This window comes from Clupea harengus, chromosome 16, assembly GCF_900700415.2.
Source record: "Clupea harengus chromosome 16, Ch_v2.0.2, whole genome shotgun sequence".
NCBI classification, from domain to species: domain Eukaryota; kingdom Metazoa; phylum Chordata; class Actinopteri; order Clupeiformes; family Clupeidae; genus Clupea; species Clupea harengus.
Genome location: NC_045167.1, coordinates 5,151,035 through 5,214,952, shown reverse-complemented (window position 1 = coordinate 5,214,952; position 63,918 = coordinate 5,151,035). Strand labels below are relative to the sequence as shown.

The following is a 63,918-nucleotide window of genomic DNA, read 5'->3' as shown; positions in this document are numbered from 1 at the left end:
TGCAACGTGTGTCTTTTTGTGTCAGATGTTGGTGTGATGATTCAGCTCATAAGTACGTCCCTAGGTATGTGTAATCAGGGCCGTGGAAGATACCGGATGCCGCCTGCTCATGTCTGTCTTTGTTTGTTGTGGAGATGTGGCTGGCTGGGTCCTCAGAGCAGAAGTAACCCTGCTCTCCAGAAATGTGTTCACGTGTACTGGGGAAGAAGAAGAAAACAGAGGGGAGAGACAATTGACAGTATGGTGGGGACTGCTCAGCGTTAAAGATAGAGAGAGAGGGAGATAGAGGCACAGAGAGAAAGAAAGAGCGAGAGGGAGAGGGAGATAGAGGCACAGAGAGAGACACCTGCTTATTCAGATCTGTCCTGTTAACACAGCAAATATGGACTTCCTTTGAAAATTCTGAGCGTGTGGGTGTGTGTGTGTGTGTGTGTATATGTGGGAGGTATGGAGAGGGAGACCGAAAAAGTCTGTATGAGCTTGAAAAAGTGAGCGTGAGAGAGGATGAGGTAACAGATGGGTGCTTTTAAAAATGAAGCCTGACTTCAAGAAGACATTTTCACTTCCCTCGCAAGGACACGCATGACAAGCTGTCCTTTCAGGCAACTTTGAACTTTGTGAACCCAAATAATGCTCATCGTGTGTGTGTCTGCCTTCACTCTCTCTCTCTCTCTCTCTCTCTCTCTCTCTCTCTCTCCCCCTCTCTCTTTCTCTCTCTCCTACCCTTTCTCCCTCACTGGCTCTGGAAAGTGATGAGGAATAATAATCCAGCAGGAAGGGTGTGGGTTTTAATCACGCGCAGTCATGCACGCATGGATTACGACACCAGATTAGGACCAAATGAAGCGTGCCAGGACAGAACCTCTGGCGCTGGACATTCCACTGGTGCTGGACATTCCACTGGACAGAACCACTGGCGCTGGACATTCCACTGGAGCTGGACATTCCACTGGACAGAACCACTGCCGCTGGACATTCTACTGGAGCTGGACATTCCACTGGACAGAACCACTGGCGCTGGACATTCCACTGGTGCTGGACATTCCACTGGACAGAACCACTGGCGCTGGACATTCTACTGGAGCTGGACATTCCACTGGACAGAACCACTGGCGCTGGACATTCCACTGGACAGAACCTTCGGAACCGGTCAGGGAGCAACGGAAGGGTCGGTGGATATTATGGGATTATGACTGAATTATGTCAGTGCGTGACAAATCATTAACACCTTAGGAAAGGGTGGATGAATGGATGGATGGATGGATGGATGGCAGATAGATAGATAGAAAGATAGATAGACCTGGGAAAGGTTGGATGGATGATGGAAGGATACATGGATAAAAGGATGGATAAATAGATAGACGGATAGATAGATGGACAGATGAATAGATAAATCAATGGGTGGATAGATGAGTAAATTCTTTTGTCTTTGTGAATGTGAGTTTTGTTTCCTTTGACAGCCATCACTGAAACAACATGTAGTCTATGGATGACGTTTACAAAGAGGAGAGTTTCCTAGAACAGGGTCATTGGGGTCACTCTAAGAAGGGTGGCCTTGGGAGTTTGGTGCAGCATTCATCAGATTAATCTTCCATTAAGTATTATTTACTGACGATACATCATCTGATATTCCACATTTCTAAAGGACAGGACTTATATGTCAGCTGGAGATGACCTCTATTAAGAGGCCTGTATATGTCAGCTGGAGATGACCTCTATTAAGAGGCCTGTATATGTCAGCTGGAGATGACCTCTATGACAGAAACAATGTACGTGAATTTCATTGGCTTTGATAGTCTTTCATAAATATACAGTATGCCTCCCCTTTTGCTGTTGTTTTGAAGCATCTTTGTAGTGGAAAACCGCTTATTTATATATATATATACATATATATATATAAAAAGGTTCCATGAGTCATGACTGAGTGGTTTTCCCATTAATGCTGGTCCAGATGCTGGCATGTGAGAACAGGGAGAGTCTGAGGCCGGGCACGTGGCCAAAGAGAGCTCTGGCCGGAGCACTGGGCCAGCGCAGACACTGACCTTTCACCCAGAGCAACTGGGCACACACACACACAGGCAGGCTACACAAGAAGAGGGTAGAATGTAGTACAATTCTATTTAGAATCTAAAGGGCACCAAAAATCTAGAATCTCAAAGGGCACAATAATCTAGTACAGTGGTTCTTAACCTTATTGGAGGTACTGAACCCTGCGAGCTTCATCAGTGCATTCACCGAACCCTTCGTAATTGGAAAAATAAAATATGATTTCTTCAAAACATAGGTATATATATAAAAACGACGAGACATTGCTAGTGTGAACCGGGCTATACTTTGTGTGTCTTGACCCCTGCCGAACCCCTGAGAGTGACTCAACGAAACCCCTGGGGTTCAATCGAACCCAGGTTAAGAACCACTGATCTAGTAGATTCTTTGGCTTTTCTCTGTAAAACAGCCCTTAAAGGAATCAGAGGGTCCTGGTAAGTTTGTGGTTTGCCATTGTAAAGAAACACTCTTTACACTCTTTACTCTTTGTCTCTTTCTTTGTCAGAAAAAGACAAACATGCTTTTCAGAAACATGCTTCAACCAGAAGCAGGTGGCATGTGCCCGCAGTGCATTATGAAGGCACAGTCTCCGTGTCGAGGATACTGGTTGCCCCCGACGTGTCAACACAGGCACCCCAACAGTTCAGCAGGTCCAGGGTCCATGATGCACAGTTCCCGGATGTTGGCGAGCCTCTCTAGCCTGGACTTGCAGTGACCTCCTCCCTCTCATGCCAGCCTTTTCGTCTGCCACTGTCAACAGCAGGGTGTTGGTTGGTGACCACGCTGCTGACGGTGGGCCGGTGGTGCCCGGGTGGATGCCGGGGAAATGGTGGATTGCCCTGTGTCTCCCAGGGCCCTGCAGGGTTGGCGGTTGAGCTGGCAGCTCAGATATAGTCCTTTCGTGTGACCCAGGCAGCTAACCAGCGTGGATCGGGGAGTTCTGGTTTTCGGCGCTGGGCAGTGGTGGGCTGTATGACGGACTACTTGTGAAATTATATGAAAGATATGAATTATAAGTACAAAACCCATTGCCAATGGCAGCAGTCATTCATTCTTGGCAGCGGCCATTATGAAGAAATAATATTGTCCAAATGTTGTGGTGCCCCATTCAAATGAATGGAACATTCTGCAGCATTCTGAAGAACCATATCGCATATGTTCAAGATTACTTTTGTTACAATATATGGTATAGTATAATCACTACATGACTGGAAAGCCACAGGCCCCATGAGAAATCAGAAGTTTGCATACACTCATGCAGTGCATGGTTTGGTGCCAGGCCCAGCAGTAACGTCTGCCCGCTCCATCAGACCTCTATATTCGGGCATGGAGGTCCCCTGGGAAGCACATATCCAGGCCTTTCTCACAAATACTCAGCGAAGCATAAATCCTACACGCATGACACATCGAGGTTATTTTAGCTAAAAAATGAAAACAGACAGTAGACCCCTGTGACCCAGCAGATACTGGCAATGAATTAAACAAACATCGCAGCAAGGATAACATCAGTGGTTGGAATCCACAAACAGGGGAATGGGAAATCATTTTTTTTTTTTTTTTTAAACCTGGACCCCTTGTCAAAAGCTCAGCTGTTCCCTTTACTTCATCAAAAAGGGTCCACCTGAAACATCTAAAACGTCTATGGTCGCTGGCATGTTCGGGGGCCCCGTCCTAATCTGGGACCTATGAATCAAGCAGCTCCCCTTCCCCATTGAGGAGGAAATATAGCCCTCATTAGTCAGTCTGAAGATCTTACTGATGATCACTGCTGAAGAAGAATCTTGTTTCCGTTGGCCTGTTGAAACATTCAGAACTTCTGAATCACGTCACATTTGTTAGACATGGTGTCATTTCCTGTTTGTCATGAGCTTCACTCTGTACTTTATATTTCTGTTCAGCTTTCTGTTACTAAAATTGCTTCTTGGAGGTAATTTTAGATGTTCTTTGAACTTTGTAAAGCTGTACTTTTTTTAACGAACTGCCCAAGTTTATATTCTCTCTACATCTGATAGTGTGGATGAATCGTACACCTACATTACTGTGTAAATCTATAGGTAGAATATATAGGGTGGATGAATCATCAGCCTATATTATTGTGTAATTCTAAAGGTAGAATCTATAGGTTGGATGAATCGTATGCCTACATTACTATGTAAATCTAGAACCCACAGGAACAGAAGTAGCTGTACCCTGTAAATGTGTTCAGCTACAGGGGAGAAAGAGCCTTGAAACAAAACACTGATCTATGTCTCCCTCTAGTGGTGAACCATGACATTCACATCATATAGCACATGATCAACATCAAACATCAGAATGTACATGCCACACTGTTACGTGGGTGATTGGCTGGGGATACAAGGACATAGCTACTGATTGGCCCATCAGGATCATGAGCCTCCTTTCCTGTTTGTTGTGCTATGGATCAGCGCAAACTTAAACTGGTGCGACGCCCTGAGTGATTCCAGAGACAGAGAGAAAACAAATAAAGTTGTTTATGCAGAGCACATCTTTTTTAAATAAGGGGAATCAGCCGTAAATCACCATATTGCATGGGTTGGGCATAAATTCTCCAAGGCCTACAAAAATAAACAACAATCATAACGATGACTTTATTTAAGATGCCAAATCCAATTATCTCCTTCTTTAGTTATTTATTGTTTCAAATTCAGTGGGATTACAGGCTTGGGTTGAGCAATGCACCAGCATTATTGAAGCGGTTTCTCCTCCAAGCTCTGCTTTATGTAAGACATCACGCCAGCTGACAGTCTTTGAAGGTCTCTGCTTAAAGTAAAGAGCTATTTTAAAAACACCCACCCACTCTGTCTTGGTCAATCCCCCCCGCCCTTCACCCTGAGTGTCAGAGAGAGAGAGAGAGAGAGAGAGAGATGTATAACTTGTGTATATCTTGTGCATCAGAACACAGAGCACAGCACTGATTATGTCCTATCATGAAAGAGACAGAATAAGAATATTTGTATATAATAGATTATATTAGATTCTGTGAACCGAAGCGCCATCATGACCTGTGTTATACACGCGGTCGGATACATAATGAGATGCAAAGTGTGCTTCAAGACACGGGCCTGAACGTGTGACTGAGATGTTCTGAGTGAGAGAAAGATCCTCATGTGCACAGGAACTCCTCATAGGGTTTATTTAACACAGTCTCAACTCCACTCTGGAACACAATCATAACAACGCCACCATTGCTGTTTGTGACAAGGAAAACAAGCCGGGATATAACAACAGTGTCCCTCCTGAGCATCCGTAGCTGTGCCCGCCCAGGGTGGGAAGTGCATATCTCTTCACATTTCAGTTTGACCTCAGCACAACAGACTAACAGCCAATCTGTGACTTCGCTACACAATCTTACTGCAGTTTTGGTCATTACAATACACAGTTCAGCTCACAGTGTATGTGTGTGTGTGTGTGTGTGTGTGTGTGTGTGAGAGAGAGAGAGACAGAGAGAGTGAGTATGGTTGTAAAGGTGTGTACATGGGTGTGTGTGAAGGATTGAAAGCTGGGGTGTGTGTGTGTATGTGTGCATGTGTGCATACATGTACATTTGTATCGGTGTGTGTATGTGTGCGTAAGAGAGTGAGTACAGTGCCTCTTCATATAGGACATCTCGGTCCCTGAGCCTTGCTTGTGTCACCAAACAGTTTTTCATCAGGAGTGCATGAGAGTCCAAGAAACACAAAAACATGTTCACACGCAGAATCAGAGAGGAAGAGGAAGAGGGAGAGGGAGAGGCTGCTCATCATCGCCTCCTGGTGGAGAGGGCGTTACTGCTACTGCTGCTGCTCAGCCGGCTCATGCCCTTGCTCATCTGGGGGAAGTGCACGGTGGGCGTGCGTGACGTCGGGCCGTACAGCCCCAAGTTCCGCGCAGCCGTTGACTTCCGGGGCACCTTGAGGCAGGGGAAGGGGGAGAAGGGCAGGGGCTGCTGCTGGTACTTGGACAGCCCTGCGGGGGTAGAAGCGGAGGTGGGCATCCGCCTGGCGGAGCAGGAGGACTCTGAGCTGGAGGAGTCCAGTGCCGGCTCCATTTCTGGCTGTGGCGTCGGCGTCGGCGCCGGTGTGGGTTCCGATGTGCTGGAGGGTGTCGTGAGTTCCGGTTCTGAGTCCAGCTCCAGGGAGGCCAAACGTTGTTCCACCGGTCCGATCCGTTCCTTATCCTCCTCCTGCTGCTCCTCCCTTTCTCCATCCACACCATCCAGTCTGGAGTCCTGTGAGAAGCTTTCTGTCACTACCTCCTCCTTAGGCACCTCCTCTTCAGACACCTCCCCCTGTACCACCTCCTCTGCCTCCTGCACTCCCTCCACCTGTGCAGTCTCTTTCTCACATTTCCTCTCCTCCTCCTCCTCCTCCTCCCTCTCCTCCTCTCTTGTCTCTCCCTTCTCCTCTTCATCCTGTGAATCCACCCCCTGTTGCTCCGCCTCTGTGGTCGGGGTCCCAGGCGAGTCCGTCGCCGCCTCCTCCTCCTCCTCCGCCCCCTCATCCGCTTTTTCGGGGTCATCGAACTCCAGCTGGGCACATGCCCTGGCGATGTTCCTACGGTGGGTCCGCACGTGGGCTCGCCACGGCGACTCCAGCCGGCTCCGCACCGCCTCGTCCAGAGGGGTGGACTGGCCCTGGGGGGCCCCGCGCAGCGCCCCACCCGGGCTGCTCCCGGAGTTCCGTAGGGGGGCTCCTCGAGGCCTCCTCCCCAGAAGGAGGTGGTTGACCACGGGGGAGGGGTGCACCTGGGAGGCCAGGACGCTGGTGGCCGGACACTTATCTGAAGGACAGAGGAGGGAGAAACATGATGGTGAGAGTGAGTTTGGAAAGAGAGGGAAGGTGAAAGAGAGAGATAAAGAAAAAAAAAAGAAAGGGTGAGAGAGACAAAAAGAGAAAGGGCAAGATTTAGAGAGTGTGAATACGAGAGACAGACAGCGAGAGTTGGACAGAGAAAGAGAAAAAAAAGAAAGACTGACGAAACGAAAAAGAGCAGAGAGAGAGAGAGAGAGAGAGAGAGAGAGAAAGACCAAAAGAAAGGCAAGCAACTTGACCGAGTAGAATAAAACAGACAAAGCGGGAAATCAAGGGAGGAGCAGGTGTCCTTAGGACTGCAGCCGCCCCTCAGACAGATTCACCCAAGCAGCTCTTGATTAGATGATTGACGTCAATCACGCCCAATCTCAGGAGGCCTGAATGATTAATGCCTACATGCCTAAATGTGTGGCCCCCACCCTCCAACTCTAGGCTGGAACACTGAGGCTGATCAAATCCTGTTTTCCCTGTGAAGTCATGAAATATGCACTCGGGGCCGTGCCAGTTAGTTAGCGAGAGAGAGCCTTAGCTTTGGAACATTGACTCCAAGGGGAAATTTAGGAGAAATTTAGGAGATTTAAAAAAAGCTCTATTTGTAACATGCACCTCTTTATGCATGAGTGTAACATGATCCTATGATAAATTGGTTTAAAACCTCACAGACATGTTTGTTTCATTTCAAGCCTCTTGGTTCTTGTGCTATTTTTCTATGCCAAGTGTATTGTGGGAAATTAAATGTGTTTGTCTGTATGAAGAACATTTTTATGAGTACTGACTGCTATGGGTAAAACTATTCCCCACAAGCCGCTGCAATGGCAGACCACCAGCTCTTGAGTTTAAACTGCGGACACTCGGTACACAAGGCGCTGTGTGCAAGTGGACCTGGATACTTCTGAACAGGGATCAATCAATCAATCAATCAATCAATCAATCAATCAATGATCATATGTTGGCGCTACTTGCAGAACACTTATCATTTACATTCATAGTGCAAGTGAAATCTAAAATAATATCTCTGATCAGTTCATTGATACAGTTCATTGAACAATCACCCAATCAATCAATCAATCAATCAATCAACCAACTAAACAAGGTACAGCTTCTCTGTAATCAATAAATCAATTTATCAACCAATCAATTCATTGACCACCCAACTAGACATTAATTCAAAACAGATCAAAATCGAAGTGAAAGGTTTAGTCAAAGCCTCAAAGGAAAGGCCCCACCAATGTGGCCACGCCCCCTTCACCACCCTGGCCTCCATGTGACCACGCCCCCTTCATCACCCTGGTCTCCCATGACCACGCCCCCTGTCACCAGCTGGGTCCCCATGTGACCACGCCCCTTCACCAGCCTGGTTTCCGTGTGGCCATGCTGGCCTCTGCACAAACCTGGAAGCTCCTGCCACCATCCCTGACACCCTGTGAAACAGCTTAACAAACCCACATTGGCTCCCACTTTATATTCAGTGCTCCTATCACTGTGTCCTTACAACAAGCCTGTGTTCCTCATCTAAGAGCATATTATTACCAGATGGACCTGGGTTTAGGGTTAGCTATATATTGTTACCAGATGGTTTAGGGTTAGCTATATATTGTTACCTGATGGTTAAGGGTTAGATATATGTAATGTAATGTAATGTATACGTTTGCTGTACTTATCGCTTACTTAAAAACAGTGAGAAGAAGACACAGGAAGAACACATGCTAACATCAGGGCACTTCATATATAGTGGGGGCCCACACGGCGTTACTGACTGAAGGGTAATACCATTACTCTGGGGTTCACACGAGGCCCCAGACAAGGCCTCTGGACCAGGACCTGAGGAAAACACCAGACATATTTATACATATAGATGTATATTTGAAGTGTGTATGTGTGTGTGTGTGTGTGTGTGTATATGCAATTGTATGCAAAATGTTTGTGTACTGCAATTTCACTCGTCATCTCATGAACCTAAAAAAAACACACACTGCTCCTTTAAATGCATCTCAAGGTAGCGATGTCAAAAACACACACTGCTCCTTTAAATGCATCTCAAGGTAGCAATGTCAAAAACACACACTGCTCTTTTAAATGCATCTCAAGGTAGCGATGTCAAAAACACACACTGCTCCTTTAAATGCATCTCAAGGTAGCGATGTCAAGGGCTTCTTGTGCATGCAGAGATTCCAGTTCAGTCGTTTATTTGGAAAGTCACACACAGCACTCTAAGCCATAGGTAATCGCCACCCCTGGGAAGGGACTGCTCTTCCTGCACAGCTAAAGGACACTTTGTTTCCTTGTGTGTGTGTGTGTGTGTGTGTGTGTGTGTGTGTGTGTGTGTGTGTGTGTATGTATGTGTTAGACGACACTAGAGTGTTTTTATTCTTGTCTTATGCAACCATCACCAGGTCTAATACAACCAGTATTGTGTGATGCTGTAACACGATATCCAGGTATTGTGTTACAGCATGACAATTCTCAAATAATGAGAGGGCTGTGTGTGTATAAATATGTGTGTGTGTGTGTGTGTGTGTGTGTGTGTGTGGGTATAAATATGTGTGTGTGTGTGTGTGTTTCTATGTGCAAAGGTAAACAGGTTAGTGTTCATGTAGAAGTAGGCCAGTGTGTTTACCTGTTCTTCCTTCAACATCCTGCCCTGCACCCATCATCTCTTTATCTGGGAATACGGCTTCTTCACAGCACTGCTGTCTGTATGTATGTGTGTGTGTGTGTGTGTGTGTGTCTCTCTCTCTCTCTCTCTCGCTCGCTCTCTCTTTATGTGTGTGTGTGTGTGTCTGTTTATGTGTGTGTGTGTGTCTGTTTATGTGTGTGTGTTTGTGTGTGTGTTTTCACCTGTTGCTGCTTCCGTCTCTTAATGCATGAGTACTGTTTACTCAGTATGTGGGTGTGTGTGTGTGTGTGTGTGTGTGTGTCTTCACCTGTTCTTATGTAGAGCAGGTTGGCCTGTTGCTGCTGTCGTGTCTTGATGCGTGAGTACTGTTTCCTCAGCGCGGTGATGTGTGTGTGTGTGTGTGTGTGTGTGTGTGTGTGTGTGTGTGTGTGTGTGTGTGTCTTCACCTGTTCTTATGTAGAGCAGGTTGGCCTGTTGCTGCTGTCGTGTCTTGATGCGTGAGTACTGTTTCCTCAGCGCGGTGATGTGTGTGTGTGTGTGTGTGTGTGTGTGTCTTCACCTGTTCTTATGTAGAGCAGGTTGGCCTGTTGCTGCTGTCGTGTCTTGATGCGTGAGTACTGTTTCCTCAGCGCGGTGATGTCGGTGCTCATGCGCTCCAGCATCATGCTGTTGATGGCCGCCTGGTGCTCCGCCCGACCGGACCCCACCGCACCCACCGCTCCCGGGGACACCCCCGCCATGTTACTGCTGCGGGGACTCTGCTCCCCATGCTGGTCTGGAGAGAGAGAGAGAGAGAGAGAGGGAGAGAGAGAAGGAGGGAGAGAAGGAGGGAGAGAGAGAGAAAGAAAGAGGGAGAGAGAGAAAGAAGGAGGGAGAGAGAGAAAGAGGGAGAAGGAGGGAGAGAGGGGGAAGGAGAGAGAGAATGAGAGAGAGAGAGGGGGAAGGAGAGAGAGAGAGAGAGAAAAAGGGAGAGGGAAGGAGAGAGAGAGAGAGAGAAGGAGGACGAGAGAGAGAGAGAGATAAAGAGATGGACAGAGGGAGAGAGAGAGTGTGAGATGGATAGGACGGAGAGAGGAAGAGAGTGAAGGAAAGAAAAAGAAGACAGAAGGAACGGAATAGAGAAGAGGAGAGAGAGAGGTAAAGAGAGGAGAGATAATGAAAGGAAAAGTGATGGGTGAGCGAAAGAGAGAGAGAAAATGCAGAGGAATGGATAAATTAACAGATAGACAGATGAAAGGAGAGAAGGAGAGAAAGAATAGGACATTCCAAGCTGTGGTTATTAGGTGTACTGTCCTCCTTTCTCTAAGATTTTTAGAATTGAAAGAAAGAAACTCAGTGTTTTCATAATCCTCTGTGGCCGGCGAACCTTTTGACCTTTTGTACCACCTTAAGAAACCATCCAGCAGTCAAACCCTCACCCAGGATAAAAACCCAGTGATGCTTCAAGGCCTCGGCCCAAAACTCCCACACAGACTACACCAGAGGCGAGAGAAGCGCCTCGAGACGAGACAGTCCAAATCCAACCCGACTTTTAGCTTTCCCTCTGAATTCCCGCTCCTCTCATGTGATGGACAGGAATTAGTTTTCTTTCCCCGACCTCCCACCCCTGTTGTCTGGATTCAGTCCCTCACTGTCGTCTGAAGTTCTGCAGTCTGTGATTAAAGCTAATTAAAGTTCAGCGACCCGGCATACTTCTTTTAAAAACATGACAGGATTTGAATTAATCTAACTTGGAAGAGGATGAAAGAGATCTCACGAGACCAGGAGAGTATTGTCCAACTTATCATGTGTTTTCATGGAGTTTCCACGAAAGCAATTACACACATGCACACATGCACACACACACACACACACACACACACACACACACACACACACACACACACACACACACACACACACACACACACACACACACACTAGCCCCCTACCACACACACATACAAACGTGCACAGACATATTTAATCACACAGGATTAAATCATTCTTTGCTGTAAGGCAGTAAAGGGGTTATACTGTACACCAAAATGCTAAATAAATCATCCCCCAAACTGTTCTGAGTGTCAAAGGTCTTTAAAAGGATAGATCTTACACATTAGTCCCCTACCACACACACACACACACACACACACCACACAAACACATGTGGGCAGAGACAGACATACACACACACACACACACACTCCTCTGGAGTTAACGTTACCCAGAGAACAGTAACATTGTCGGTAGACAAAACTTCGTCATGTTACGTTAAGTCCCACTAGGACAAAGATTGATGGATTTTTGTTGAAAAACATAGCCTAGGCCTACTGTCTATGTCCACTGTCTAAAACTGTAAACTATACTTCTGTCATCTTGTTGCACTCCTGATCTGATTAATCTGGTAAATTGGTGAGTATCCTTCTTAGTAGTAAGTTTTTTTTTCATGTTCCCTATTACCATTATGATGGAATGTAGAGATGGAAAGATTTAGCAATACAGTCAAAAGTACAGTAGTCATGGGAACAGCCCCTGGCATGAAGCCGCTTCCTGTCAGAGAGGAAGTGGGCGAGAGAGAACAGGAAAAGGATGGATCAGTGTGAGGCACGGATAAGATATGGGGATCCCTCTGAGCACACACACACACACACACTCACACTAGAGCACAAACACACACGCACGCACACACTAGAACACAAACACAGTGTTCATCTGTGCTTCTAATAGCTAAGAGTTCCACAGAGAACTGAGTTCAAGCTTAATTTTCAGCTAGTAAAATGTCCTCATTTTCAAGGACTAAAACCATTTTTAGAGGAAATGTACTACTTTATTGAAGAAAAAGTTATTTCAAAAGAGGCTGCAAATGGTTCTTCATCAGAGGTTTCCAAGCAGAACCCTTTGGGTATTCCTCATACAGAACCATCTCTCTCTGAAACTACAGCCATCATTGTTGCCCACAAAGAGGCCCCTTAGTTCTCTTCATTCAGCTTTATCAGTCTCAGATTAGCCATTTAGAGCTGCTGTATCCTTTACAGCCAGAGTACACACTACACCACACACCTGATAGTCTAGGAGCTGTAAAACAATATAGTACCGGGGAGAGAGTGCACCATAGAAGTGCTGTTCTACTCTACACTGACACATTCTGCAGCATCATTCATCTTCATTCATCAGAGAGAACCCTAAAGCTTGTAGCGGCCTCTCACACATCGGGTTCTAATTCCATTGACAGGCAATGAGCAAACGCGATGAGGAACAAGCAAAGTCTGTCGTGCGTGAACTAATACTATTGTGTGGCGTGTGGGAGCATTGTGCTGACCCACCCATGTTTGCGCTTAGGATCTTACTCATCGTGGTGAAGTAGCAAAAAAAAAATGTGCCGAGTTGTTAGCTTAGCTTCAGTTCATGTGTGGTGGACTTTGCTCGTTATTTGTTGCCATTTGCCCGTCAATAAATTAGGGTCCATTATGGATAAGATCAGCTCATCTGCTGCATTGTAGTGTTTTCATATATACAGGTATTTGTGTATTTTCTGCGTCCTGACACTGCTCCTCTGTACTGGGTCAGGTGAGCTCGTTTGAGTTTCATTATAGGAACTAAAGAATGAGCAGAACCCTCAGATAAGGAGTTCTTTTATAAAACTATTGTGGAACTATTAAGGTTATCCACACTACACAGACTCACTCTGCAACATGCATTGGATTCTGGGTGGAACCATTTGAAAAAGAGTACCAGGTAGAGACTTTTCCTTTTGGAGAATGTCATGCTCTCAAAAAAGGTTCCTCCTTTCCTTTAGGGAGACAACCTCCTAAAGGTCAATGGGTTCTAGGTAGACCTTTTAAGGGTTCTTTCATAACAAATTCAAGCCAGGGTCATTCATCCCCCCACAAGAACAGCTATGCTGCATCATCCTGACTTGTGTTATTGAGGAACTATTGCTGATTAAAGGTGCAGTTTGTGATCAGTTTTGGTATCGTGAAAGGTTGTTCATATTTGAGCTCAACAGCCAATCAAATAACACTCCGAGCTTCTGTGCCCCTGAAGCTCGGTGTTGATTGGCTGGGATTGTTTATGACTCACTCCGAGCCCCTTTGTTTGTTTCCCATTTACAGAGTCAGGACTGTGTGCGAACACCTGAGTATTTACAGAGTCAGGACTGTGTGCGAACACCTGAGTATTTACAGAGTCAGGACTGTGTGTGAACACCTGAGTATTTACAGAGTCAGGACTGTGTGCGAACACCTGAGTATTTACAGAGTCAGGACTGTGTGCGAACACCTGAGTATTTACAGAGTCAGGACTGTGTGTGAACACCTGGGTATTTACAGAGTCAGGACTGTGTGCGAACACCTGAGTATTTACAGAGTCAGGACTGTGTGCGAACACCTGGGTATTTACAGAGTCAGGACTGTGTGCGAACACCTGAGTATTTACAGAGTCAGGACTGTGTGTGAACACCTGGGTATTTACAGAGTCAGGACTGTGTGCGAACACCTGAGTATTTATGAGCACGAACACTGAACAGACAGATAGAAGATCACGAGGGGCAATTTGCTGACAAAAAGTGTATGAGACAAAAAGTGTGTGTGATTAGAATTACAGGCTGTACCTTTAAAAGGTAGAACATGTAAGGGCTCTTCTATAATGTTGTGTACACACTCTGTGCCCCACTTACCTCTGACGTTCCTCTGGTAGCGCTGTAGTTCCGGCGCCAGAAAGCCTCCCAGCGGACCCAAACAACCCAGAGCCGTAACTAGGGAATCTTCATCATCCATGTCAGCATCATCATCACTCTCCCATCCCTCCAGGCCACTTGGACTACTACAGGACACAGACACACGCACACACACACACACGCACACACACATGCACACACACAATAAAACAAAAGACTGAACATCTGTGTATGGTTTGTCATCAGTCACTTAAAAATCACTTGTCATTATAACATCAAAGACCCAGGATCTGTCGGATGGATCCGACAGAGATAATTGGCTCCAAAAACACTTTGACATAAAGAAACATCTCCCAGAATATTCCTCAAACTGTCCAGCCATACCCTACCTCACAAACCAAACATAGCAAACCTCTGAGTTTAACACAATTTCATTCAAGCACGATGTCTACACACAGTCCATACCTGATGTAGACTCTTCTGGATATCTGATCCTTGACACACTGCCAAGGGCCTGCCACATTTGCATGTCATTTTGCATCCACATAAAACTCTGACATGATCCCATGGAGAGACACTCTTTGTTTCTACTCACTCTCTAATGAGGTACTTGTCCTTTAATGAGGAGCCCACAGCTGCTGGAAGGGCCCTTACCGGGAGTTTGCCTTGACTAGAGTGGGGAGGGCTGTGATGTTGTGGGTGTAGTGTAAGCTGCCCTTCGTAGGGGCAAGGAGGGGTATAATGTTACTGCCCTTACTGTAAGCTGCCCTTCACAGGGGCAAGGAGGGGTATAATGTTACCGCCCTTACTGTAAGCTGCCCTTCACAGGGGCAGAAAGGGTGTGATGTTACTGCCCTTACCGTGAGTTGCCCTTCACAGGGGCAGAAAGGGTGTGATGTTACTGCCCTTACTGTAAGCTGCCCTTCAAAGGGGAAGAAAGGGTGTGATGTTACTGCCCTTACCGTGAGTTGCCCTTCACAGGGGCAGGAAAGGGTGTGATGTTGTAGGTGTACTTCTCTCTCAACTCAGCCAGCTGGGGAAAGGGGAAGACAGCCATGGCGTACACCATCTAGAGAGAGAGGGAGAGGGAGAGAGAGAAAGAGGGAGGAGAAAGAGAGAGAAAGAAACAGAGGAGAAAGAGAGAGAGAGAAAGAGGGAGGAGAAAGAGAGAGAAAGAGTTAGGAGAAAGAGAGAGAGAGAGAGAAAGAGGGAGGAGAAAGAGAGAGAGAAAGAGGGAGGAGAGAGAGAAACAGAGGAGAAAGAGAGAGAGAAAGAGTTAGGAGAAAGAGAGAGAGAGAGAGAGAAAGAGGGAGGAGAAAGAGAGAGAGAAAGAGGGAGGAGAGAGAGAAACAGAGGAGAAAGAGAGAGAGAAAGAGGGAGGAGAAAGAGAGAGAGAAACAGAGGAGAAAGAAAAAAATAAGAGGGAAAGAAACAGTGAAGAGAGAGGGAGAGAGAGAGAGAGAGAAAAAAAGAGAAAGACAGAATAGGACTTTCAGCTAGGGAATCTACTGTGGTTACCACCGGTTACATCAGGTACAACAGCAACACCAAAAACATCATACAAAAGGAGTAATACTTCATATCAGTGTCTTACTATCTATATTTGGGGCAGTTCCTCCATGAGGTGAATAACATTTACTTGTTGAATACAATGATTACACATGAATACCGACAAAAAGGGGTTCCTTCATGGTTCAAAGTCCAAAAACTTGAGACCTAGATCTATACACGTCATCATAAATAACCCATATCAAATCTTATCTGGTCAATAAAGTACACAATTCAGCTCACAGGTGAAGAATGATTACACATGAATACCAAAAAAGGGCTCCTTTCTAGGTTCCTTTCAGATATCAGTTCAAAGTCCAAAAACTTCGAGACCAAGATCTATACGCCACACAAGTCATTCTAAATAATCCATATCAAATCTTGTCTGCCATATAGCGGGGTTCCTCCACGAACCACACAGTTGAAAGGTCAAACGTATGGTAAGCTGAAATGGGTCACATTAGTGGAGTGTTGTTACGGGCTCGAAGGAACCCATTTCTCTAAGTTCAGAGTTTAAGAACGTCAGACCAAGTTCTGAATAGCACTCTTTTTTGGTATTCATGTGTAATCATCCTCCGATCCATACAAATACCTTGCATGGCAAACAGTCCACATTGTCAGCAGGTTGAACAGGCAAGCCAAAGTCATGTCTAGACCCTGGCCTCACGACTGCAGGTTCAGCTGCCCAGTACATTACCTGCATGAGGTCAGTGGAGTCTATGAGGTTGTGCTCCAGCATCTCCTGGGCGAGGCAGCCCATGGTGCTGTAGAACTCGTCTGCAGACTGGCAGTACTCTACGCGCCTGGCAGAGGAAAGAAACATGACGGAGGAAATAAGACATTTTCCCATAATACAGCCAGGGGTCATATACTACTCAGTATTTCAGTCATACTTTTATGATCATCATTCAGCAACATATTTCAAACCAGTGTTAAGCAAAGGACTAAGCAATGACCTCAATAAGAAGTGTCTTATTATTGGGTACATTAAAAGGATATTTCAAGTATAAACATGCATTTTCCACAGTTTTCATATTATTTTTACATTTTGGAAAATGCAAAGATTTTAGACATTAAGTTTTTTTTTTTCAACACTGCATGCGCTTCCCCTGCTGATTTCAAGGCCATGACCTTGGTGCCTCTTAACATCCTGTTCTAGTATCTGGGCCATTCTTCAGAAGAACACCCACCCCTCAAAGGAGAAATATCACCAATTCCTGTTTCGTCTCTCATCTCTGTCAGTGATTAAGTGGTCCCTGTCTGAGACATTGTTTTGTTATATCAGTCCACTCACTCTCCCAGCTTGGCCCAGATGGCCAGGGCCACCCTGAGGAGGACCTCGGAGCCCTCGAAGAACACCGAGTCCCAGATCTTCAGCACGGTGTGGCGGGGCAGGCAGGTGGCAAACATGGTGAGGAACCACTGCATGGTGAACACGTTGGTGAGCGGGGGCTCGTAGCTGCCTGTGGGAGGGCGCGCGCACACACACACACACACACACACACCCCACACACAGACAGACACACACACACACACACACACACACACACACACACACACACACAGACAGACACGCACACGCACACGCACATGCACGCGCACATACAGACAGACAGACACACACACACACAGAGAGACACACAGACACCCACAAACAGTCACATTAATGATGCACACCTAACTATTGTTGTACACAGAATACAAAGAGCATAATTATTTTACTCTCAAGATAACAACACTGGCTTGCCGAGTACACTAGAGCAAAGGTAGAGCTTTTAATGTGCTGCTGTTTTATTTCAGGACAAATGTAAACAGACCTATGCCAATTACTACTTACTACTTGCTAGTCTGATGGATACAAGCTTTTTGACTGACAAATCTGTGTATCACACTACTTATTCATTCCCAAACCATACAATAGATTCCCAAAACACACAGGCAACTGGCCTCAGAAACTCTTGGGTTAGCTGCATACATGACCCAGTATATGAAACTCTTGGGTTAGCAGCATACATGGCACAGTATATGAAATAACTGGTTTGGATGTGATGGTGTACTGGTCGGACTCACCTCCACCGTCCTGATTGGCTGCTTTCTGCAGGTGGTGCAGGTGCTGAGAGAGTTCCGGAAGCTTGAGCCTCAGCAGGTCTCGGAACACGGCCATGTCCACAGACAGCGCCCGCAGGTTGTTGGCAAAGTAACTCTCAGGGAGCACCTTATCGATCAGGTAGATCATCACCTGGAACCATCACACCAAATTAACCGTTACAACTAAACTGTTTACATGTGAAATACAAATCAAAACACCCGAGGGAGTCAAGACATCCCAGATAGGCAGACAGGCAGACAGACAGACAGACAGGCAGACCCTGACCTTGGTCAGACCTACTGTATTCATGCCAGCTCAAGGCTAGTTTTGTTCCCAAGATAACTTCCATCAAGGTCAACTCTAACCCCTGTCATATAAGGAGACCCAATAAGCGGTCATCAAAACAATCTCAATAGCCAAAACAATAGCCTCGTGTCCTGTATATCAGTATCAGTGTCTGGATGGGGCCTAGGTCTCCAACATGGCCACCTGCCCACTAGGAGAGAGTGTGTTGTGAGGACGGACTTGCTGCGCAGGCACAACAGAGATCCACTGCTGCTGAAAAATAACCTCTGACTCAGCAGTTTCCATCTTGACTTCAGCCAGAGGAACACGCCTAGTGAACACACCATGCAATGTGCTCTAGGTGACTTTTATTTATTTATTATCCATCTTTTTTAATCATATATTTTACAGAGTGACTTAAATAGTGACAGTAAATGTGTACATCTGTGTATAAAACCATGAGGCTGTAACCTTAACAGATTATGAACCCCTACTGCGCGCACACAGACAGATACACACACACACACACACTGCAGCAAAAAGCACCAAAACTCCACCAGTGTGTGATACTCTACACCTAATAAACCCTTGCGCGCACACACACACACACACACATGCGCGCACACATACACATACACATACACACACACACACACACACACACACACACACACACACACACACACACACAGTAGTAGCAGCAGCTTCTCAGTCAGTACTCCAGACCTCCACGAGGTCATCTAAGCCGAGGGCCTCCTAAGTACCTTGAGCGCGTCCCCCTCGTTGCCGTCGGTGACCTCCAGGATGAGGGCGGCCAGCACGTTGAAGCCCTGGCAGTAGCCCACCGCTTTGTTCCAGCGGGCGAAGGCCAGCAGCACCCGCTTCAGCACCACACGGTCCTGCTCCCCCTCCTGGCCACTGTAGGAACTGTAGCCCGTGCGGTGCAGGTCCTACAGGGAGAGATTAGGGAAGATACAGTTACCCTATGAACAAGCAGACAGAGAGAGAAAGAAAGAGAGAGAGAGAGATACAGAAAGAAAGAAAGAAAGAAAGAAAGAAAGAAAGAAAGAGTGAGGGAGAGAGAATAAGATCTAAGAGAGGCCACAATAAGGCCACAATATGATCTATAGCTTATCCCCGCAGAAACAATGAGAAAGAGAAACAGAAAGAAAGAGAGAGCATTAGTCTGTTTTTCGATCTATCTGGTACATCATACAACACATTTTTGTGCAATACATTTAATTAAGTTTGAAATATATTATTTGATAGATGAGGACAGAGAGGGCGAGAGAGAGAGGACAATTAATGTAATGTACATAAGACTGAATATTAGTGACACAGAAAGGAAGAAGAACTTCACAGAAATGTCCCTCTGCGGGACAACACGTGGACCACAGGCGATGTCCTTACGTGCCAGACACACACACAAACACACACACACACACACACACACACACACACACACACACACACTCACACTCACACTCACACGTGGACCACAGGTGACAAGACATTCTTGTGTGCCAGACACACACACACCCTGGACCACAGGTGACATGACGTTCTTGTGTGCCAGACACACACACACACCCTGGACCACATATGACGTGACGTTCTTGTGTGCCAGACACACACACACACTGGACCACAGGTGACGTGACGTTCTTGTGTGCCAGACACACACACACACACACACCCTGGACCACAGGTGACGTGACGTTCTTGTGTGCCAGACACACACACACACACACACACACACAAACCACAGGCGATGTTCTGACGTGCCAGACACACACACACACACACACACACACACGAACCACAGGCGATGAATCACATTCTCCTTACGTGCCAGACACACACTCAGGGAAGACATAAAAAGGAAAAAAACAAACAAACACCTGCCTGGTTTCCATTAGCCTCTCTGCGCTGACGCTCAGGCCATGAGCAAACATCCTGCCTCTCCACCACACAGCCCGCTTAGTCGGCAGGAGCAGGTGATCACCACTCTCCTCTCCACCACACCGCCCACTCAGTCTGCAGGTGATCACCACTCTCCTCTCCACCACACCGCCCACTCAGTCTGCAGGTGATCACCACTCTCCTCTACACCACACTGCCCACTCAGTCTACAGGTGATCACCACTCTCTTCTCCACCACACTGCCCACTCAGTCTGCAGGTGATCACCACTCTCCTCTACACCACACTGCCCACTCAGTCTACAGGTGATCACCACTCTCCTCTCCACCACACCGCCCACTCAGTCTGCAGGTGATCACATCCTGTCTGTAGTGCTTAACATCTTAGAGTAGTGCTCATTAGTGTGTGCTGCTTAACATCTTAGAGTAGTGCTCAGTAGTGTGTAGTGCTTAACATCTTAGAGTAGTGCTCAGTAGTGTGTGCTGCACCTCCTGTCTGTTGTGCTTCAGGGGTCATCAACACATCTGTTCTCCCATGTACTCCAGCCCTATCCATGTCAGACTGACATCGTATACATCCTGAACTCGTGTGCTGTAGATTACGAAACGTTAAATCAGTGCTGATATCAATCCTGTGTCTTTCTTATATACTGAAACTAGGCTACTCTCATATCTGATCTCTGATGTGCTGTATGTTACAGGAGCTTTAATTACTTCTCATGTGTCTTATAAATCAAATAAATCCATCCCGCTTAGCCACACCACACATTTATCAGTCTTAAAATCTTACATGCATATTATAGTGTACAGTTCTGAGAACAGCTTACTGGAAGCTATTTTCCCGTTTCATGATCACTGATGAGGTTCTGTCTGTTACTGCTGAGGTGGACCATAAATCAAACAAGTCCTTCCTTCTTATTACCCAACCCTCACTACTGGATCATGAGATCTTATCTGTCTTAAACCTTATGGCTCTTACAGGTTCTAATTACCCAACCCTCACTACTGGTTCATGAGATCTTATCTGTCTTAAACCTTATGGCTCTTACAGGAGCCCACTGACAGCTTCTATCCGTGTGTGACATCACTTATATACACCAAACACACTTCACCAAATACACCAAACACACTTCACCAAACACACCAAACACACTTCACCAAACACACTTCACCAAACACACCAAACACACTTCACCAAACACACTTCACCAAATACACCAAACACACTTCACCAAACACACTTCACCAAATACACCAAACACACTTCACCAAACACACCAAACACACTTCACCAAACACACTTCACCAAACACACTTCACCAAACACACTTCACCAAATACACCAAACACACTTCACCAAACACACCAAACACACTTCACCAAACACACCAAACACACTTCACCAAATACACCAAACACACTTCACCAAATACACCAAACACACTTCACCAAACACACCAAACACACTTCACCAAACACACTTCACCAAATACACCAAACACACTTCACCAAACTTCACCAAACACACCAAACACACTTCACCAAATACACCAAACACACTTCACCAAATACACCAAACACACTTCACCAAACACACCAAACACACTTCACCAAACACACCAAACACACTTCACCAAACACACCAAACACACTTCACCAAATACACCAAACACACTTCACCAAATACACCAAATGTACTGTGAACACTCAGCATCCTGCTGTTCTTTCTTTCAAATGTGAAATCAGTCTTTTATATGTTGTTTCGATCGGCTTAATGCTTCCCTAATCATCTCTCTCTACTCGTACTGTTTCCTCATTCATATCTCTCTACTCAAGCCGACTGCTTCAGAGATCCAGAAGACCACACACACCATTTATGACTGATTCCCCGCCATGCCTACCCGCACACCTTACATCCTGCAATACGGCTCCTTGGGGAACCGGTTTAAATCACTCACCTTGTCCATATATATATATAACCACCTGAAATGCTGCTGACGCCATCCTTCCCTTTATTATCACTAAGCTTCCTTATTGATCGACTAAATAAAATTCAATGTACACAAACCAAACCATATTCATGGAAGGCACTCTAAAACTAGTGGTGTCCTTCCTTTGTATAGGGTCCACATGCTAACAATGGATACAAATCTTAAACGCCAACTTTACTGAGTTTGCGGTGAAGTAAGAACGACGTACCCAGCACTGTACGATCAAAAAAGGCAAATGGAGGAGAAAAGGGAAGAAATAATTCATTACCTTAACGATCTGAATTCCGAGTGTGTCATCGTCAGGGTTGCTCCGGTCGTTAAAGGCAAACCGAAGTGTCTTCTCCCAGTCTATAGAAATGCTGTGGAGGTACTGATCGGCCAGTGTCAGCCACACCTTATGAAAAAACAAACAAAACATTAAAGAAAAAGCCAATTGTGTTTTCAACTGGGTTAGGGAAAACAGCGTATAGCTATATACCCCAACTTTGGTGTGTATGAAAGAAGGTGCTGCATGGCATTATCTAGTCTGCCAAGACTGTATGTGTGAGGGTGGTGGGTACAGCGATGGGGGCGATCAAGATCTTTTCGGTTCTTTTGTTGTATTCTATTAGAAATAAATAATAAAATACAAAAATGATTAGTTTTAAAAATTATACCCTCTTCCTCCACTCCTTCGGGATCCCAGTAGGGAGTCTGGCCACCGCCTTGAGAGCGTCGAACCACTGCGGAAGACAGAGCACATTAGACAGGGAAATGAAAGCAGCGTTTCACCACACTGTTGTCACAGGCATCCTACAGCAATCTACAAAGCCAAATAATTGCCTTCTTTCAGCGACTTCCACAAAGCTATCCTTGATGGCACAAGAGGGCATCTTACACCGCCTATAATACCATATTACTGCATGGCCATGTAGGAGTTATTGAGTCACACGCTCCACTTACATTCTTAGGGGGAGGATCATTTACCATACAGTTCATATAACATGTTGCTTATTGACAGGAACTAATAAGAGTGGCTACCCTTCCAGTAGAAATGTAATGATGTGCACAACTCACCTGCTGGAAGCCATTTTTCCCGAGAGAGGGCTCGATCGTAAACTTCAGTCTCGTGTCAACTCCTGCAAGGAAAAACAACAGAGATCAGTAGTTGAAAGGAAGCGAGGTCAGTGGGTTAAAACGTTAAAACGCTTAGCTTGTGAAAGGCTAATGCAATTTTGCCCTCATCAGGAGAGTGGTTATTGTGTTCTTTTGAAAATGTAGCACCCCTACTCACCCTACCCCTTCACTTAGCCGACGCATATGCCCATCATTTTATCGACCGCGCAAAGCCTACTTAAATCGGATTTCCTTTTATTGGGATGCTGCTATTTGGTCCATTAGTGAACTTGATCCTGAAGGTTCTCATCAAGGAATGATCAATAATAAATGAATTTAAATAGCAATCGGTGGTTTGGACAACTCGATCAGGACCGCGACTCGAACAGGCTGCTGGGGGCGGGTTTAACAAGTTACAGTGAAAGACGTCATACCCTATAGACGACAGCAAGAAAATATTTTCTACTATTTCAGATCTTCTGAAGTTCAGTTACTTTCTCTTGTTCCGTGTTTGCTTTCTGGGCTGGTCGATACATTATAAACGGGTAAAACTAAAACAGCATGCGATAGTCCTTGGATCAGATTTGTTGATAACTGTCGCTGTCCCGTTCGCGGTGGTGCTGATTCTTTACTTCCGCTCTTCACTTCCTCAAGCGAAAGCATCAGAAAGCCACAAAATATGAACTTGTTCTCCATTTTGACCACATATCGATTCTGGTATATCCGGAAATGTGACAATACATATTGCTCTGAGGAAGAAATAGCCTGTGATTCGAAAGTTCATCTCTATGTGGCTGAGCAACCGCAGCAGCGGCCATTGCTCACGTCTTTAACGCTAAAGATATAGCTATAGGTACTTTCTCGCTACCACAATGTCGTTATCACTATCCAAAATGTGTCGCCCATCTATGTATATTACAATTCCTAATGATCAAATTAATAATGCACTACACGACCTGTGTCAGTGTCCTCCATCCTCTCACGCTCAGTCTGCTCCGGGCAGCTGCGGTACCATGTTTGAGCAGAGTTTTCGGTAGGCTACTGTCCGTTGCAGACGGGGATTACATGATTACTATCGCCGAAGCCCTCCCTCTTTGAAACGGTGAAAGCACTTGCAAATGAAATGCCGAGAACTGGGGAAACACAATTACTATGCATATAGACCTTAAATAAATGCAAACACGGCCAGGAATTGATCCTGTTCCCCTGACGTGTTATCATAAAAATAAAATTATAGATCTGTACATAAAATGAATGCGGTTTCCCTGTTTGGATATTGAAGTCCTGAAGGTACAAGCCAGGTGGATTCACTTTACACACTCTTGGTAAAAACTCATGTTAATAATTAAAGTTTAAAGGAATGTGTCCACACGCTATTTCATTAAATTAATATTGATAAAGATACTAAATACACTACTGAACGTGAACGTCAACAGTCTTTACATCATAGCCTACAGTAGGAAGCGTATACACTGCGGTCACCTGGCTCCAAGGTACAAAGCAGTCGCGGTGCACTCCGAGAGATGTTGCTGCGTTTCTTGAGGACATTGCTGATGATATTGCCGACTCCGGCAGCATTCTGTTTGTTTTTCAAAGAAATTCTTGATCTTCTGGAAAGGACAAACTTGTCTTGCTTCATCTGGGTAGGTCGTCTGGATACAGACGAGTTTCGTTTTGTTCCCTCCTCCGTTCCTAATGTACTCCCTGTCCGTAGATCTTTGGTTCTTCTTAGGTCTAACGCATTTACATAAACCCGGTGTCATAGGAGGAACTACATCGGCATCCGTGTTTGGAAGAAAAAAAAAATCCACGCGTCCGAGAAAGATGGCGAGATAATCGATCTAATTGATAAAAGACAACAGTGTATAGGACCGTACTGTACGTCAACGAACGGTTAACAATCAAACGTTAAACATATGACATGTCATTTAAAAATATCTAAAAACACAGAACCTGCTGCAATATCCTACATGTAAAAACCAAAATAGCCATTCACGACCACCAAATGAGCATCTGCAATCTGAGAAACGGCTGCAGCATCGCACTCTAGCAGGATGATGTCTACGGTGTACACCCACATAGGCAGCGTCACACGGAATATGTGTGTGTGTGTGTGTGGGTGGGTGTATGTGTGGATGAGGGAGAGTCAGATAGGTTGGGTTGCTGGAGATACATGACAGTTGGGTGGAAGTAATGACTTAGGCGGGAGAAATAAATAACTGGCAGAGACCATAAGGAACAGAGAAACAACAACGTCCAGGGGGACTGCATCCATACACACCAAAGCATTCATTATAGTCTTACAGTCTTTGGCAGCTCAGTAGAATATAAATTAGGGAATAAAAGGTGATGCGTTGTAGAAGGCATGCTACACAAAGATTATTAAGAATGCTCTCAAGATAAAGACTACATTAAGATGCTTATGCAGTGAACTCTTTCACACACACTGAAGCAAAATGATAAGAAGGAACAGGCAGGAACACAAACCTGAGCAAAACACAAACCAATAATTGCAGGAGCATTTTTCATATTTCTATTTCAGCACTGCAAAGGCGTGTCTGACCAGCGCCACCCAGGACAGAGGAAGGACAACAGAGAACAGAGAATAAAAACGCAAAGTCACCCAGGTGATAGAGGGTGAGGCTGTATCTCAAGACATCCCAAAACTAACACAGCCAATCTATTTATAGCGCTGGCTCCAACAGATGAATAATATATTGTGCCTTTTGGAGGACTCATTCTTCCCATAGTGCATCTCTGCGTGAGCTTCAGATACAGGGGGAAGATTATCCCCTGAGCAAGGAGGACGAATATTTGCAGGAAATCGCATAACAATTCATCTGTAACTAGCACAGCGTATGCGGCAAACATCCCATAATGCTTACACTGACAGATGAAATTAAAGACGAACATATAAGCATTAAAATCTTAATAATGTGAAGAAAAGTTCTCTCTCCCCTTGCACTCACACGCACACACACGCAAACACATACATACACACACACGCACAGGCGTACACACACACGGATGCACTTACATGCATGCACGCACGCACGCACACACACACACACACACAGACACACGCACACACACACTCACGCACACACACACGCACACACGCATGCACTTACACGCATGCACGCACACACATGCACGTGCACACACACGATCATTACGATTTGAGGATTAAACCAAATGATCTTGTTCCTGGATAGGAGTAGACAGACCTAATCTGTGTCCTCTAAGAATGAAGTTTATAACCCCAGAGTTGCCTGACATCTTGTGTAAGATAACAACATGACAAGCTCAGTGGTCTGTCATTGAGAGTAAAGACATGACAGAAGGGATACCATCATGCACACACAGAGGGCAGGGATGAGTGGGAGATCTCTTAGGGGGAGGATAATTTACCATACCTGTGTTACGCAGTGGTCACGCTGCATGGAAGTGAAAGAATAACAAAACACAATTCAGTGAGTCAAGACTCAAGAACACAAGAACTCTAGAACTCAAGAACACACGACTCGAGGGCAGATCTGACTGATCCGTATCTACACTAGGTTCTCTCTGGACTCAAGAACACAAGAACTCAAGAACACAAGAACCAAGACTCGAGGGCAGATCTGACACATCCGTATCTACACTAGGTTCTCTCTGGACTCAAGCACACAAGAACTCAAGAACACAAGAACCAAGACTCGAGGGCAGATCTGACTGATCCGTATCTACACTAGGTTCTCTCTGGACTCAAGAACACAAGAACACAAGGCTCGAGGGCAGATCTGACTGATCCGTATCTACACTAGGTTCTCTCTGGACTCAAGAACACAAGAACCTAGACTCGAGGGCAGATCTGACTGATCCGTATCTACACTAGGTTCTCTCTGGACTCAAGAACACAAGAACCAAGACTCGAGGGCAGATCTGGCCCTGATCTGTTTCACATGAAGTTCTCTCTGGACTGGCGCTGCCATCCCTCGGCTTCAGGCCATGGCACAGCTTCAGGAGCTGCAATCTGACACCAAATTGGCATCTGTGCTTCCGTGTCAATATTTGACATCTAGTGCAATCTAACAATTTACAGCATCTACACATTGACTGTTAATGTGTATGTAAAAGAGAGAGGAGACATTTGTCACTGATCAAATGTCTATTCTGTGATGTATTTGAATCACACTGTAAAACGATAAAGGTGGATAGGAACGGACAATTTAAAGCATCACTGTTTGTCAATGTAACTAGATCTTATATTGTTTTGTTGTACTACAGGAGGTCCACTTCTAGGCAGAATAAACACACACACACACACACACACACACACCTTTAAACAACAGATTCACACATTCTCTCTCTATTCATGGGATATGCTACTGCACTTCAAATGAGGTTTCTTAGATTTTCATGAATATACACAGAGGAGAGGGAGCGCCCACAGGAAAGAGTCCTGGCTAGAACAAGCACAATCTAATACTAATCTAATCCATCTAATGGCTTTCAAGCAGAATCTCTTCACCACGCTACTTTCTTGCCAAATCTACAAGCCACTGTGCCTCTGCTACTCTCTCTCATCTATGAGCTATTATCGTGACTGTGTGAACACCTATTTATTCATGATGTAAAAAACAACTCATTGAAAAAAATATATATATAAAATGAAGGGAACATGTTTTATATATACCCTTACAAGAAACGTGTCGGAGATCAATGCACTGTAATCAACTCAAAATATGGAGTTGCTAAATCGGAGTCTGAGTCTGCAAATCTGGCGGAAGGTTGTTGATAGCTGAGCTCGGCAGCCAATCAAATTACACCCCTCCTTTCCATGCACCTGAAGCAACATGCTGATTGGCTGGAATTGTTTATTGCTTGGTCTGAGCCACTGTCTTTGTTTCCCATTTACAAACCCAGGACTGTGAAAGAACACCATAGTCTTTTTCATTGCACACAGAATAGACAGCTAGAGCACCGTGAGAAGCAAGTCGCTACATTTGACAACAAGTGTATTGCATTAGAATTAGAGACTACACCTTTAAGCCCATCCTGGCCTACAGAGTGAGCAACCCTATCTTTTTCTCAAGGAACAGTAAACCACTGAAGACTACAGTGCAATGTATCCTATTCAGGATTAAAACATGTCATTCTATTCCTACCTCCCGAGTCTTTCTGGACAGTTAGAGGACCCTGAGGGGCAATTTGCCGAATTTGACAAAACAATGTTTTGGATTAGAATTGCGGACCCTACTCTGAATTTATGAAATGTGGTCACCAGGAGAAGAAAAAAAACTTTCAGCACTGAAGCAAACGGGCCTTTCAAAGAAGGGCAGAAATATATAAAAAGAGTGTAATCAAACGTACTTCTTTTCTGAGACAAGGCTTGCAGGCACGCAGTGATGACGTCGTAGTTCTTCTGCAGCTTGCCGTGAATGCGGTCCTTCCTCCTGACCAGGCGCACCAGCTTGGCAGACTGGATGCTGATGCGATATTTCATCTCCTGGATGATCCCCTTCAGCTCCTCTGGGTCTGGGGAAGAACCACCACAATAAAATATGAGTCATGCTGGCCTAATACTTCTAATAATCAAGGTTTAATATCATTTATTTAGACATATGAAGGGCAACTATTTATGATGTTTACAATAGAGATTTATATATTATATAATATATATATATTACTAGCACAAGAATTAACATATTTTGTGCCAGTGCATGACTGAAATCGAATAATAAATAAACAACCAAACTGACTAGAATTTAATGCTGACTAGTGACATCGCCCCGCCATCTTGCCTTTCTCAAATTGTACAGCATCTTATCAGACTCAGAATGATCGCCAATGAATAAATGGCATCAAAGAGCGTCAGAAGATTAAGATCTTCATTGCCCTCAAATGGCTGCAGATGCTACTTTCTGGGAAACAGTGGCGGAAATTTGGGTATGGGGGGGGCTTGATGAATGACTTCTCTCCGGTCCTTAACAGAGAGGATATGGCTGCTTAATGGGGCCTGACGCCCAACTGTGTCCTGCTGGGAAACTCAGCCGCAGGGACAAAGAGGAGCTGAGAGGGAACAAATATTGGACCAGCTAAACAAACACATACAAATTCTTCTGTCCATTCAGAGCACAGTCTGAGAAACGTTATACAGAAAGGACTGCCTTCAGGTATTCATTGGCTATGTTTCAGAAATGTGTCAAAAGTATCCAGTTATCTTTGGACAAGTGTCATCCAATTGCAAGGTCTACATCCAAGAGCGTGCTCGTGTCACATTGTGCGCACTTAAATGGTTATCTTATCCAAATACTTCTTACCCACCCATGAGCTTGATCATAAGAAAACAAATGTGTTTCCCTTGGCTGAAGCAGAATACACAGGGGTAGGTGTGACTATAGCTGTCTAACCATACTCTCACAGAGCCTACGACTGTACCCAACTGCCCCCAACGACAGTGTGTGTGTGTGTGTGTGTGTGTGTGAGAGAGACTGTACCTAAATGTGTTGTCACCTTTTCTCAAAGGAATGCACTTCAGCGTAATGGCACTTGTCACGCTGACGTGACATATATTTGTTTAACTGTGACTTACAGAGGATAGAACATTGATAGACGTGTAAAATAAAACCTCTTCGAATTCTCTTGTGTGTTTTTTTGTGTTTGAGTGTTGAGTGTTTTGATTGTTAGGCATGCTACATGCAGATTCACAATATCTTACCTTTTGGGGAAAGGTATTTCACTTGATGTCGCCTGGTATGCTTTTCTTGAAGTTCCTGCAGGAAATAAGACACCGAGTTACTCCGTCCGAAGAACGCATCCGAACCTGACGCTTCGGTCGAACTATCCAAGCTGTCCACGCTCCTTCTGTTCCTGCTGCCAGTGAAGGTGTCGTAGAGTTCCACCAGTAAACAGTCGACGATAGAAGTTCGGGACACTGCTCTTGGTTGTTCGTCTTCCAGATATTCATTGCGACAAAAAGCGTTTTCGAAATCGGTGTTTACTTCGCCATTTGGAACCTGAGCAACGTCGGTTGGCCCCTGGACAGTTCCTTTGGCCCAGATGGCACATTCAGAAGTCGTGGGAAAGTTGCCATCAGTCCGTGTTTGGCCTGTTAAAGTCCACTGCTGAAACGCAGAGAAGCCATCCGTGGTCGATGCACAAGAGTTTACAAAAACTCCACTCTCACTCTGAGAACAGCTATCTCCGTCACATATGTCGATTTCTTTCAGTTCGTTATCATCTACCTGCACCTCCGACATGTTTGGCAGAGACTCACACGTCAGGCTACTTGGGACGTGCCAGTCTCATGTTGCCAGCTCATGCATACGTAGATATAGCCCAGGCAGGTAGGCTACATTGCACCTTACGACGCGCTTTTTAATTTGGCCAGAAGGAACTGAAGTTCCGGGTGCATTCCATTGGGCTAGGCTGACTTCGGCTCTCAGTGACCAACGTGTTTCCTTCCTGATCTCTTGTAAATAGACCTGAGTGCACGCCTATCTAGAGGGGAATTGTAGCCTGCAACCCCTTTCAAAAGTTTGTCCGCCAGACCAAAACGTTTTTCAAGGTGTTGACAGGTGTAGCGCAATCTCGCCTCAGGGGCGGCAGAGCATGTTTAAAAAGGAAATATACTTCCTTAACAATCGGGTAAACCTAGAAATAATTCTGTTACACTAACTGAATTTGTTTACAGTCAGACGACTGATAAATCCATACTTTTATGACTAAAAGGAGAATGTGACATATCATTTTGTCATAGCCTATTGTTAATATAAATGATGTCAATACAAACATTATAATCACATAAAAAGCATATTTAAACAACGTATTTTCATGTTTTAATCAGACAACACCAAGGTATAACAAAACTCTTAAGCAATGACATCATCCCAAACGCAGAAGAGTCTCTCTACTGCCTTCTGCGCAAACAGCCCGTCTAGTCACCTGACCTGGATTTCCGTCCGTAGACAGCACATGACTAGGAAACGGGGAAGTGTTTTGCACAGCCAGAAGAGGACTATTGCTGCTGGTTTCTTCGGAGGCGGAATTTTCCCAACAACATTTCACGCTTTTATTGGCCTTTAAAGGCCCCAAACAGCACTCCGGCGCTTCTGTTTTATTTCTGCCGCAGAAATGGCCCCGATTCGATTAAATCTGTGGACGTTATTGAATTTTAGCCTTATCTGCGTCACTTTGTTGTTTAATAGCCTGTCTGTTGTGGCTACAATGTACAGGAGACCTAACATTGTTTTGATTTTGACCGATGATTTAGACGTTTCTATTGGTGGCATGGTAAGTTAACATTGTTGAAATTAGTTTATCTTTATTGTATTAGATTAGACTGGGATGTGATTTGATGTGCGAGTGCCATACGCCACCACAACGTCTTCACCCCTCTTTGCAGGTTCCACTTAGTAAAACAAGAAAGTTAATAGGAGACGCGGGAATCGTCTTTACAAACGCGGTAAGTGAGCTAAAGCCTACTTTCACTAGTCACATCGATGCTTTTTAATTGGTTCGAAATTGAAAGTGGCTTCCCTCTTGAACAGTACAAATTGTAATCTCAGTGTATTGACTGTTGACAACATATTTAAGCAGTGTTTTCCCATCTACTTATTTCTTTAAAAAATGCTTACAAAACACAAAACTGTCTACAAGCTAACGCTCTCATTTATTTGGAGTTAGTGGCTTCAAGTTAATTCAAATCACTTCATAGTGCTGTATAGTGTTGTCCAGCATTATATGCAATCATCTAAGCTTTATTTGGTTGAAACTGGGCTTTATTTTAGCTAAACAACCTCTCTGCCTCTCCCTCCCCTCCAGTATGTTGCCAGCCCGTTGTGTTGTCCAAGTCGTGCCAGCATCCTGACGGGGAAGTACCCCCACAACCACCATGTCATCAATAACACACTGGAGGGCAACTGCAGCAGCCAGGCTTGGCAGAAGAGCCAGGAGCCCTTCACCTTCCCCGCCCTGCTGCAGAAGAACTACTACCAGACCTTCTTCGCTGGCAAATATCTTAACGAGGTACTGAAGGAGCGCTCTCTCTACCCGAGGACGTGCAGTTCGTCTTCGGCATCTTTTCAGTTTGTATTCAGAGATTTATGGAAGTGCATGAACTGATAGATTCCCTAGAAATGCAGTCATGCATTATTTTTAAGTCAAGCCAAAATATAGCAACGTTTGGATGTGAACCTGTGTGTTTTATTTCGGGAGTAGGCATTACCCTTTTTTCCAGTAAAGTGCCTTCAGTGCCGTAGCTGCTGTGTATCAGGGTTTTGAGGGATGTGTCTCAGAAACACTGGGAACATTGCTTAACTCTCACTCATTTCTAAATGGCCAGAGGTATTTGACTGAATGACTATAGCTGTTTGTCTTTAAGCCACAGGAATTCTATGGACTCTGTATTCTTTTAGCAGGTCTGTTTTCTCAATGCATTCACATTGTGTTACTGAAGAAAATCAGGAGACATAACTCAACCATTCCCTCCCTCTCTGTTACTCTCTGCCTTGTTATCTTTGTTATTTACCATTCTCTCTCTCTCTCTCTCTCTCTCTCTCAGTACGGGAACCCAAATGCAGGAGGTGTGGAACATGTACCTCTCGGCTGGGACTACTGGTTTGCCCTGGTAAGAAAAGTCAAAGAGCAGCCAAACCTCTAACTCTCCCCATCCCAGCTGGCAGCTGGATCTGGACTGATCCAGGCTACACCGCAGTCCGATCCATCAGCCAGCAGCGCTATGTCTTTCACTGACCTTTGTGTTCTTTCACTGAGTCATTGGGTTTATATCCACTATATGAGTTTGTCTGAGACGCACAAAAAGCTTCTGCTGATGGCTGTGGCTTGGCTCAAGCGTGGCACTTGCGCAGGTAGTCTGGACTGAGAAAAGAACATTGCAGTTTACCATTCTGTCAAGCTTGAATTGAATTTGACAATTGAAGGACAAACAACTGTTAAAAGTACCCTTTCTCACAACTCAGAGGGGAGTGTGTGATAAGGACTGCTACAGATGAGCTAATGTGAGTCACTGTGGCTGGATCAGCCCTGTGTTGTAGCTCTTGTTGGATTTGGCACGTAGGGACTGTGATCACACACACACACATACACACATACACACACACACACACGCACGCCCTGCCCTGTTCAACAGTGGCTGGGACCTTGACTTGGGTTCTGTTGATTTATTTGGCCCGGAACATAAATATGATAAGCCACTTTTCTGTAAACATCCCCAGTCCCCAACCAGTCTGGAGGTCATCACTGAATCACCCGTGATCACCTGGTTAGCCACTCCACTGCCCATCTGTGTTGTGAAGAGCTGACTTGAAGCTAAATTTAAAAATAAACATGAGCTTTGGCCTGGGAGGAGGGGGTGGGGGTTTGGGTATGACTTGTTGTCATGGGAACTCAGGGAGGCATGCTGAGTTTTTTTGGCCATGAGAAACAGCTTCCATACCCGATTCAGGGAAGCGGCCAACTGCATCCATGGAAATGCTGCCAAGGCCTTCCTTCAGTAAGTGCGGCAGGCTGTGACAGAACATTGCAGTGACGGAGCTAATTATTTATTTGACAAAACACCTTTGCAATACAGATGTACATTTACTACGTGTGTCCATACGTATCCAAACAATGGTCCTGGTGTTTTAGCCCTTTGCTTACCTGTTGGGTGACAGGAACAGACTAACAACAGAGCTGTATTAACAATATGACCAGTACACACACTCCGATTATTAATCCACTGACTGATCCCCCACAGGAAAGGAACTCCAAGTACTACAACTACACCTTGTCTGTGAATGGAAAAGCTCAGCAGCATGGACAGAACTACAGCCAGGACTACCTGACAGACGTGTTGGTAAGAACCACATCTCCATACCCCACTCCTCCAAATCAGCGCGGATAAAGAATGTGAGGTCACTACGGTAACAGTTAATTAACCGTGTGCGTGATTGAGCTTGCAAATGATTAACGTCCGAGTCCTCTACAGACTGTCCCCCTGAAGGTATTTTTATTTAGCATGTTGAGTAGGTTCTGGTATGTAATTCCCTCTCCTTGTCATTAATGTGTTGCATTTACATAGTTTGACACTCAATGGAAGCCTGCGCCTTTGGACACATGAATGTAAACATTACAATGTAAACGTGAACAATCTGACTGCTAGAGGAAGGCTTTTGTTTTTTTTGGTGGAGCACTCTCACCTAGCTTGTCCAAATACATTGACTGTTCATACACATTTTACATTTGTAATGTTTACATTTGTAATGTTTACATGCACGTTAACAAGGTAGCTCATCTAATTAGTCAGTTGACTGACATATTTCCTGCATCGTTAAACACAACACAAGCCATACGATGGTGACACTTCCCTCCTCCTTCTCTGTCCTCGCAGGCCAACTGCTCAATAGACTTCCTGCAGTACAAGTCCAACTACAAGCCCTTCTTCATGATGGTGTCCACCCCCGCGCCCCACTCGCCGTGGACAGCGGCGCCCCAGTACGAGAGCACCTTCCCCAACACCAAAGCCCCACGGGACCCCAACTTCAACGTCCACGGCAAGGTACAGAAGCAAATGATCTCAGACACACGAAGGAATATGGAGTTTTGTCTGCATTAAGGAGTATATATCCATAGAGGAGCCTTCTAACCCAAACCCTATGTCCTTAATATATATGTATATGCACAGATGAGTCTAAACATTCTAACCACTCATAGATGAATTGAGGGGCTTGTAAGAGTGGCACTTGGGTTGGATTTAGTTGATGGTAAGGGAACAGTCTGGCACGCTATAGAATTCAAAAAAGAATTTTGGATGTAGTGAGTGGTAGCCCCCCGAAATGAGCCTTCATTTAGTTCGCCTTGTACATAGAAAGGTGACTACATGACAAAAACAACCTGAAAATTAAACGAAGAGTCTTGTAAATCTGGTAAAGCCTTGTAAATGTGTCCCTAATGAAAAACAGGGACCCTTTCCCCAGCATGATGCACACAGTAGCCAGCTTCCCTCACTCCTCTCGTCACAGCAGTGCCAGGATGCCGCCCTCAGCCATCTGGGTCTCTACCAGCATTGTCCTCTCGAGTCTGTTCTCTGGCAGCTTCGCCGTCTATAAAAGGGTTCGATTTGGGGAAAAGCAGCGACGAAAAAGCCAAGAGAATAAATGTAACATTAACAGGGTGCTAAGAGAAACTGTTCACACAGATTTGATCTTACTTCCCCCACAGGGTTGTTAAAATGTGTCAATCAGCACAAAGGTTTTCCTCATCAGTAATGTGATTTGTGGAACAAACTATTATCGCATTCCCAGATTTTTGCTCTTATTTATTCTTTACATTCCCCAATATTTGTCATTCTCTATTCGTTGTGTTCCAAAATTGATATTCCTGATTATTCTTTGCATTCCCAGATATGTACTCCTGTTTATTCCCACATATCTGTTCTTCTTTATTCTTTGATCATTGTTCTATTCTATTCTTGATGTTGATTGGCTAATTGACTTCTTCCTTGTTGTCCACTCCCATCAGGATAAACACTGGCTGATCAGGCAGGCCAAGACTCCTATGTCCAACTCTTCAGTCGAGTTCCTAGATGACGCCTACAGGAAAAGGTACAGCACACACCCTCCTCGTCACAAACAGCAAAGGCTTTTAGACTGGACTCGGGACAGGCCTGGCCCAAATCCGGTCCAGTCAGACACTCTTTAGGACCCGGTCTTTCTTTCATTTTGTTCAGTTGTAAAATGGAATTGGTGTTCGATGTATGTCATCGCCATCAAATTAACCCATCATTAAAATACCAAAATGTCATTCTCACCACTGTCTGTGTGGCAGCAAGTTTGGTGGAGCTGGGTTTCAACGTGTAGTTCTGGTGGTGTCCCCTAGGTGGCGCACTCTGCTATCAGTGGATGACCTGGTGGAGAAGCTGGTGAAGAGGCTGGAGATGAGGGGAGAGCTGGAGAACACCTACATCCTGTTCACCTCAGACAACGGATACCACACAGGTTAGCCTCTGTCCGTCAACGATGGGTGGGAGAACCTACGATCCGCTTCCCGGAAGTTATTCCAATTGATGATTGGTTAAGATCAGTCACCTGACCGGAACCGAAACACAATACGTTTGATTGGCTAACACCAGGACCTTTACTTTTTCATTGAGAAACGGTGTTGATTGCCTGACTTTTAAACGATCGACCGACAGCCTCTACTAGCAATCTACTGGCCTTTGTGTAATGTTACGATGCTGTGCAGTGAGTAAACCTCACTCCCCGACACCTTAAGAGACGTGCTAGCGACAGACGCTAGCACCCATAGGTTTTAGCCTGTATGCTAGCATGTCCGCCTCCCATGCTTAGTTAAGGTCCGGTGCGGAGCAGTGCTTGTCTACACAACACAGGTTACTTATGCCTGAAGTCTATATCTGATTGTGTTGTGAAGTTGTAAATACCGCATAATGGAAGACAAAATCAAGTAAAACATGGGACATCTTTTTATAGTATTTATTGAGGGACACCTTAAACATTAATCAGTTCATCTAGATCCACACACAGCACACACATGTAACAATCCCACTAGACAATGGGATCAAATACTCAAACTTAAAGGTGTAGTTTAGTAAAATATCTACTTAGTCTTATCCATTTAATGGTCCATTAAAGGTTTGCCAGTGCAGCACAATACAACCAATAGTATTGAAAAGTAGTGAAAATAGTATTAAAACTAGTGTCTAACTGCTGACTATAAACCATGAAAGTGATTCGACTGACGTGAGGATATGTAGATATTATAATGAATATTGAATTCCCTTTTGGTATTTCTTTAACACTCACTCAGATAAAAACAGGTCTGAGTCAGAAGTCCCTCTTGTCATCAGTCATTAGTAATGGTCACAAGTGTGGAAGAGGATGCTGTTCCTGAAATGGCTGTGGGGAAGGTGTTTGAGAAAGGGGCGGGTCGATTTTTGCCTGTTATGTAATGTTCTTTGTAATTTACTCTGATGGATCAGGATTGATTTAAACTGAATATCCTTTCACAAGCTCATAATCAGCCATTACATCTTGTCTATCTCTCGCATCTAGGATGTAAAAGTAAAGAAGTCGCTTTTTGGACAAACAATTATCTGTTGATTGAGCACAATTGATACGTGTGTAAATTCTGTATTAATAAGTTCCTAACTAATGGGTTGTGGGAAAAGTGTCTGCATCATCGGCCCTTACCATAGGGACCTGGCTTCAAGTCTGATCCAAGGCCCTGTTTTTTGCTAAGGAAGGTTCCTAACTGAGTTAAACGACCCAGAAGTATCTAGGTGGCAGCCATGTCAAGAGCTGGTCGAATTATGTAAATGTAGGAGCTTCAATGCTTCCTTTAGCATAGCATCTCCTTTAGCATAGGGTACACGGGATCATCCTTTATGGAAGGAAAGGATATAGTACTGCCCCACAATTCCTTGCTGCAGCAACAATCGATCAACGTGTCAATAACATCCGCCTTCGCATAATTAGTAGCTTAGTGTAAGTGCAGTCGGATTCTCTTAGAGCTGCGGTTTGGTTTTTATTAGTCCTTATGAATTCTACTTCATATCTTTCCTTTACCTCATAACGTTTTCCATCAAGGTCAAGGAAACATGGTTAGGAAAAGACAATAGGATGGACTATCTGACCGCAGCCCAAGTCTTTTGAGATTTGCACAGGAGCGTCCTCTCATGTCATGTTATTCTTCTTCTCCATCAGGCCAGTTCTCTCTGCCCATGGACAAGCGGCAGCTCTATGAGTTTGACATCAGAGTGCCCCTGCTGGTGAGGGGACCAAACATCAAGCCCAACCAGACCACTCCGGTGAGAGGCAGTCATTACCCACACACACACACCCAAACAAACACATACGCATACACACAAACACAAAAAGAAAATTGTCTTACAGACAAGCTGGGTTATCATAACAAACAGCTGAACAAAACAAACACACACAAAAAGAAACAAACAAACAAACAGTGATTCTCTGGGATTCCTCTGTGTTTTCTAATGTTTAATATCATCTTCTCTTCCGTACATCAGATGCTGGTGGCCAATGTGGATTTGGGTCCAACCATCCTGGACATTGCTGGGATTGACTACAACAAGACCCAAATGGACGGCATGTCGTTCCTGTCTATTTTGGTAAATCACCATGACAACACCTCATGGAGTCAGACTTGCATAACATAACACAACATGACATAACTGTGTGAAAGTGAAATCAAACCAATATTATATTACGACCATTTTACAACCAATACCTAGCCAATACCTTTATATGTCTAAAAGCATTTTAGTTTTGGCAATGAATCTTGATTATTAACTGTCTGTCTGTCTGTCTGTCTGTCTCTGTCTGTCTGTCTGTCTGTCTCTGTCTGTCTGTCTCTCTCTCTCCCTCTCTCTGTCTGTCTGTCTGTCTCCCTATCTCTTTCTCTCTCTCTCTCTCTCTCTCCCTATCTCTTTTTCTCTCTCTTTCTCTCTCTCTCCCTCTCTCTCTCTCTCTCCCTCTCTCTCTCCCTATCTCTTTCTCTCTCTCTCTCTTTCTCTCTCTCTCTCAGAGTGGGCAGGGGAACAGTAGCAGCTGGAGGACGGACGTGCTGGTGGAGTATGAGGGGGAGGGCAGTAACGTGACTGACCCCTCCTGCCCCCTGCTTGGCCCTGGAGTCTCGGTGAGGAACACTTTCACACACACACTCACTCACACACATACACACACAATCCTTGCAGACACAACTATAACATATGCTATTTGTGTGATTTAATTTTTTTTGTCTGTTATTTTCAGTGTAAGGATTATTTTAAGATGCCTGTTGAATATTTCATCTTTCTAGTTGATATTTTAGTCTTTGCGTTAAATAGTTTTTTTTTTATCTCATTGATAATATGTATGCTGTTCTGTCTTATTCGCTTCTTTCATATTTTTGGATTATGTGTGACAGTGGTAGTGATAATGATGGTTGTGGTGGTGAAAATGATGGTGTCTGATGTTACGTGTCTCATTTTGAATATGTGTGTGTGTGTGTGTGTGTGTGTGTGCAGGAATGTTTCCCTGACTGTGTGTGTGAGGACTCCTACAATAACACCTACGCCTGCGTTCGCACGGTCTCCCCTACTGCCAACCTCCAGTACTGTGAATTTGATGACAACGAGGTAAAGCCTTATGGTCCAGTCTCTGGCCATGTGCTCATTACAGTGCATGAAATGCCCTGTATTGTTATTCCTTCGTTTCTTATTACAGTGCATGAAATGCCCTGTATTGTTATTCCTTCGTTTCTTATTCTTCTTCTACTTCTTATTACAGTGCATGAAATGCCCTGTATTGTTATCCAAACTTTTCTTATTCTTATTATTCTTTTTACCTTTTTCTGCGCTTAATTCAGCTAAAACCGCTTAACGTAGAAACTTTGTTCAAACTTTGTCGCGTAGGTCTTATAATGGACACTTGTGCTATGTATTTTTCATTTTTCTAAACTTTATACTTTTTAAGATATTAAAGAAAAACTAATAAAAAATGTCCCATTGACTTACATTGGGCCATTATGACATCATAATAGGGTCATTAAACTGGCTTGCACCTGTGCTTCACTGACACCTGCGCCAAGGTTCCAAGGAACCTCTTCTCTCTGTCCCTCTCCATTCAACTGTATAACTAGGAATATTAAGAGACACCTTCCATACTCTCCTTTTTTTTCTCTCTATCCCTCTCACATCTACTTTCTCTCACACTCCATCTCTCTGCTTCACTCCATTGTCTCTCCTTCTTTCAATATTTACCCTCTTCACTCTCTCTTTACTGCCTTTATCCAGAGCCACTCTTGTTCACTCTTCTTTTCTTCCTTCTTTCTTTCTTCCACTCTTCTTTCCTTTTTTCTTTCCTTTCTTTACTCTTCTTTCCTTTCTTCTTTCCTTTCTTTCACTCTTCTTTATTTTCTTCTTTCCTTCTTCCACTCTTCTCTTCTTTCTTTTCTTCTTTTCTTCTTCCACTCTTCTTTCCTTTCTTCTTTCCTTTCTTCACTCTTCTTTCCTTTCTTTCACTCTTCCACTCTTCTTTCCTTTCTTTCACTCTTCTTTCTTTTCTTCTTTCCTTCTTCCACTCTTCTTTCCTTTCTTATTTCACTCTTCTTTCTTTTCTTCTTCCACTCTTCTTTCCTTTCTCCTTTCCTTTCTTCACTCTTCTTTCCTTCTTCCACTCTTCTTTCGTTTCTTCACTCTTCTTTCTTTTTTTTCTTTCCTTCTTCCACTCTTCTTTCCTTTCTTCTTTTCTTATTTCACTCTTCTTCCTTTTCTTCTTCCTTTCCTCAACTTTTGCATTTCATGCACTGGTATTTCCTTCAGGAAATGCATTTTCTAGTTATTCTTTTTACCGACTTCTGCGCTTAATTCAGCTCGAACCGCTTAACTTAGAAACTCCGTTCAAACTTTGGCGTGTAGGTCTTGTAAAGGACACTTATGCTATGTATTTTTCATTTGTCTAAACGTTATACTTTTTAAGATATTAAAGAAAAACTAATACAAATTTTCCCATTGACTTACATTGGGCCATTATGACATCATAATAGGGTCATTAAACTGGCTTGCACCTGTGCTTCACTGACACCTGCGCCAAGGTTCCAAGGCTCCTCTTCTCCCTGTCCCTCTCCATTCAACTGTATAACTAGGAATATTATTCTTTCCTTCTTCCACTCTTCTTCTTTCCTTCTTCCACTCGTCTTTCCTTCTTCCACTCTTCTTTCCTTCTTCTACTCTTCTTTTCTTTCTTCACTCTTCTTTCCTTCTTCCACTCTTCTATCCTTCTTCCACTCTTCTTTCCTTCTTTTACTCTTCTTTCCTTTCTTCTTTCCTTCTTTCTTTTCTTCTTCCACTCTTCTTTCCTTTCTTCACTCTTCTTTCCTTTCTTCTTTCCTTCTTTCACTCTTCTTTCTTTTCTTCTTTCCTTTCTTCACTCTTCTTTTCTTTATTCTTTCCTTCTTCCACTCTTCTTTTCTTTCTTCTTTCCTTCTTCCACTCTTCTTTTCTTTCTTCACTCTTCTTTCTTTTCTTCTTTCCTTTCTTCACTCTTCTTTTCTTTATTCTTTCCTTCTTCCACTCTTCTTTCCTTCTTCCACTCTTCTTTCCTTTCTTCACTCTTCTTTCCTTTCTTCTTTCCTTCTTCCACTCTTCTTTCCTTCTTCCTCTCTTCTTTCCTTTCTTCTTTCCTTCTTTCACTCTTCTTTCTTTTCTTCTTCCTTTCTTAACTTTAGCATTTCATGCACTGGTATTTCCTTCAGGAAATGCATTTTCTAGTTATTCTTTTTACCGGCTTCTGCGCTTAATTCAGCTCGAACCGCTTAACTTAGAAACTCCGTTCAAACTTTGGCGTGTAGGTCTTGTAAAGGACACTTATGCTATGTATTTTTCATTTGTCTAAACGTTATACTTTTTAAGATATTAAAGAAAAACTAATACAAATTTTCCCATTGACTTACATTGGGCCATTATGACATCATAATAGGGTCATTAAACTGGCTTGCACCTGTGCTTCACTGACACCTGCGCCAAGGTTCCAAGGCTCCTCTTCTCTCTGTCCCTCTCCATTCAACTGTATAACTAGGAATATTATTCTTTCCTTCTTCCACTCTTCTTCTTTCCTTCTTCCACTCTTCTTTCCTTCTTCCACTCTCCTTTCCTTTCTTCTTTCCTTCTTCCACTCTTCTTTCCTTCTTCTACTCTTCTTTTCTTTCTTCACTCTTCTTTCCTTCTTCCACTCTTCTATCCTTCTTCCACTCTTCTTTCCTTCTTTTACTCTTCTTTCCTTTCTTCTTTCCTTCTTTCTTTTCTTCTTCCACTCTTCTTTCCTTTCTTCACTCTTCTTTCCTTTCTTCTTTCCTTCTTTCACTCTTCTTTCTTTTCTTCTTTCCTTTCTTCACTCTTCTTTTCTTTATTCTTTCCTTCTTCCACTCTTCTTTTCTTTCTTCTTTCCTTCTTCCACTCTTCTTTTCTTTCTTCTTTCCTTCTTCCACTCTTCTTTTCTTTCTTCTTTCCTTCTTCCACTCTTCTTTCCTTTCTTCACTCTTCTTTCCTTTCTTCTTTCCTTCTTCCACTCTTCTTTCCTTCTTCCTCTCTTCTTTCCTTCTTTCCTTTCTTCTTTCCTTTCTTTCACTCTTCTTTCTTTTCTTCTTCCTTTCTTAACTTTAGCATTTCATGCACTGGTATTTCCTTCAGGAAATGCATTTTCTAGTTCTTCTTCTTCTTATTACAGTGCATGAAATGCCCTGTATTGTTATTCCTTCGTTTCTTATTATTATTATTCTTTGTACCGAACTTCTGCGCTTAATTCAGCTCGAACCGCTTAACTTAGAAACTTTGTTCAAACTTTGCTGCGTAGGTCTTGTAAAGGACACTTATGCTATGTATTTTTCATTTTTCTAAACTTTATACTTTTTAAAATATTAAAGAAAAACTAATACAATTTCTCCCATTGACTTACATTGGGCCATTATGACATCATAATAGGGTCTTTAAACTGGCTTGCACCTGTGCTTCACTGACACCTGCGCCAAGGTTCCAAGGCTCCTCTTCTCTCTGTCCCTCTCCATTCAACTGTATAACTAGGAATATTATTCTTTCCTTCTTCCACTCTTCTTCTTTCCTTCTTCTACTCTTCTTTCCTTCTTCCACTCTCCTTTCCTTTCTTCTTTCCTTCTTCCACTCTTCTTTCCTTTCTTCACTCTTCTTTCCTTTCTTCTTTCCTTCTTTCACTCTTCTTTCTTTTCTTCTTTCCTTTCTTCACTATTCTTTCCTTTATTCTTTCCTTCTTCCACTCTTCTTTCCTTCTTCCACTCTTCTTTCCTTTCTTCACTCTTCTTCCTTTCTTCTTTCCTTCTTCCACTCTTCTTTCCTTCTTCTACTCTTTTCTTTCTTCACTCTTCTTTCCTTCTTCCACTCTTCTTTCCTTCTTTTACTCTAATCTCCTTTCTTCTTTCCTTCTTTCTTTTCTTCTTCCACTCTTCTTTCCTTTCTTCACTCTTCTTTCCTTTCTTCTTTCCTTCTTTCACTCTTCTTTCTTTTCTTCTTTCCTTTCTTCACTATTCTTTCCTTTATTCTTTCCTTCTTCCACTCTTCTTTCCTTTCTTCACTCTTCTTCCTTTCTTCTTTCCTTCTTCCACTCTTCTTTCCTTCTTCCACTCTTCTTTCCTTCTTTTACTCTTCTTTCCTTTCTTCTTTCCTTCTTTCACTCTTCTTTCTTTTCTTCTTCCTTTCTTAACTTTTGCATTTCATACACTGGTATTTCCTTCAGGAAATGCATTTTCTAGTTATTCTCTTTACCGACTTCTGCGCTTAATTCAGCTCGAACCGCTTAACTTAGAAACTCCGTTCAAACTTTGGCGCGTAGGTCTTGTAAAGGACACTTATGCTATGTATTTTTCATTTTTCTAAACTTTACACTTTTTAAGATATTAAATAAAAACGAATACAAATTTTCCCATTGACTTACATTGGGCCATTATGACATCATAATGGGGTCATTAAACTGGCTTGCACCTGTGCTTCACTGACACCTGCGCCAAGGTTCCAAGGCTCCTCTTCTCTCTGTCCCTCTCCATTCAACTGTATAACTAGGAATATTAAGAGACACATTCCATACTCTACTTTTTTTTCTCTCTATCTTTCTCTCTATCCCTCTCACTCTACTTTCTCTCACACTCCATCTCTCTGATTCACTCCATTTTCTCTCCTTCTTTCAATATTTTCCCTCTTCACTCTCTCTTCTTTCCTTCTTCCACTCTTCTTCCCTTCTTCCACTCTTCTTTCCTTCTTCCACTCTTCTTTCCTTTCTTCTTTCCCTTCTTTCTTTTCTTCTTCCACTCTTCTTTCCTTTCTTCTTTCCTTCTTCCACTCTTCTTTCCTTCTTCCAATCTTTTTTCCTTCTTTCACTCTTCTTCCTTTCTTCTTTCCTTCTTTCTTTTCTTCTTTCATTCTTCCACTCTTGTTTCCTTTCTTTCACTCTTCTTTCTTTTCTTCTTTCCTTCTTCCACTCTTCCTTCCTTCTTCCACTCTTCTTTACTTTCTTCCACTCTTCTTTCCTTCTTTTACTCTTCTTTCCTTTCTTCTTTGCTTCTTCACTCTTCTTTCTTTTCTTCTTCCTTTCTTAACTTTTGCATTTCATGCACTGGTATTTCCTTCAGGAAATGCATTTTCTAGTTATATTTGATTCCCTTTGAGGAGTGATGTCACAAATGGGATTAGAATGTTGTTGACTGAAGGTTCCATCTGATGATGCAATAATAAACTCAAGCGTCCATTATAAATGGTAGTCAATGTAAATTCCAGATCTGAACTGTGTCATTCTGTAATGATTTGCAGAGAACAAAAAACAGTTTCTAGGCAAAGGGTTAATGGGTAAAATGTGTGTGCTGCAGGTGTTTGTGGAGGTGTACAACCTGACGGGAGACCCGTTCCAGCTGACCAACATCGCTAAGAGCATTGAGCAGGAGGTGCTGGAGAAGATGAACCACCGCCTCATGATGCTGCAGTCATGTTCCGCCCAGTCCTGTAGAACTCCAGGAGTCTATGACTCACGGTCAGTCACACACACACACACACTCACACACCAGCACCCATGATGCAAAGACTCATATATATATATATACACACACACACACACACACACACACACACACACACACACACACACACATCACACCACACCACATACCCCCTCCTGCCCCATACGCACACACACACACACATATATACACACACACACAGTCCTGCAGAACACCAGGTATCTATGACTCATTGTCCGTCAAGTCACTTTACCGTCGCATACTTCTACTGCGTTAGAACATCACCTGTGTTATCTTCACCTGCTGAGCCAAATGGCGGCTACATCTTGAGTTGTAATTTATTTATCTCAGTATTTGTGTGTCTATACGGTTTGGGACTAGTAGACCTGCCTTGTGCGTTCTAACCTGATGTGTGACATACATACCTTCCCCCTCTACAGGTATAAGTTTGACCCGAGGCTGATGTTCAGCAACCACAGTCCCCGCCTCAGAAAACTCCGACAGACGCTCAAGTAAGAGAGACTGAAGAAAGTAAAGGGAAAATGAGGGTGATGATGATGAAGAGGAGGAGGCGAGGAAGATGAAACTGGAGGCATTGTTTCTCCTCTCCTCCTGCTGTTGTTGCCTTGCGTCTCGAGCCCACTCCCAATCCTCTCCATCTCTCATCCCCCCCATATCGATGTTCCATCGCTCTCTCTGTCTCTCCCACTCATCCCTTCTTTTCTGTGGGGGGTCAGAGGTCAAACCCATACTGGGTGAGGATGTTGTCTGAGGACTGGGAATGTAATCACTGGAGACACTTTTTAATGAGAACAGCGTGGCCTTCTGTCTCTGTGTGTGTGTGTGTGTGTGTGTGTGTGTGTGTGTGTGTGTGTGTGTGTGTCATACCCTACTGACACCAGTCATCTTCACGCCGAGAGACACCATCATCTGTCACAGGTAATCAATTCAGAGCAAACTTGAGTTTTTAGTGTCTGTTTTGAGGATTATAACTTTGTTTTGGAGTCCTATATTTTCACTCATGACCTGGTAATTGAGTGTTCTGTGTTCTGTGTGTTGAAGCATATTTGCTGATTTTAGTTGTTTAATTTTATTTAGTTTAATTTCTGTCCAAATTTAAGCTTGTGTCCAAAGGGGATCGAGTGGTTGCATCAATTATGTCGTTGTGGTATTCGACAACTCCTCCACTCTCATTTCCTGCATAGTGAAACCTGTCAGTCTTTTCAACATATGTGTAGACTTCATAGGTGTACATTATGACGAGTGAAACTAAAATATCTTGATTTATTCATATTAACATTTTTGTTGGATCAAGGCCAGAGGCACCCGTAGCTTCAGCAATAGGATATCTGAACTGTGTTCTCTCGAATGTCCGTCAAGTTTTATTCACGCGCACACACACACACACACACAAACACACACACACACGTGAAATATGGGCAGGTCTTGTATATGACCGTCATTTGACCACTGGCGTGGCAGGGCTGTATCTGAAAGCAATGACGGTAGAAATAACCCAATCGGAGGGACTCTTGTCCAATCATGTCGGAGGGAATCTTGTCCAATCATGGCAGAACTGTAAAACTTGGTGAATAACGTACACAGACACAGATATGCTTTAGTTTAGACTTTAGGTCCACGATCATTTTTCTTGACTGTCACTATCTCTGCAACCTCTTGTGGTTACAGACACTTTGAACTTTGAGCTGTCTCGTGAGCCAAAGCTGTAAATCAGACTTCAAGGTCACGGTTATGATGTTCTCGTCGTTTGGATTAGCTCTAGCCAGATGAATGATGACGTTGCTAAATGTGAACTGAAGCATAGGGCAGAGGGCGATTACTGCCTAAAAATGAAACAAGCTGATTTTATTATGAGGGATTTGCATGGGAGACCCGGGTTGTTTGAAAAAAATAGATAAATAAAAATAAATAAACGCCTCTTCCACACTCTCATACACACGTGAGCAAGCAAGGCAAGCTGCTTAGGAGAAGGGAACTGTAGCACACTATAGACTGCTCTGAAGAATTCACCTGAGATTTGGACTAATTCTGTCTGCGCCTTGGCCTCCACTAAACGATAGGCGAGCTAGGTTCAGAGGTCGCCCAGACACTGGACATGTGGAGAGGAGATTACATCGTGCCTTTTAATATCACAAACGATTACAAACGCAGTTACAGTGGGGTCATTGAAGTCCTCCTTATTCCCACAGAAAGAGGTCCACAAACCCACACATTGAGGTGACCCAGTTCATGTCACTAAGGCACTTTTGCAGTCTATTTAGGATTTACAGACGGTATTTTGCACGTTAGAGTTTTCCTTTTCCTCCGGTTATCAACAGTAATATTTTTTGTTACAGTCGTGTAAATAAGTACATTTCTGGCTTGTGTGATTGATCAATAAAAGCAATGTGAAATTTACTCAGATCACTGGTTGTTCTTGGGCTTTGCCTGTTTCGATCCGTCTAGAGACATTAAGATATATCTCAAACCAGCTGTAGATTTAGCAAGTACTGTTTTTAATAATTTATTGTTTCATTTGTAGATGACTATATGCATTTCACATACAAATAAATGCATTTAGTGAGTGGTTTCTACCAGATGGCACTTTCACAAGATGGGATATTTTCAGTGGAGATATTTTGTCTGTCCTGCAAAAAGTAGCCATGAATCACATGCTGCTACAAACATAAAGAAACTCAGCTCTTCCCAGCTGGTCACCAGCCTAACACAGTGTATTTGGATCACTGACAGTGTGTGACATGGGCAGAGTGGGGGGTGGGACTAACACAGTAGTGTCTCGTGCTGGTGCTGGTGATCCAACACATCCAGTTTGACCCTCGTTTTTAACATTGAGCATTTTGGGATGAATGAACCCCCAAAGACACTAAAACAATATACATGTTTCAAAAACATAAAACACAGAAGAAAAAACAAGCTCCTTAAAACACATGTTACTCGATCACAATGGCAAAAATGTTGTGGCACTTCCTGGCCACAAGAGGTCAGTACAACATATCATCTTTCTGTTGAGCAGTGAATTAGAGCGCACAGTTAGGGGAGGAGTCCACTAGACTATTGTAAGAAGCTGCAGTCCTTGTTTCTTCCTCCTTGTTAAAGTACAGCAGTAGACCTGATGGGGGACACATGAGCTTCAGACAGTGGATGACTTCCAGTGGCAATGTTGTTGCTCTATGCTGATGCATTTGGGAATTTCAAAATGGAGACGTTAAAAAAGGGATCTCTAGCAACTAAAGATTGTTTGTGGCAGCGGTTCCATTCAAAGCAGTCAATGGCAAAAGGCATTCCGAGCAGGAACCTTTAAGAGTTCCTCTACTGGTAGAACAATTCCAGATAGGGTTCCTCCATGTGGCTATGTGATGTACATCAGAAGCCACACACCACTACCTCTGGACCCCACACACCCCATTCCAACACACACACACACACACACACACACACAAAGGCAGACACACACTGCAGAGACATGCACACAAACACAGCCCAATGCACATACAGACACATGTACATTAGGGCTGAACGATTTGGGAAAATAATCTAATTGCGATTTTTTACCAAAATATTGCGATTGCGATTTAATATGCAATTTTTTTCCCCCTCTTTTTTCCCCCAACAAAACGTAATGAATGATTTAAATATGAACAACACAATATTAGATACATTTAGTGTAAAATATTCTTTCCCACATTTTACATTTTTATTTAACTGCTCATTACAGAAACAAGAACAACAAATCGGTGGCTTTGCCACTGTGCATTTCAGTAATTTAAAAAAAGTAATTTTAAGTATAAACACTAGGCATGCACTTTTTTAACACTGTGTGCAAAGTGTACCATCTTAAAAAAAAAAAATAAAAATAAAAAAAAAATAATATTTATTTTTTATTTTTTTAGACCACGTTTTTTTTTTTAGACCCTCGCGAACGTTGCGGTTAGAAAATCGCGTTCTATCATATCGCGATTAAATCGCAAATGCAATTAATCGTTCAGCCCTAATGTACATACAGATGCCCGCACGCACGGACAAACACACACACACACGGACGCACTCACAAACACACCCACAAACACACACACACACAACCTCCAACATCAGTCCACCTTGATCACTGGCATCCATCCAGTCTCCTGTACTGCCCCTAGCTCCAGTGCTCCAGCACAGGTAGGAATGGCAGGTCGGTGCTGCCCAGGTAGTACTGCCCTCCGTGCTGGAACACATCGCTGACGGCCCAGGTGAGGGTCCCGTTCGGGTCGTGAAGGCTGTCCAGAACCTCTCCGTCTGGACCCAGCTCCAGAACCAGGCCGTATTTGGGCAGCAGCATGTTATACCAGCTAAAAGGAATCAGCTGGAGGATCAAAGAGAAAAGAGTCATCACTGAGAGCCAATCACAGGCTTTCATCATACAAGCGTGGAGGCAATCAGGACATGTGTTTTAGGTAATACATGGAATCATTTACTTGGCCAGTCAAGCACCACAGTCTTCAAAGGGAGGCCATCCAGTGTGTTGATGGTTAGTCATGAATGAGTCCATTATTTACCAAGTGCAGTCAGTGCTAGTTCTCATGCTTCAGTGAGGCACAGGAGCCATGACCTGCTGTCTGAAGCGCTCGCCTCGCCTACAGTGTGTCTGAGTACAGATGGGTTTGGCCTTTTCTGTCATAAAATTGATGTTTGTTGTGTTGTCATTCAGCCTGCTCTGCTCCCTATCTGGTCAAGGCATCAATTTAACATCTAATGTTACTTGTCTGACTTCTGTGAAAGAAATAATTATTTGTCAATAGAATTACTGACTTTCATTTACTATTATCAATAATAACATGTCGATATAATTATTGACTGGACCAACTCATGTCCACTCATCTCAAACCAAATCAAATGCCACGACCCAGAGACTCACCCAAATGCTCCAGCAGAGAGCCTAACCTTATTCTGAGCCACTGAACGCCAGGACAGGTGCTTTTACGCAATTAGCCCCAGGAAGTGACATCACTGAAGCCCTGAACGCCAGGACAGGTGTGCTTTTACCCAATTAGCCCCAGGTAGTGACATCACTGAAGCCCCATCTGTCAGTGCTTTCCCTACCATGTGACCTAACCTAACACAACGACCACTCATGGAAACCCTTGAACTGGAAACAGCAGGCACCTCTTAATCCCAAATATATATACATAATACAAGTGATCCACTGCACACAACTGCATGATGGGAGGAAAAGGAGTTTCTACCTTGGTGATGAAGCGCTTGACAGCAGGGTACGGCCCTATGAGGTCCAGGAAAGGGGGCATGATTCGCCCACGGAAACGGGTGGTGGTGATGCCCACAAGGAACGTGCCCCGGTCACTGAGGCGGATGTTGTCAGGGTAACCAGGCATGTTGTTCATGAGGATCTCCTTGGTGCCGGCCTGTGGTCCCTTTAACCAGTACCTGAAGGGGGGGAAGGGTAAATCACACGCTGTGGTCAGCCATTTTAACCTGCGCTCTGTACACAGCACGGCCCATCACTGAACTCTGAAACTGGCAACCTCGAACATGGCTTGCACCTGTGCTTCACTGACACCTGCGCCAAGGTTCCAAGACTCCTCTTCTCTCTGTCCCTCTTTATTCAACTGTATAACTAGGAATATAAAGAGACACCTTCCATACTCTACTTTTTCAGTCCTTTTTTCTTTCCTTCTTTCACTCTTCTTTCTTTCCTTCCTTCTTCCACTCTTCTTTCCTTCTTCCACTCTTCTTTCCTTTCTTCACTCTTCTTTCTTTTCTTCTTTCCTTCTTCCACTCTTCTTTCCTTTCTTCTTTCCTTCTTCCACTCTTTTTCCTTCTTTCACTTCTTCCTTTCTTCTTTCCTTCTTTCACTCTTCTTTCTTTTCTTCTTTCCTTCTTCCACTCTTCTTTTCTTTTCTTCCACTCTTCTTTCCTTCTTTCACTCTTCTTTCTTTTCTTCTTCCTTTCTTAACTTTTGCATTTCATGCACTCGTATTTCCTTCAGGAAATGCATTTTCTAGTTATTCTTTGTACCGACTTCTGCACTTAATTCAGCATACATCATAATAGGGTCATTAAACTGGCTTGCACCTGTGCTTCACTGACACCTGCGCCAAGGTTCCAAGGCTCCTCTTCTCTCTGTCCCTCTCTATTCAACTGTATAACTAGGAATATAAAGAGACACCTTCCATACTTTACTTTTTCAGTCCTTTTTTCTTTGCTTCTTTCACTCTTCTTTCCTTCTTCCACTCTTCTTTCCTTTCTTCACTCTTCTTTCTTTCCTTCTTCCACTCTTCTTTCCTTCTTCCACTCTTTTTCCTTCTTTCACTCTTCTTCCTTTCTTCTCTCTTCTTTCTTTTCTTCTTTCCTTCTTACACTCTTCCTTCCTTCTTCCACTCTTCTTTCCTTTCTTCACTCTTCTTTGCTTCTGCACTCTTCTTTCTTTTCTTCTTCCTTTCTTAACTTTTGCATTTCATGCACTGGTATTTCCTTCAGGAAATGCATTTTCTAGTTTTTGTTTGTTTTCCGTCAAAAGAGGGTTTTTATCCTAAGGCACCTACAGTGAGGGCCGTTGTTTTTAAAGTGTGTAATGTAACGTTAATGTGGGCAAGCACAATGAACAAGCAGTCTGCTTCCCTACAGAGCGCCTCATTCTAGATTGATTCAAACATTCTAGAGGGCAGTCAGCCCGGTGCTGGAGCGGTCATGGTAAAAAGTGACCGGGTGCCAAAAAGAGCCCGGGTGATGTAATATTGGCTTTCGAACAACTCTTGAGTGACAGTTGCTATACCAACGTTAGCATTACGTCACCCGGGCTCTTTTTGGAAGTCAGACTACCTCAATAACGCGATTTACCCCAGAGCATCTCGCATTATACTTTGCTACCTGAGACCAGCTTGCCTGTATTTTACCTGCAATAAACCATGTGCTTGATGTTTGACTGTGTTAGGAAAGTTGTTGACTCACAAGTTTGTTATAGTGTCAAAGTAAGTACATTTCAACCGGTTAAATCGCCGCTAGCATCTCGTTAGCGATTAGCAATTCCTCCGTTAGCTGGGGCACATTATTTTGCTTAGTGTATCGCTAGCAAGCTAGTATGAACTCTCCCAAGTTTTTCTAAATAGGCCTATATCAACAAATAATGGTAGATCTTAAATTATTTAAGATGTTAGCAAATGAACTGGCTGGCTTGCTAAAAAGGTAGATGAACAAGCACCGTATAGTATTTAGGATGTTAGCAAATTAACTTGCTGGCTTGCTTAAAAGGTAGATGAACAAGCACCGTATAGTATTTAGGATGTTAGCAAATTAACTTGCTGGCTTGCTTAAAAGGTAGATGAACAAGCACCATATATTATTTAAGATGTTATTAAATGAACTGGCTAGCTTGCTTAAAAGGTATATGAACAAGCACCGTACCGTATATTATTTAAGATGTGAGCAAATTAACTGGCTGGCCTGCTAAAAAGGTAGATGAACAAGCACCGTATATTATTTAAGATGTTAGCAAATTAACTGGCTGGCTTGCTAAAACGGTAGATAAACAAGCACCGTATATCAGTATATTTTCTCCTTTTTATAAAAACGAATTTCTACTCGAAACAATTTCAATTGAAATGCAAATGATGATGTAAACGGCTAAAATGGAACACTTTATTTACCGGGTAAAAATGTGTTTAGCCACAATATATAGCGATTCAAAAAGTAGTATTGACTGCAAATGTTGATGTACAGGATACCGGCAGGTGTAGCTAAAACGGAATACTTAATAGTTTTAGGCACAATATTAAGTGACTAACAAGTAGCCGATGGCTTTCGAACGACTCTTGAGACTGACCAAAAAGTGCCCGGGTTATGTAGTGTCCGGGTTACGTAATGCTAAGCGTTGGTATAGCAACTGTCACTCAAGAGTCGTTCGAAAGCCAATATTACATCACCCGGGCTCTTTTTGGCACCCGGTCACTTTTTGCCATGACAGAGCCATTCCAGAGTCCAGTTCAGCTCAGACAGATTTGGTTCTGAGTCGTTCGGTTTAGTTTAGTTTTAGTTAAGTTGTTTCACTTTCAATCCAATTCAACTCGACTCAGTTCAGTTATCTCAACTCTCAACTGAGTTTCTTACTCCTCACTGAACCAGACCACATGCACTTTAAGAGAGGTCCTCCTTAACAACACTTACCTGACAATGCGTCCGATGCTGGTCTCAGACATCATGATGAAGTCCTCCTCTGGGGAGAGGGCGATGCCATTGGGCATGTACAGAGAGTCCAGCAGAGTCCGGACCTGACCCGTCTGGGGCTCGTACGCCAGGAGGCGGCCCAGGTGGTTCGTCTCGATCACCTGGGGGTTTAATTCATCACCATCACATCCAGGCATCTTTTGCATGCAGTGTCAATGACTGATACTCTCGATCACACACACACTCACACACACACACACACACACACACACACACACACACACACACACACACAAATACACCAACTGACTCCCCTCTTCAGACAGGATCTTATATTTATACCATATTTATTATATACTTCTAGATCATATATACTTATATCTACCACAGGTTGCATTTAGTCTCTGATTTGGAATAGACATTAAATACAGTTTGAAGGGTTTCATATACTATATGTACATAGTATCATTCTACACTTCATATTCTGAATGTTATGGACACTGACACTATATGCTCATGGCTGATGTATTGTGGGTCCAACCAGGTTTGAGCAGACAGATTAGATGGTATTATATGACTGTGTGCTCATATATAAAGGCTGAGTACTGCTGAAGTGTTAACTAGCCAATGTGAGCATGAAATGCACCAAAACTATGAACAATGATTGAATTTAGAGCTGAAGAACATTCTCAAGTGGCTGGTGAAAAGCTGGAGTATTTTGGATCAGATTTGGGCCCACCGTTTCCAGGCAACAACACAGCTCCTATTATGCATGTGTGAACAGCTCTTCCACCTTTCCTCTCCTCTCCTCTCCTCTCCTCTCCTCTCCTTTCCCTCTTTTTATCTGACCCTCTTCTATCCCTTTACTCTTTAAACTGCCCCCCTCCCTTCACACACACACACACACACACACACACACACACACACACACACACACACAAGCCAGGTCAGCCATTCCAGCCACTAACAGAGAGCACATATCCAAATGAAACTATCTCTGCACCTTACGTAATGTCCATGCACTACACCAGGGTTTCCCAACCCATGGGCCGGAGCACCATCCAGTGGGCCGCGAAAATGTTACAGGTTTTTTCCCCCCCCCACAAATTTTCCACGAAGAACTTAATTTTAGTTGAGAACCATATTAATTAGGGCTGTCAAAGTTAATGCGTTAATCTATGAGATTATTGCGGCCGAGATTAATGCGATAAAATATTTTAACGCAGTTAACGTAACTTTGTTTACTTCCGGTGTGCATTGACACCTAACACGAAACCGCCGCGTGCCTGCAGTCAGTTTAATAGGAGAGAGAGAGAGCAGAGGGATTGTTGGGCGGAAAGTTTCTGTTCAAGAGTCAAAATGACGTAACAATCCACAAAACTAAACTTGTATGTAGCATTTGTCAAGATGAATTTAGCTTTCACAGAAGCAGCTCGTCTTTAAGTTATCACCTTAATGCAAAGCACCCGACAGAAAGCAGCCCCAGGTTAGATGGTCGCCAACCCACACTCCACGACATCTCTAGGAAAATAACTAGACCAGTACCTGAAAAGGTTACCAACGCTTAAGCAGTTGGGTTGCCGGTGACTGTCGGGCCATCAACATAGACTTTGAGGACGGTGGGCTGACTGAGGTGATTCGAATTGCTTCAGGGGACAATTCTTACGATTTACCGTCGAGGGGCACCATTGTGTCTCGCATACATTCCTTGTATGACGGCGAGAGAGCGCGACAAATTCAATCTCCTCGAGCAAGCTGCCAGCGTCGCCCTTACTGGTGACCTCTGGACGTCAGTCAGCAATTTTATTGACAATGTATGGAAATTTAGATATTTTGCATTGGAAGTAAAAAAAAAAAAACAGAGGTGCGACATACAGCGGAGAACTGTGCAGAGGAATTCATCGACGTCTCAAACAGATGGGAGATAAGGGGCAAACTGACCACTTTAGGCACTGATAGTGCCCGTAACATGTTGGCAGCTGCTAGGCTACTTCCATTTTAACATCTACCCTGCGCGGCGCACAGTCTGTACCTGGCTGGCACTTTATAGGTATGAGTTATAGGCCTGAGCCTCTTTGAAAACACAGTTCTGTGTGTAGTTTTGTGTTAAAAAATAAATAAATAAAATTAAACAACATTAAAATATACGCTGTCTGAAAGTGATTACTCGTTAATTTATAAGATTTAGTCTTTAGAAGTAAAACAAACTTTTAATCGCAATTAATCTAGATTAATGAATTTCAAAATGTGAGATGAATTAGTTAATCTTTTTTATCTATTGACAGCCCTAATATTAATACAATGTATGATTGAAATTGGATATTTTAAACACAATATAAAATATATAAATAGGCATAACAGACAGATCATGAAAATAATATCCTATCTTGTTCGAACTTTACAGCGTCATCAAGTTGAGGCGCTCAGTTAAGGTTTAGTCTGTGGCGATATTAGCGGAAAAATTGCGAATTTGCTGTGCACAAATAGGCCTAGGCCTACTGCAATTAAGTTCCTTTGTTTCAAAACTCTTTTGGACTAAAAATGCTCTGTGTGGTTTTATGTTGTTTTCTGGTGCACAATACAATTTTGATGCAATATCTAGATTTAGATTTTCTTGTATTCATTTCTAGGCTTCCACCTGTAGCAGGTGCTGATGTTGCTTTTTGTGACACATAACAATCGCTTATTAATTATAATTAATGGATTATAGATTAAATTAGCCTAATGGAATATAGATTAGCTAAAATAAGCGGGGTGTCTGTTGGGCCCCGACCTGTTACAAATACGAAAAGTTGGGCCTCAAAGTCAAAAAGGTTGGGAACCCCTGCACTACACCATTCCATTTGGAGTTTGGTCAGTGTCTCTCTCTCTCTCTCTGTCTCTCTCTCTCTCTCTCTCTCGTGCGCATGCGGAGCAAGTGGGCGGAGTTCGAGTGTGTGAGTGCGTGAGTGGTGCGAGTGTGGCCGCTGTTGTTCACTGCTTTTTCTACCTTTTCTCTCTTTTTTGCTTATTTTTTTTTGTATGGTTGGTTTTGTTTTTTAGTTTAAGGTTTAGTTTGGGTGGGTTGTTTTGAAGAGTAGTTCGGTTTTTGTGTTATTTCTTGGCCGAGGCGTCTACCCCGACCTGGGAGAATGGCGGCCTTTGGCACAGGAATGTTTGGGTCTTTAACGCGGAGGCATGGCATTAAGATAGCGGCAAAAGCCAGTGTTGAAGAATGTAGTTTGGCGGTTGGTGATTTGGTCGGCCATGACAAAATTCTCTCTGCAGCCCGTATGAACAAGGCAGTTGTTTTGTTTCTAGAGACAGTAGAACTGGCAAACGAAGTGATTGAAAAGGGAGTAGTAATTGATGGTGTTTTCACCCCCGTGCTCTCTTTATCAGCACCATCTAAAAAAGTAATCATATCCAACATTCCGCCCTTTATTAAGGATGAAATCTTCATTGAAGCTCTATCCCGTCATGGTAAACTGGTATCACCCATAAGAAAGATAGCGATTTCTAGCAGAAATCCACTCCTTAAACACATCGTGTCGTTCAGACGTTTTGTATATATGATCACGAAAGACAACAAAGATTTAGATATTACTCTGGATGTGCCGGTGGAGGGGTTTCATTATTCGGTTTATGTGTCCTCCTGTCTGATGAAGTGTTTTGGCTGCGGCCAGACTGGACATTTAGTGCGGGCTTGCCCAGACAGAATGGGTAGTACGCCCGATGAGCGGGAATCTAATAGCGAGCAAGCCCCCAGTGATAACGTTCCCAATAATGGGGAGGGTGAAGAGGCGAATAGTGCTACGGGAGAGGGGGAGATTTCCTCGGCCGAGGTAAGCACCCCGCATAATGCCCCTGATGAGCCAGCAGAGGAAGGTGCATCCCAAGCTGAGCCCGAAAGCGCAGATATTTCCCAAATTAGTGGAGCAGTAGGAAATGATTATCTGACGGATGAGATGGATGCAGAGGATGAAAGTTCTCAATTGGAAGCAGAGGATGAACCTAAAGTGTTTAAAGATCCCCCCAAAATTCGTAAGCGAACACAAAGTGATGAGTCTGCTAAATCAAAAAAGTGGAAGTCTGCACGGGGTCAGAATACACCTACGATAGAAAGCGACTTAGAGTCTGACTGTAGTGTGGATTGTAGTTTGCGCAAGGGTGGTTATACTTCTCAAGTTTACACCGTAGAAGATATTAAAACATTTCTGAGTGAAACAAAGAATGTCAGAAATGTTCATATTGACGATTTTTTCCCGGATCTTGAACAGTTCATGTCTAGAACAAAGCAGTTCATTTCGGACGGGCTTTTTTCTAACCCTGAAGTTTACCGTTTAACCAAGTTTCTTACGAAGTTAAATATCCTTCTCGGTAAAAACAGTAAATCAAAGAAGGCAGCACCCAAACAAGCAGCAGAATGATGGTAATTATACGGTTTATTTTTATTTATTTTTTGTTTTTGATCATGGGTGATTTTCGTATAGCCTCCCTAAATATCAATGGGGCAAGGAATCCCTTGAAAAGAGCACAGCTTCACCTTTTGTCACGCATTAAGCGTCTCGACATTCTTCTCTTGCAAGAGACACACAGCGATGCAAGGAACGCAGCTGATTGGGCACTGGAGTGGGAGGGTCTTTCTCTTTTGAGCCACAATTCCAACGTTAGTGGTGGAGTTGCATGTCTGTTTTCTAAGAGTTTTACTCCCATTTCTTATGAAGTGGTGGAAGTTATAGAGGGAAGATTAATGAAGGTTAGAGCCTGTTTTGAAAATTATGTCTTTGTTTTTGTGTGTGTGTATGCCCCAACCACTGCAGCAGAAAGAGTGGCTTTTTTAGAAACATTGTCTACTGTTATTTCTGGATGCAATGGTGATGAATATCTGTTCATTGGGGGGGATTTTAATTGCACAGAGCAAGACATTGACAGAAATCATGTTGAGCCTCATATGCTTTCACGCAGTATAATTAGGCAGTGTATGCAGACACATGACCTAAGCGACGTATGGAGAAATTTTCACATCGGGCAAAAACAATATACTTGGACTCATGTCCGTAGTAATATGATTTCCTTAGCAAGGCTTGACAGGGTATACTGTTTCAAACATCATCTTAATATGTTTAAGAGTTGTGATATTACTCCTGTAAGCTTTTCAGATCATAGTTTGGTTGTGTGCAGTGTTTTTTTGAATTCAGTGAAGCCAAAGAGTGCTTATTGGCATTTTAACACCACTTTAACCCATGATAAGGATTTTAGGGATGTTTTCAAAGCCTTTTGGGTTGAGTTTTGTGAATGCAAGACAACTTTTAGTTCTTTACAACAGTGGTGGGACTTTGGTAAAATGCAAATTCAACAATTGTGTAAACAGTATAGTTGAAACATCACAAGTGACAGAACCCGGTCCATTGAAATTCTAGAAGCAGAGTTAGTAGAATTTCAAAATTTGGCTTACTCTACTGGGGATAATGATGACATTGACAATTTGGCAACCAAGAAGGGCGCCTTAGCTGAGCTGTTAGGTCTTAATGCACAAGGGGCGTTGGTCCGTTCACGCTTTCAGTGTGTAGATCAGATGGATGTACCTTCAAAAATTTTCTTTAGCTTGGAAAAGAAAAATGGCCAGAGGAAATGTATTCATTCTTTGAAATCTGAATCTGGAACCCTTTTGACCAGTGTGCATGATATTCGAAGTAGAGCTGCACGGTTTTATGAAGATCTATACAGGAGCGAACTAAGCGGTGAACAGGCTGACAGTGTGTTCATGGAGGGATTGCCTCAGGTTTCAGCGGAATCCTTGGCCGAACTTGACTCAGCTTTGACGTTGGAGGAACTGGAGAGGGCCCTTCAAGGTATGGAGTGTGGCAAGGCCCCTGGTTTGGATGGAATTTCTATAGACTTTTATAAGTCATTTTGGTCTGTGGTGGGGGAGGATGTGCTTGCAGTGCTCAACGACAGTCTTGCTGGAGGACTCCTGCCGGTGAGCTGTCGTAGGGCAGTCCTCACACTTCTACCTAAGAAGGGTGATCTCACTGATATAAAGTGCTGGAGACCCGTGTCGCTCCTGTGTAGTGATTATAAATTATTATCCAAAGCACTGGCCAACAGACTATGTAGGGTGATAGAACAGGTCATCCATCCGGACCAAACATACTGTATTCCCAGTAGATCCATTTTTGATAATGTTGCTTTAGTCCGTGATGTTGTAGACATGGCAAAAATGTTGGGGCTTGATGTGGGATTGGTCTCATTAGACCAAGAGAAAGCTTTTGATAGGGTGGAGCATAGCTATCTGTGGGACACTTTATATGCCTTTGGATTCAGTGAAGGCTTCATTCAGAAGGTCAAGGTTCTGTACAGTGATGTGGAGAGTATTCTCAAAATCAATGGTGGTTTAAGTGCTCCCTTTAAGGTTGGCAGAGGTGTGAGGCAAGGTTGCCCTCTGTCTGGGATGTTATACTCGTTAGCAATAGAGCCTCTTTTACAGAGATTAAGGATAACTCTAAGGGGGGTGTCTGTGCCTGGGTGTGTGGTGCCTCTTCGTGTGTCAGCCTATGCTGATGATATAGTTCTACTGATTAGTGGGGGAAGGGATATAGAGATGGTGGTGGACATCCTTAAGGAGTTTGGGTTACTCTCATCAGCCAAGGTAAACTGGGCAAAAAGTGAGGCTCTTTTGCTGGGTCAATGGGTGGAGGGGGTGCCAAGGCTTCCAGATAACTTAAGCTGGAGGAAAGATGGCTTCAAGTATTTGGGTGTCTTTCTGGGGAATGATGTAGTCATGGGGAGAAATTGGGAGGGGGCGGTTGAAAGTGTTAAGGGAAGGCTTGAAAAGTGGAAGTGGCTTTTGTCAAAAATGTCTTACAGGGGGCGTGTACTCATCATTAACAATCTGGTAGCTTCGTCCTTCTGGCATAGACTAGCCTGTGTAGACCCTCCACCTGACCTGCTACAAAAGATTCAGTCTGTTTTGGGAAATTTCTTTTGGGATGGGCTGCATTGGGTACCTCAGTCTGTTTTGTTTTTGCCAAAAGATGAGGGGGGGCAGGGCCTCATACACTTACAGAGTAGGACTGCAGCTTTTAGACTGCAGTTTGTAAAAAGGCTTCTGACAGGGCCTACAGATGTTGCATGGAGGGGTTTGAGCTGTGCAATACTGAAAATGGGTGGGAGTTTGGGGTTAGACAAATCTTTGTTTTTGATGAAACCAGATGAGATGTTGTTTTCAAAGTTGCCACCGTTTTATCGCAGTTGTTTTAAAGTCTGGGCCTTGTTTAAGGTCAGATGGTTTGATCCTGCAATCTCCTTACATTGGCTCTTGCAAGAGCCGGTGGTTGGAGGTGCTCGTCTGGATGTCTCCTCGGCCAATTCCCCGTCGCTACAGAAGATGCTGTGTGGCGCTAAGATCGTCACTTTGAAAGATGTAGTGGATCTGACGGGGCCATATTTTGGGAATAGGAGGGGGCTTGCTGATTCCTTGGGGCTGAGGTCGCTTCGAGTGGTATCGCAGCTCCTGGAAAAATGGCGTGCTGCCTGCACCACAGATGAGACTGAACTGCTTGTGGACTATTGTGCAGGGGTGTGTCGTCCGGACAAGCAGGACCTTTTTCCTGGGCTGGTAGTCTGGCCCAATTTGGACGGGTGTACAGGTCCACTTCTATCGAGGAACCCAAACACTATGCTGCTAAGTATGGTTACAGGGAAACAGTGGTATCAGGCATGTGTCAAAGTTTTTAATAAGAAAAGTTTGGAGAGCAGGGTTGACACACCGTGGAGCGCTGCTCTCAAACTGAATAGTGGGGTGAGGCCGGAGTGGAGAGCACTTTATAAACCACCATTGGCTAAGAGAGTGTGTGATTTACAATGGAGAATTCTTCATGGAGCAGTTGCTGTCAATGCTTTTGTTTCAGTGATAAACAGAAATGTAAGTCAGGAATGTCCTTTCTGTTACCAAAGGGAAACAGTTTTTCATGCTTTTACACTTTGTTTAAGGCTAGAACCCTTGTTTTGCATGCTGAAAGATGTATTTGGTGCATTTAGTGAGGATTTCTCCACTGAGACGTTTGTCCTTGGTTTTAAGTATGTTAAGAAAAGACAAAATGTATGTAAAATTTTGAACTTCATCCTAGGTCAAGCCAAGATGGCTATTTACATTACTAGGAGGAATAAGGTCGAGCAACAACCAGGGACTAATGTCATTGCTCTGTTTCCTGCCCTGGTTAAAGCCAGAGTTTTGGTTGATTTCAGGTTTTATGAGCTAATGCAAAATCTCGAAACATTTAAGGATGTATGGTGTGTCAAAGAAGCGATCTGCACTGTAAAAGAAAATGATTTGCATTTTAGCCATATTTTATAATTTATTTTTCTTTTCTTTTTTTCTTTTTTTAACCTCCAGTTCTTTGATGGAAAGGAATAATTGATTGCCCTACTCTTGTTCTGTAAATCTGAATAAAGTATGTTTTTAAAATCTCAAATCTCTCTCTCTCTCTCTCTCTCTCTCTCTGTCTGTCTGTCACTCTCTCTCTCTCTGTCTGTCTGTCACTCTCTCTCTCTGTCTGTCTGTCTCTCTGTCTGTCTGTCTGCCTGTCTGTATGTGTCTGTCTTTACTCACCTCATACCGGACATGCCTTCTTCCCCACCTACTGCTAGAGTCTGTGAAGAAGATGGTTCCGTTCCGAGAGAGTTCTAGACCATTCAGGAACCCAAACGGGATTCCATCACAGCCTGCGTTTAACACAAAACAAACAAGACAAGGTTGAGATGAGAAAATTCCTATTACTGTAAACAGTGTCTAGTGTATGTGTGTGTGTGTGTGTGTGTGTGTGTGTGTGTGTGGTGGAGGGTCTCTGACCTTGCTTGCTGGACAGTAGCAGTGTTTTCTCTCCGCTCTGGGGGTCCACCCTGAACAAGCCAAAGTAGGAGTCTGCCACGATCAGCTGACCACTGCTGTCCAATCGCACGCCGTGGGGACGGCCACACACCGGCTCGTAGTCCATACTGCTGCCTGCAGACAGGACCGTGATTGGTCAGTTTAATATAAAGATATAAAGCGGCTCTGTATGCTCTTCCAAACAAACAAACAAATACATAAAAAAATACAACTTTATCAGTTTGTCCACAAAGCTCAGTTTTTAATTATTCTGTCCCTTCTTATTTGTTTATTTATTTTTACATTTTCATGTCCCAGTAAAACTGAAACCAAATAAAACTAAAACACATGTAAACACCTAGTATTCAGATGGAAAAGGAATCATTTAAAATATGGCCTTTTCCTTTTCCTCCAACGTTTTTGTCATGATGGGAATTTTATAGTAGGGACTTTGTTTTGGGCAACAGAGACTACCTATTGCACCTTTAAGGCCCTGCTCCACCGGGTCTGCTCAGGTAGGAATCATTTAACATATGGCCTTTTCCTTTTCCTCCTATTGCACCTTTAAGGCCCTGCTCAGGTAAACCTATGCAGATCATTAGGAAGCAGCCCTCACGTCCGGTCTGGCTCTAGTCAGACGACAGACAGGCAAATCCTGCCATTTCGCTTGACATTTAAGACGCTATCTGACTGTATGTTCTGTTCCTGTTCCTGGAGGGGTTAGGTTACACGCCTGCTGATTACACTCTGACACGATAACAGCACAATCTGACCAGCGGCAGTTTTACACATCATGGTTAGGGTGAGAGCAACTGAGGCGGAAAACTTCACTGGAAGAAATAGAATCCTTCATTAACTTAACAGGTTAAGCTCAATAGAATCCTTCATTAACTTAACAGGTTAAAATCAGCGCATTTGGTGCCAATCTTACAAAACATCATGGTAACATTGTAATCGTTATTAATGAAGCTAATATGGTGAAGATTATATTTCTGGTATGGCCTTAGTTTATCATGTCAACGTATTATGACACCTTCTGGATGCCAGGCTGAGGCCCACTGAGTGTTTCTACATTTCTCATTATTACGCAACATCTTCTCCTTCCTGCTATGGAGGAGGGGTCTGTGGCAGCCCCTGGCAGCGTACGGTAAAAAAAATGTGAAATTTGGCACACTGATTTGGGCTGCTACCCTGATTCTATTCAGCAAGTTTAATGTGTGCGACTCAGGATCTCTAGTGCCGCAAATAAAATAAAAAAGTGCATTTGCCCATGAAATTTGGGAAAGAGGATCTTCAGACCAAGACTCACAAAAGTGTCACATTTTTCCGTGACAGCCAATCAAAATTGCTGGTGGAGCCCAAAAAACGATGCCATTCCCATCTTTGGTAAATTGTTGTCTTAGAACCGTGCCCCTCATGATGGCATTAAGTTGTCATGGCAACTACGCCCTGCTGGGCTATTTGGCCCAGCATAAGAGCATTGAAATGGTCATTTAGTAAACATCCAAGTTTGCCTCTGTATCTCCTATTTTGTTTTCAAAGCAAACTTCACACAAAGCGATGCTTTTAATCTAGCTACTATAGCTCAGCAACCATGTGATCATTTCAACGCTATTACAATAACACAGTGGGATGGAGGTGCTTCTCATAGGACCACACTTAGGGAAAGTAGCCGGATTTCACAGCCTTTTTCAGTGGGCTAGCAGCCACCTGCATGGATCAGGCGGTGATGAAGACATGGGCAGACATCCTCTCCGAGGTGTCAGGGTCTCTGGCGTAAAGCCCCATGATGCTTTGTGAATCACCTGACTGTGTCTAATCAGGCCTGGCGGCAGCACAAAGACCCCGGCTCTGGCCAAGACACAAGGTTCAAGCCATAACCTTCACCAGAAACACAGACAGAGATAGAGAGAGAGAGAGAGAGAGAGAGAGAAAGAGATAGAGAAAGATAGAGGGAGAAGGGGGGAGAGAGAGAGAGGGAGAGAGAACAAAAGGTGGATCTTCCCCACAGCTGCTTGTTAGAAAGTATGGCTCAGAACCCAGAAATTAGAGACAGTAATCTATGCCTCGACTGAGACTGCTGAATTATCAACACTCCCCACTGGCACAGATGCCTTAGGGAGGTGTGTGTGTTTAAGTGAGTACAGTAAGTGGGAGTGTGTTTTTGTGTGTGTGTGTGACTGTGTGTATGTGTGTGTGTGTGTGTGTGTGTGTTTCTACAAATGTGTGCACTTGTTGAAAATAATCCCAAAGTGGTTATAGACAAGAAAGATAATTTACAAAGAAGAAGCTGAGAAG

At 43.6% G+C, this 63,918-nt stretch overlaps 3 protein-coding genes across 6 annotated transcripts in view; 1 reads left to right on the top strand and 2 right to left on the bottom strand.

Annotated features, from left to right (window-relative positions):
* Positions 1-5,535: 5,535 nt before the first annotated feature.
* On the bottom strand, positions 5,536-30,674 carry tbc1d30 (TBC1 domain family, member 30). Of its 4 annotated transcripts, XM_031582285.2 has the most exons (14): positions 29,761-30,674; positions 28,413-28,577; positions 23,019-23,080; positions 22,619-22,684; positions 22,231-22,356; positions 18,815-19,000; positions 17,747-17,915; positions 16,971-17,139; positions 16,374-16,479; positions 15,091-15,197; positions 14,129-14,274; positions 10,034-10,249; positions 8,628-8,678; positions 5,536-6,825 (listed from the first exon to the last, which is right to left on the bottom strand). In XM_031582285.2, exons 1-14 carry the CDS (start codon positions 30,299-30,301, stop codon positions 5,807-5,809), a joined length of 3,129 nt encoding a protein of 1,042 aa, XP_031438145.1. In that variant the 5' UTR covers positions 30,302-30,674; the 3' UTR covers positions 5,536-5,806. The 4 variants fall into 4 exon arrangements, with proteins under 4 accessions (XP_031438145.1, XP_012680861.2, XP_031438147.1 ...); XM_012825407.3 differs by lacking the exon at positions 8,628-8,678; XM_031582286.2 differs by lacking the exons at positions 28,413-28,577; positions 29,761-30,674 and adding an exon at positions 24,014-24,532 and having other exon boundaries at positions 5,537-6,825.
* A 306-nt stretch (positions 30,675-30,980) lies between these two features.
* gnsa (glucosamine (N-acetyl)-6-sulfatase a) lies at positions 30,981-47,009 on the top strand. Its single transcript, XM_012825406.3, has 14 exons — positions 30,981-31,334; positions 31,447-31,506; positions 31,866-32,069; positions 32,605-32,670; positions 33,799-33,897; positions 34,432-34,599; positions 35,562-35,644; positions 35,919-36,037; positions 37,763-37,866; positions 38,086-38,187; positions 38,604-38,714; positions 39,085-39,195; positions 44,445-44,605; positions 45,032-47,009. The coding sequence occupies exons 1-14, from the start codon at positions 31,176-31,178 to the stop codon at positions 45,105-45,107; spliced, it is 1,623 nt and encodes a 540-aa protein (XP_012680860.2). The 5' UTR covers positions 30,981-31,175; the 3' UTR covers positions 45,108-47,009.
* A 1,619-nt stretch (positions 47,010-48,628) lies between these two features.
* Positions 48,629-63,918, bottom strand: part of LOC105902581 (adipocyte plasma membrane-associated protein-like) — a 20,525-nt gene continuing 5,235 nt past the window's right edge. The window contains exons 5-9 of the mRNA XM_031583099.2: positions 61,603-61,755; positions 61,363-61,475; positions 52,770-52,930; positions 49,835-50,033; positions 48,629-48,954 (exon numbers count right to left, since the gene is read on the bottom strand). Coding sequence (XP_031438959.1) covers positions 48,748-48,954; positions 49,835-50,033; positions 52,770-52,930; positions 61,363-61,475; positions 61,603-61,755 — 833 coding nt within the window. The 3' untranslated portion in view covers positions 48,629-48,747. The remainder of the gene's footprint in view (positions 48,955-49,834; positions 50,034-52,769; positions 52,931-61,362; positions 61,476-61,602; positions 61,756-63,918) is intronic.

Coding starts and splice junctions, on each gene's coding strand:
- gnsa (XM_012825406.3), top strand. CDS start 31,176: ATGGCCCCGATTCGATTAAATCTGTGGACGTTATTGAATTTTAGCCTT. Junction 38,188..38,603: donor TGTCGTTCCTGTCTATTTTG/GTAAATCACCAT, acceptor TCTCTCTCTCAG/AGTGGGCAGGGGAACAGTAG. Junction 44,606..45,031: donor CCAGGAGTCTATGACTCACG/GTCAGTCACACA, acceptor CCCCCTCTACAG/GTATAAGTTTGACCCGAGGC.
- tbc1d30 (XM_031582285.2), bottom strand. CDS start 30,301: ATGTCGGAGGTGCAGGTAGATGATAACGAACTGAAAGAAATCGACATA. Junction 22,357..22,618: donor CGAAGGAGTGGAGGAAGAGG/GTATAATTTTTA, acceptor TTTTTTCATAAG/GTGTGGCTGACACTGGCCGA. Junction 19,001..22,230: donor TCGGAATTCAGATCGTTAAG/GTAATGAATTAT, acceptor CTCTCCCTGTAG/GACCTGCACCGCACGGGCTA.